This window comes from Adiantum capillus-veneris, chromosome 19 (genome assembly GCF_014529385.1).
Source record: "Adiantum capillus-veneris isolate H3 chromosome 19, ASM1452938v2, whole genome shotgun sequence".
NCBI lineage: Eukaryota > Viridiplantae > Streptophyta > Polypodiopsida > Polypodiales > Pteridaceae > Adiantum > Adiantum capillus-veneris.
The window spans coordinates 115,610,295-115,682,383 of record NC_140949.1 but is presented as its reverse complement, the minus strand read 5'-3'; the positions used below and the strand labels follow the sequence as shown (position 1 = coordinate 115,682,383).

The window sequence follows — 72,089 nt, the reverse complement described above, 5'->3', positions numbered from 1 at the left end:
TGTATAGTTATCGCAGTAACTAGGCTCCATATTTATCAGTTCACATTATTATTCTAGCTTCTAATCATGTCTATTTCCACTATCTATAGACTTTGATGTGTCGTCGTGAAGGATTTATCAGTTCCTAATATTGTTCTAGCTTCTAATTAGGGCATGTTCCCAGTGTCTATAGACTGTGATGTGCCATCATGAAGGTTGTGAGAGTGCATGCCTCAATGAATTAACAACGGATTGCATGTCTCATCCAACGGCATCACATACTACACAAAACATTCACAAGTGCCAGTGCATAGTGCAACATTGGAACAAAAGTGACAGACTACTTTCCTTGATGTTGTGTCGCACATGGAATAAAAGTGACAGACTACCGTGCCTGATGTTGTGCCGCACACACCTTGTTAGGTGTTGATCCCCACTAAACCCTACGTTCATCCCTCCTTGGTTTCTGTTTAGTAATTTTTCTTCCCTCCAATCCAAAAATATCTATTGAGTAAAAACAATAGTGAATATATCTTGCTATTTTACTAACATGCAAAGTACAAGATCATAGGTCTACTCTAAAAAAATGTGGACTTGATTCCAAACCATAGAAGAGTTAATGGAAAATGCATGTTTTCCAATGATATTAGGGTCAACAATAAGAAAACCCTTGAGAGTCAAAAAATCCAGAAATTCAAAGGGAAACCCAGCTTCTCCCAACACAAAGAAGGATCAAACATGCTATAGCCAAAAAGGCAGAAGGCCTACAATATACAAGAAATAACATATCAATTAGCAATCAGCAAGATGTACATGCCTATTATGATGGTCGATCTTTAATGAGAGAGAGGATGAGAGTGAGGGAGAAAAGAGCATGAGAGTGTTTACACAAAACCTCTTAGAATGGAGTGCTACCCCATGCACGAGAGAGAGAGAGAGAGAGAGAGAGAGAGAGAGAGAGAGAGAGAGAGAAGGCATTGGGTCCAATCTCCCACCGTAAGCAAGAGTGAGTGTTTCCATCTTGCACATTTTTATTTATAGTTTTTATTACAATTATCCACCTAGACATAAAAATGACCATTGCTCATTGGAGATTCCCACTAATAACCATAAACTAGCCATCAATTGCATAGCCTGTACATCAATTGTGCTTTGCACTTGTCAACTACAATAAATAATGTAATGGAAATTGCCTATGAACTTTGAGAGTAGCGGAATTAGGAAATTAGGTGAAGCACTTTTGAGAGATTCTTTGTGAGCATAGCGGTTGAACTTAATTGATGGTAGCAACATAAATATGGTACTTAGTTAACTTGGCATGAACAATACTTTTGCAAGAGAGAGAGAGAGAGTTTAGAGAACATGACAATAGTTGAGGACTGGATTCATATGGAGCCGGTCTCCCCTCCAATAGGCATTTGTATTATAGTTTCTCCCATCAAGAGAGACTTGGTACAATACAATCTTTGTGTTCCTTGTAACCTAAGTGATGCAATGAAGATGGAAAGCTTCATGCATCACAAGCATATCATAAACTTGAAGAAAGCATTAATTATCCCAAGCCTCAGTCCCAAGGCCTCAAACACCTTTGAAGGTGGAGAGAGCTAGCGGGGAAAGAGGATAGGGAAGAGGAAGAAGAAACATTCCATAGGATAAATAAATAGTTCCTCACTTATCTCTACTCTTCTTGCTAGAATACATAATAGCATAGTAATGAAGATGGAGAAGATGGCAAGCTTAAGCATTGAAGCATGACTCTTGGTTGGATTTGCATTCCATAGCAAAGAGTGTTGGTGTAGGCTTTCACTCTCACAAGCTTGGAGAAGGAGGTGTTGTTCCTCAACTTTCACCAAGTGAGAATGTTGAGATGTCGAGCTCTACATCTTGAGATGGCATCCACTACCGGTCTTGGCCGCTTATGGAATTTACTCACTGGCGTGTTAGGTGACCGACACCGAGGATCTCTGCCAGTGATTCTACAGCTGGACTACACTTATAGTGCCATCCTAGTATGCTTCTAGCGAGTTCACACTTAGTGAACGCATGTACATATGTGCTATTTTTCATCTTTAGCACTTAGTCATTTTGTACTCTCTTTTCTTAGCGAAGATCTCGGTGTGTTTTGTGCTTGTCTTGTGTAGCTCTCTTGAATCCTCATTCTTTACATGGTATCAGAGAGTGGTGCAAGCAAGAGAGGCTAAGAGATCAAGAGCATCACAATCTTTTCGTTCGCAATCCACGTACCAAAGTGCAGTATATAGAGATTTACTGTACAAGTACAGTGGTTGTATGTACGCTTGATTGTGGACACTCCTTGAGTGTAGAAAGTGTTACATGTACCACAATAGCAGGTTCAACAGATTTGTAGGTTTTTGCAGATTGCAACTATTTTGTCTTAGTGCTTCAAGATGTCTGACGGTTTCAGTCAGATTGTCAATGAGAAGCTTGAGAAAAATAACTACCCTGCATGGAAGTTCAAAATAACTAATTTTCTAAAAGGGAAAGGTTATTGGGACTATGTAGAAGGAGACAATGAAAAGGAACCAGAGATTCCTGAGGCAAATGCTACAGCATAGCAAAGAAAAGCTTTGAGGGACTGGCAACAAGGCCAAAGCAAAGTGATGTATTGGCTTTCTATGAGCATCACAGATGGCATGATGGGCTATCTACAGGATGCTGAAACCCCCACCATTACATGGAAAAACTTAGGCAGAGTGTTCGAGGTGAACACCAAGGCCAGGAAGCTTCAACTAAAGCCGGAGCTAAATCAGGTTAAGAGGAACAACCTCTCCATCAATGATTATGCCTTGAGGATCAAGAGTATCATTGAGGCTCTTGGATCTATTAAAGTCTCAGTGGAAGACAATGGCATTGTCCGTGCATGCCTGGATGGTCTAGGAGATAAGTATGTACATTTCAGGTCTTCCATGAATACAAGAGACTACATCCCCGTGTTCCAAGATTTGATTTCTATGCTTATTCTTGAGGAGAAGAACCTTGGTCTTGACACATCTTCTTCTCATGGAAAAAATAAGTCTGAACAGGCCTTCTATTCTAACTCCAACAGAGGTAGAGGTCGTGGTTGAGGCCCAAGTGGTTGCAGGGGCCAATCTCGAGAGGGTCAATCAAATCAAAACAATACAGGTGGCAGGGGAAACCAGTCTCAAGGCAGGGGGAGTCAAAGAGGTTGTGGTGTAGGATCAAGCAAGCAGCAACATACTTCAGATAGCAGAGAATGTTGGACTTGTGGTGAAAAAGGTCACATGTCACGTGACTATCCAAAGGGAAAAGCAAGTGGAACGAGAGAACAGGGCAACTATGCATCTACTAGCAGAGATGCAGATGACAGTAGAAGCGAGCGCATGTTTGTTATGCAGCATGTAATGAATACAATGACTGCAGAGAATTCCACCCAAGATGATGTTTGGTATGTGGATTCAAGTGCCTCTAATCACATGACATCTCGTGGAAAGTGGTTTAGAGATATGTGCAAACCAAATGTGTCAGGCTATGTGCAGACAGGAGATGACACAGCTCACCCCATTGCTCATGTAGGGGACATACCTCTAAATACAAAGAATGGTAAATCAAAGTACTTAGCAGATGTACTTCATGTCCCAAACATTACAAAGAATCTTGTTTCTGTTGGACAAATGGTTGAGCAGGGTTTGCAGGTTCGCTTCAATCCGAATGGCTGTTATGTAGAAGATTTCCAGAATGGCTGTAAGCTGATCACAGAGGGAAAATGTGTGGGCAGAATGTTTACGCTGAATGTAGACATGCCTGAGGTAAAAGCTGCATTATTTGCACAGGGCACAGGTGTTGTGGCTGATGTTGACATTTGGCACAAACGCATTGGCCATGTCAATGAGCAGAGATTGTGCAGCATGCAATCAAAACATATTGTAAAAGGTTTGCCCAAATTCAAGGTGGATGGTATACATAAAGTGTGTGCAGCATGCCAGTTTGCAAAACAGTCAAAGGGCTCATTTCCACATGAGCGCAATGTATGTAAAAAGCCACTTGAGGTGGTGCACACAGATGTTTGGGGTCCAACAGATACTGCAAGTATACATGGTTGCAGGTATTATGTCTCTTTCACTGATGACCATACAAGGAAAGTATGGGTCTACTTCATGCGTAACAAAAGTGAAGTGTTTGGTCACTTTCAGGACTTCAAAGTCATGATTGAGAAGGAGACAGATATGCAAATCAAGACATTGAGGTCAGATGGAGGGGGAGAGTACTTCTCCAATGATTTTTCAAATTTTCTACAAATGCATGGTATACGCAGGCAGTTTACATGCAGATATACTCCACAGCAGAATGGGGTCGCAGAAAGAATAAACAGGCACATTGCAAAGGTTGCGCGTGCATTGATGAATGAGAAGAACATGCCTCATCATTTCTAGGCTGAAGATATAAATACAGATGTGCACGTGCATTGCAGAGGTTGCACGTGCATTGTTGAATGAGAAGAACATGCCTCATCATTTCTGGGCTGAAGCTATAAATACAGCTGTGAACATTATGAACCGGACACCTATAGCTGCGGTGCATGATGTAACACCTGAGGAAAAGTTTACAGGTACAAAGCCTGATTTGGCACACTTGAAAGTGTTTGGCTGCATAGCTTACGTGCATGTACCAAATGAGTTGCATAGGAAATTGGATCCTAAAGAAGAGAAATGTATTCTTTTGGGATATTCCCTTGAACAAAAGGGGTACATGTGCTACAATCCTACTACATGAGAATTACGAGTGAGCAGAGATGTAGTCTTTGATGAGATGAGCAGTTGGTACATTAATGCACATGGCACTATTGGGGCTGATGTAAAAGATGATGTGGTTGTACAAAATGTGAGGCCACAGTCACAGGTTTTGAGTGGACCACAAGAGTCCTCTTCTCGTGGCTCTGTTGAGAAGCCATGGAATGGTAGACTACGTACGCAGGTTACTCCACCAGCAGATACAGGGAATGTATCATGAAAAGGAAAGGAAAAGGTTGATGAACCTCCCTTTATGGCTGATGCATCATCAGGTTTTTCACATATAGACATGGATTCAGATGGTTCTGAACAAAGTCTTTATGAGGAATTTGGAATTCCGGTTGTCAGGACACCTGGTGTAAGGAAAGTACAAGGAGATGCTAGAGGCCAAAGGAGTGACCCAGGACCGCACAGATCTAGCAGAGTCAAAAATCCAGTTTAGAAATTGACTTATGATGGGTATCTAGCTCATCACCAAGCCTACATGTCTAAGCTGATACAGGATGTGGAACCCATGTGTTTTGAGGATGCAATTGGAAATGTGCATTGGGATGATGCAATGAATGAAGAGATGGCTGCATTGGAAGCAAACGACACATGGGAGTTGGTGTCATTGCCAAGTGACAAGAAAGCTATTGGCTGTAAATGGGTGTATAAAACCAAACATAAGGCGGATGGTACATTGAGCATCACAAGGCAAGGCTCGTCGCAAAGGGTTATGCACAGACATATGGCATAGACTATGAGGAGACCTTTGCTCCAGTGGCAAAGATGACGAATGTGAGAGTTGTCATAGTAATGGCTGCATCTAGAGGATGGATTATGCATCAAATGGATGTAAAGAATGCCTTCTTGAATGGTGAGTTGCAAGAGGAAGTGTATATGGATCAGCCACCTGGTTATGTCGATCCAGGTTACCCAGATTATGTATGCAGGCTTCTCAAATCCTTGTATGGTTTGAAGCAGGGCTCTAGAGCATGGTATGATAGGATTGCCAAGTATCTTGTCAGTATTGGTTTTAGGAGAGCTCATGCTGATCATTCACTCTATGTACGTGAGAGTGATATGGGGATTGTGGTCATTACCATATATGTAGATGACCTTATTATTGTGGGTGACAATGCTATGGAGATTGACCATGTGAAGGGTCTTCTCAAACAGGAGTTTGAAATGAAAGATTTGGGCGAGTTACGCTACTTTCTTGGCATTGAGGTTATCAGGACTCCAGAGGGTGTCACAGAGACATTATGCTTTGGACATGTTGTCAAAGTATGGTATGGCTGATTGTAAGCCAATTTCTATTCCCTTGGATGTGAATGCAAAGCTGAGTGCAGAGAAGGGTGATGTTGTTGAGGATGTCAAGATGTACAGGAAGATTGTGGGTAGTCTAATCTACTTAACTATCACGAGGCCATACTTGAGCTACACAGTAGGCTTGGAGAGTTAGTTCATGCAGCTTCCGAGGAAGCCACATTTGGATGGAGTATGATGCACACTTCGGTATGTGCAAGGGACTCTTGAGTACAAATTGTTCTATGCAGCAGATGCGCCATTAGCATTGTATGGGTATACAGATGCAGATTGGGTAGGTAGCATTGTTGATAGGAGATCTATGAGTGGCTTCATGATCTCTTTTGGGAGTGTTGCTGTTACTTGGAGCAACAAAAAGCAGATTAAGGTTGCTTTATCGAGCACAGAGGCTGAGCACAGAGGATGAGTACAGAGGTGCAGCAGTTGCGGCATGCGAGGTACCTTGGATACGCAAATTACTTGAGGACTTGGGAGAGCAGGTGGACCAGCAGATTGTCATCCATTGCGACAACCTCAGCAGCATGCAATTTGCTAGGAACCTAGTGTTGCATGCTAGGACCAAGCACATAGAGGTCCATTACCACTATGTTCGAGAGCGAGTGTTGGTGGACGACATCGACTTGGTCTACGTCACAGAGGAGCAGATAGCGGATATCTTTACCAAGGCCCTCGGAGCTGAGAAGATTTGACGTTTCCAGACTATGCTTGGACTCTGCAACATGTAGAGCTCGAGGGGGAGTGTTGAGATGTCGAGCTCTACATCTTGAGCTGGCATCCACTACGGGTCTTGGCTGCTTACGGCATTTACTCACTAGCGTGTTAGGTGACCGACACGGAGGATCTCTGCCATTGATTCTACAGCTGGACTACACTTATAGTGCCAGCCTAGTATGCTTCTAGCGAGTTCACACTTAGTGACCGCATGTACATACGTGCTACTTTTCAGCTTTAGCACTTAGTCATTTTGTACTCTCTTTTCTTAGCAAAGAAGAAGAAGAAGTTTTTCATCTGTGTGTGTTTTGTGCTTGTCTTGTGTAGCTCTCTTGAATCCTCATTCTTTACAGAGAATGCCTTGCAAAATGAGTGTGTGTGTGTGTGGAGTATATCCCCCTAGCACCCCCCCTCCTTGCTTTGGGCGAGTGGTGACCTTTCTACATGTTGCAAGCTCATTGGACCCCTCTCACCCTAGACAATCAAATGCAGCATGCAGTCAAGTACATGGGTAGTCTTTTGACAAGTGTCCTCCTTACCCCTTAGAGAGAGAGAGAGCTTGAAAATATCTAGATATTTGTTAGATGGAAGTAGAAGCTCATTGGACCCCTCTTTAGCCCAACTAATAGCATTCAAGCACACCATGTGGTTAAGATTAGTGAGAGTCTGACATGTGTACCATGTGCTCCTTTAGAATTCCCCTAACTTTGAGATTTTTATGCATAGGAAGTTTCTCAAGAAACTTCTTCATTAAGTGTGTAGGTTCTATTTTTGACTCAAGCATTTTACCCCCCATGCATAGGAAGCTTCTCAAGCAACTTCCTCATTAAATGTGACAAGTACCTCAAGTACCTTAGTCATCAAGCATGACAAGCACCTTAGGTGGAGTTCCCACCTCAAGCACAACCCTAGCTTGCTTAAGTTTAGGTCGGGTTCCCATCTCAAGTCCCTAGCTTGCCTAAGTTTAGCTCGGGTTCCCAGCTCAAGCACAGCCCTAGCTTGTTTAAGGTTCCCACTTCAAGCACAACCCTAGCTTGCTTAAGTTTAGGTCGGGTTCCTACCTCAAGCTTAGCCCTAGTTAGCTTAAGGTCAAAGGACTTTTGACACTAACCATTGGAGGTCTTAATGAAGCTAACCCTAAGGTCTTTCAAGCTTCATTAGTTAACCTTGCTCTTTGACAAACCATCTCTCATTTGGGCTCCTTTACCATTGGCCCCGTGTTGAGATAGATCCGTAAGCACATGTCTATATTCTAACCCTTGTTCCCGTTTATTATTCCATATTAAATGATCAGTTTAATATGAGAAAATCATTTGGGTTGGTTAGATATTAGATATTTAATGAAAAATAATTTCTAATGCATCATAATCAAATCCAATTACATAACTCTCCATTAGGGAAGCAAATGTTGTCAATCGCTATGTTATAAATTTGCAAATCATATAAGCTACAAAAAATAATGGTTGAAGATATGTTAGAAGTATTATGTATCAAAATAAAACCTCAAAAACTTAAACAAAATATTTTTCTAATACCTTGGTCATCCACATACTACATACTATAGTGTCCCATATCACTAGAGTATATAGTATGCGTCATACTCTCACATAGTAGGATATCATTAGCAATAATTATCCTTCAATGGCCAAGCTCCATCAATTCTAAGTCCATATTCATAAACGTTGTCAATACCAAATCATCATAACCAAATCTATATAATCCAAATCATTTCCATCATATATCAGGTTGACAAAAACACACTAGTAGAAGTGTTGGCCAGCCACTGCATTATGATTTTGTAGGTGATGTTTCCTAAACCAAAAAATTGACACCAATATGTCATGCTACCTAGACTAAGATTGGGGTGGTCACTATATGTAAAACCTTTGTATCATGTGTGTTCAAAGCCTATTAAAAGACCCCTTATCTATAGACTTTTTATAGATAAAACACACTCTTTTCTACTCAATTTGTGCAAAATCCCTTTGTTTTGTCCCCTTTTATACGTTGAACAAGGGAAAAATATATAGTTTAAAACCCCCTTATGTTGAACTCAAGTGCCACATTAACATATTTATGGGTTCCCCCAAAACTAATGTTGCCTAGATTGGAAGATTTGTATTTATAGTTGTGCTACCTAAAATGGAAAATCTGCAATTGTGCTACCTAAACTCATAGATCTACAATTTTATTAGTTAAAACTATTGGTTGCCTTGCTATAGATACTAAACCTCTGAAGCACATACCCATTGACAACCCTAGGCTTGAAGTCTATTGTTGGGAAGCCAACAATGTCACAGATTTGATCTGAACTACTCATGCCAAACAAGGTTAGTTGACACCCTTGAAAATTGTGTATATTTTCAAGATTGAGGAGAAGGGTTTAGTGCAACTACTTGTACACCTATTTAGGGATTGCTATAAAAATAATTTTGTTATGGTGAATCCAAAGAAGATTGAATAAAGCAAATACCAAGAAAAATAAATCCAAGAAGTGATTAATGGGACAATACTTGAAACCAAATAGAACGTGGGGCCAAATGAGAGAGCCTATGATAGCATGGTCAATTAGAGAGGAAGCAAAGCCAAAGGCAGTCACCTCAATGATGGAAACAGGGGAAGAAATGTAGAAACCACCTTTAACAAGGAAAGAATGAGTGACATTCGGACAAGGAGAGGTCCACATGAGTCACATCTACCAAACAACTGGTTTAACACTAGGTTGGTAATGGAACACTTTTATGTCCTGGGACACTTTTATGTCCTGTGAAGTGACCATTTTCCTTGAATTATGTCAAGAGTTTCAAAATGGATTTTGAGGTGCTATCTATCTAGAAAGTTGTCTCATGAGCTGAAAAAAACTCGACATTTTTTTGGAATATCAATTCCATCTTTAACATTGTCCTTGCACAACATTTCACAACCTAAACTATGTGAAAATACAGGTCCTGTTTTTGGCTTTTTTCAACTTTTTGCAACTATCCCACTCTAGAATTCATATTTTTGAGGTCTATAATACTAGAGAACTATCTTTAGTAGTCCGCAACATGTCTTGATGCTTCTAGCGAGAAATAAATATTAAAGTTCTAAGTTATGACCAAATTACAAAAATTGTCAAATCCTGTTTTTTAGCCAATTTTAGCTCTTCTATGAATTTTTTGGTGGATTTCATAATATCCAAATTCATTTTTGATTTTCTATGTCGCATATTGTAACATAAAGCTAACATTCCTTGAGTTTTTGGGCACCTAATACCCTATTTTGCATAGTACACAACGATGGTTGATTGTTTCAATTATGGAAGAAAACGAAACATTCTAGTATATCAAGTATAGCTTTTTCAATATTGTTAGTTTCTTGTGACAACTACATGAATTTTGTAGGTAGTAACCATATCTAGTCATAAGGATCAAATTTGGCTAGATATTGAATAGTTTCCATGGGATTCTACAACTCATAATGTTCAACCCACTTTTTTCATGTTTGCTGTATTTAACACTTCATCTTTGTCCCCAAGATTCCCCTTGGTAAGAGATGTATTATTCTTTTGACATGCTTCATGGCTCCTTATGAACATAAAGGACAATAGGGAACTAAGAAAACATGCATATATTATTTGTATTGAGCGTGGCTATAGAAACTTTGATGATAGGTTTGCAGAATGGTAAAAATTCAACTTTTTTGTACCTATTTATTTTGGCAAAACAAAAAATAGTGAGTGAGAAGCAATCATATGTTCTGATCACCAACCCATTGAAGTTAACTAGGGAATTTATCTCAAGTCCTACAAAAATCCCTAATCTTATTTTTATGCAACAAAACGTAAGAAATGACTGTTTTGTTGAAAATTCACTGGTCCATCAACTTTGGAGGCTTGGTGTGACCAAAAGATGAGAAATTTTACAAGTTTCTTAATTTTTCCATGTTTACTAGGCCTTGAACTATAACCTCATGAAAGGATTTTACAAAATGAGTGGATCTACTATGGTTTTGAAGGTTTTTTTCAAAACCCTGAAAGGACACTTTTATGTCCTGTTAGGTTACCAACCTAGTGTTAAAGGTTTAATGGGAGAAACACCAGCTGGGGGGGGGGGGGGGGGGGGGGGGGGGGGGGGGGGGGGTACTGATCTTCACCGTAGAGTTAGACCAGTAGATTTCCAAAAATGGGTCAAAAAATACAGTGGGTCAGGGGATCCGTATGATTACTTAGCAAGCTTCAAACAAGTTTTGAGAGCTGAACCCATAATCGACTTCCATACATAGTTTGAGGGGTTTGGAATGACCTTAGAAGGAAAAGCTTTAACTTGGTTCCAGACCATACCTCCTGGATTGATAACTGATCTACCAATTTTGGCAATGAGGTTTGTTGTTACCTGCTTGAAAATGCAAATCAAGCATAGCACTGTGGCGCAAATCTATCATTTCAAACAAAAATAAGGAGAAACTATCAGAGATAGTGTGAGTCGGATAAGGAAATATATAGACAAATGTCCAAAGAAACCCCAGCCGAGGAGAAGCTTGTCTCACTATTTTTAGAGGGATTACTAAACAACGACTTGCACGCTATTTTGTAAAGAAAAAAAAACATGACATGGGAGGCATGCAGCCTGGACACAATTGACTTGAGTGATAATTGCAAGATCTTCAACAAGGAGAGCACCACTAAAGATTCATAGAGTGAGGGAACTACATCCACTGTCCCAGCACAAGTAGTACCAATTGTAACAGCTCTCGCCAATGCTATAGAAGACATGCTTAAACGCATGAACGACATGATGACCAACATGCAAAGGATACCAATCCGAGGGACGGAGCACTGGGCATGGAGCAACCCTAGGACAACCTATGGAACAAAAAAGACCAGTGAAATGGACAAACCATGAGACAAATGAGTGCTATTAGAAGCATAAATATGATGAAAATGTCCATTATGTGCGAATGAGACCACAGGGACAACCCATGTATAGATACTAGCCAAATGTGGCACCAATGCAAAGATCGTCCATGAATATGGAGAGACCACAACCAATGTTAGTAGGCAAGCAACCACCACCCCCAAGGAATAATGCTATACTAGCCACATCAGGGACAGGTGGATGAGCAGGCTCTAGTTCATGTTATTCCATATCCTGAAACGAGTTCGGTCGTAATGGGAGTAGAAGAAGAATGGTATAATCAACTGACTCCGGTCTTCGTAGAGCCAATGTATCAAGCACCTTCGGATACAAAACTTGCTTACTTCATTGTGAACCAAGGAGCTAGACCACCTATGATTAAGCCAATGTCTAAACCAAAAATAGGAAATTTCCATAATTGCGGAGCGGATGACCACTAGAAAATTGACTATCCTGGACCAAATGAGAATGCGAGACCTATAGAGGCATATTGTGGAGCATGTGGATGTAAGGGTAGAAACTTTCCTGAAGACTACACTAGGAACCCAACAAACAAAAGAAAGACCACCATAAACATAGTTCAAGTTGTGCTAAGTAGTTCATCAAAAGGGGATCCCACAATTCCAGTTTGAATAGTGACGAGGGCACATGCCAAGGGGAATAAACAAAAAAATACAAGTGGATTAAAAATACCCAGCAATTCCTCCAAAGACTCCAGGAACAAACGATGCAAACAATATAAACTCAAGAGACAGAAACTATGAAAGGAGGTTGAAGAGAGGATACGAAAGGAGGTAGAGGGAAAGATGCAAACGTTTTCATAAACAAAGAAATACAAGTGGATCAGATATACCCAGCAATTCCTCCAAAGACTCCAGTCCAACAAGCGATGCAAACGGTATGAACTCAAGAGACAAAAACTATGAAAGGAGGTTGAAGAGAGGCCACGAAAGGAGGTAGAGGGAAAGATGCAGACGTTGTCATCAAACTTTAAGGAACCAAAACCAAAACTGGAAAGATCGGTATTGGTTGACAAAATTTATGAACCAATCAATGCAGGGTCAATGTAGCCTTGGGAGCTTTCCAAGCCAAATTGAAAGCCGATCACACATTGGAAAAAACCAAATGGAAAAACTATCATGCACTCAATATGGAAGCAACTAAATTAGAAGCGTATAAAAACTTGGTGCAAATTATGCAATCCATGCTAGAAAAACAAAAACCTTAACTAGAAATTATAGAAAAATCAAAAGAAATTCTAATAAAGACCAACAAAGAAAAAGCACAAGAGAAGGGAAAGTTGAAAACTTTAGAGGACAATGATGCACATTCACCTAAACAGATAGTTTAAAATAGTGAGGAGGGACGGATGGAGTGCCCATAGTTGAGGAAGATTGGCCAGCCAACATTACTTGTTTGCTGATGCCAAATAATTTGTTCAACGATGTGATTCATCACAACGACAAAAGATGTCGACACAAATTGATAGTATGTCATTGTGACATATGATGGGAGCAGCTCATTTGCTAAGTGGGGTATAGACTTTGGGGTATATACCCTAAACCAAAATTATTAGTTCAGTCAGAACGGACTGGGAGATGCATCTTAATTCAGCCTTGTGGACATATGGAGTTTCATTCAAAACATCCTTGAACATGACTTCTTTTAACTTGGTCTATGGATTAGATGCAATATTGCCAGTGGAATTCTTATTACCCACTCTCAGAGTTGCACACGAGTTGGAATGGAAAGGGCACGAGTTGTTAGAATGACTCAAGGACTAAGAATGAATAGATGAACAACGAGTAGCAGCCATTGCCCATATATATGCATAGAAACAAAAACAAAAATAGTTTTTGGACTTACATTTGCTGACAAAATTTTTCAAACCAGGGGATTTGGATCTAGTATACTCCTTGAAACAACATATATCAAAGTTCAAGAAAAAAGGACATGGTCCTTTTGTCATTGAAGATGTTTCACTGAGTGGTGCCATCAAACTAGCTATCTTAGATGGAGAAGTCATGGAAATTGGATTAGTAGATGTTGACTTTACAAATACCATCTGCCGTTGACTAATGACCTTTTGCAAATAATGCATGTAGCAAAGGAAAGAAAACTTTTAAAAAAGCAGGTGATGGAAAAATCCCAAGAGGAAGCGTGCATTCACGTTCTAAAGAGGAGAGCAGCAGGACAATCGATTTCTCAAGTTCTACCCCTCAATACCCTCCAGATTTAACCTTTAGAAAATGATGAGGTGGAGATCGATGATGAATGGCTGGATGGTCTTGATATGTGGATCACATTGAATCTAAAAGAGAAATAGATGGTTAAAGCCTTAGCAGATATAGGTGACAGGGTCAATGCGGTAAGGTATTCCAGCAGCTTCATAACCTACACACACATCTAGATTTTTCTAATGAACAGCTAGCTTGAGGTGGCCAAATCCTTTAATGAATCATACCAAGAGGCCATTGATGCACAAAACAAGAAACTAAGTGAGCTGACTTCTACACTCAAAGAGAAATTGGAAGCCCTAAGAGCAAACAACCAGCAGCTTTAGCAGGTAACCACTACGTTACAAGACTCCACATTATCAGTTCAACAACTGCAAGTATAACTAAATATTGCAAATACTCAGCTGGCCCAATCAAAATCTTTCTACCAAGAACAAAATAAAATGCTATACCAGCTCAGAGATAACCCCACCGTGACTACACTGCAAAGCACAGATGCGGCCTACAAAGCACTTGAACAAAAATGTAGAGACTTTGGAATGGAAATAAAGCTGGAGCAGATGCAGCACCGCAAACTTTCCATCGAATTCATGTAGTGGGACGAGAGCTATCAAAAGGAAATTTCACAGATGAAAGAAGAGCTTAGTAAAGCTCAAGATGTTGCTAAGTCTCAAGTATCCACATTAGGGGAAGATCAACCAGACATAGAAATGGTAGATACAAATGGCTTGCGGTTTATGAACTTTGAAGAAGCCAACACTCAAGAAGGAAATCTCCCGGAGCTTGTGATTACCCGAGAAGAAGCGGAACCCTTTATTTGAGCCAAAATCTTAACTGCAGATGAAGAGGCCACGCTAAAGAAACAAGTGGAAGATGAACAAGAGCAGATATTCAAAGAAGTTAAGCAATGGGAGGAGAGGATCCTGCATTCTATCAATTTCAATCTTCTCACACCGGCAAATATCAATGAAGAATGGCATCAGTAGGCTCTTCCTTCCCACTCATCAAGTTTGAAGTGTTACAAATTAAAGAAATATTGCTCAAGGATATCACATACAACCCTACAATGGTACATCCCAAGTGGCGAGAGATCTCGTCAAGCCGACACCCCAAGTATCTCATCATGTACACAAATGCACCGCCAATTATAAGGCAAAAGCATGTGCAGTGTTCGGTTCCATGAGTCCGAAGATGGCAACAACACACTATCATCCAAAAAAAACGGCCAACATGGCTAGATTATCCAAGGTTTCCACCACCATTGAATGGCACGATTAGATGGTGGAAAACCTATCCTCAACTATCCAGCTTTAATTTCGTGGGATACCAGACTTGGCTTTCATTATGCTGGTCAAGATCTCAAAGATGTTGCTTACATGTCTACAGACCTTCCACCACGTTGAGCAGACAAGTGTAGCCTAGATGTCCTTCTTTGAAGGCAATAAGGGGTTATTCTATGATTTGTCAGGGAAACCTTCGAGTGCTCCATGGTTTTTATGCCAGGGTGATGTTCTAGAAAAAGATCACCATGCAGTTCATGTCTACAAAAGACAAAGACCTTCATTTCAAGTATCAACAAGGACTGGAACAACATGCCAAGAGGTCTGAAGCCAAAAATCTCGACCACTACTTAGCACCCTAAATAGTTCTGTCGTAGACATACGACACAGTCAAGGGAGGGGAGGGAGGAAGGGGGGATGTTAGCTACTAAGCTAATAGAAGCATTAAAAGGACATCATTCTTATTTTTATCCCCAGTACTTGTATCACAACCACATGTATTAATGAGAAATCCAATAAAGTCTAAAGCTGTTGTATTATTATCGATCGTCAAAGAGAGTAAAGGGGCGAGGGCTTCTAAAGTTGCAATTGAATGCATTTCCTAAGCCTTATCATTGAGCCCAATTAGATATGAATCCATTTCTTAAACCTTCGCTAAGGTATAAAAGTCGGTTTTTGTAACTTTGGATAATGAAAGTGAGCATACGCTACAGTACAGTACTGTGAGTTCTCTATTTTTTAATTGTTTGTGTCTCCCTTGCGGTGTTGCATTGTGATTTTGAGCATACCAACGCACTCGCATGCGAAAGATCTTCCTTTCCATGTAAATTTTATGCAATGAAGTTGTGTTTTTAGTCATGCCCGTCTACGAGCTATTTTCATTTCCTACGGACAATACACACATCTACACTGATTTTTGACCATAGGGATAGATAGAGCACATCCTAAAGAAGCTATAGAGTGCTTCGGAGGTTAAAATTGACATGTCCAAAATAAGTTGTTTATCTTAGGGGTGCGATTTTTTCCGAGTGTCAAAAATGAGTTTTGAGCCTATGGGGATATTAAGAATACTCTGCACATTCTATGTAGTAAGTTTCATTGCATTCGGAGCATTGTAGCTATACAAATTCATTGGGCTAAGCTTGCAGTACTAAAAGTGTCTTTTGATGTTTGACACACATCTAAGACCGATCTAAGAAAGGGAACTTTGGACTTGGGTTTTTGGAGAGATTAGCTATCTCTTGTAACCTCCATGTACTAGTCGGGTCGGCTACGTCCCATAGATTGATATTTTATGTCTGTGGTTCTCACTTTGCTAGCATCAATATGGTGAGGCTTGGCAGTCGACCAACATGTTTCTATTGGCAATTGGATACCTATCATTTTGTTATTGAAAAACTATTGTTTATCATTAACTATCAAAGAACTATCTGAAGAAAGCTATTTCTTCTCTGCTAAGGACATATAAGAGAGAGCGCTTGGTCCCTGATAAGCACACAAGAGAAAGATAGAATGATGATGCACACTTTCCAAGGCAATACAGCCCCACAATGCATGATTCACATTGCGGCGTGACAACAATCAAGCACTTAACATGCTACAATGCGATGTGGAGAGGTCCCGTGCAAATACTCACATTATTTTGCCTTATAGCGTGATAATTTTCTTGTCACAACGGCACAACACAAAAAAGGGAGGGTTTGGAGGTAGCACCCCTTCTCTTGCATTGTGGCACGACAACAATTTTCTTCACAGTGACGCCATGAGACAAGGGAGGAGGTGTGGCACACCTCTTTTTGCATTGTGACATGACATTTCTTTGTCGTGACACAATGCAACATGGAGGGTACTCCCACAACTGCTCCTCTTGTTTCTTGTTGTGGTGCAAAAAAAAAAAAAAATGTCGCAACACAATGCAAAACAAGAGATGAGGGCTAGAAGTAGCACCCCTTCTATTGGGTTGTGGTGTGAAAATAATTTCGTCACACCACAACGTGATAAAAGAGAGGGGATCTCTTAGGCACATTCCTTTTTTCATTGTGGAATGACATTTCTTTGTTGCTGACATGGAGAGTACTCCTCCAATTGCTCCCCTTATTTTGTGTTGTGGTGCACCAAAAAAACAATTCTGACACAATGCAAAACATGGGAGGGGGTTGTAAGGGGCACCCCTTCTATCTTGTTGTGGCATTACAAAAATTTATCATGCCACAATGCAAAACAAGGGAGGGGTTTTGGTAGGCACATTTCCTTCTTGCATTGTGGCACGACATTTCTTTGTTGTACCACAACGCGACATGGAGGATACTCACCCTAGTGCTACACTTGTTTCTCATCGAGGGGATCTAGTAGGCACACTTCTCTTCTCGTTGTGGCATAACTTAACAATATTTTTTGTATTGTTTTGACTACATAACTCACTCAAGTTAGAAACGTGTCAATGATTATGGTTGAGCTTGCCTCGGGGGGTTGACATTAATGCAATCATAAGGATGGCTAGCATGAGATGATGGAATTTCTATGAGGCCTATAAATATGAGATGCCCACTTCACTTCCTTACACTCTCCAATCGTTGCCCAAGCCTACCTACTCAATGCCCTCCCATTTCTAGATTTTTGTTGCCTCTTGTCACAAATGGATCGCTTCCAAATCGAGACACAGGAGGAGTTGCATTGCTATATGAGGCACCAAAGGACAAAATCTTCCATTTTCTTTGTCAAATTTTCCTTCAACAGTGAGAGTAGGATATCCAAACAAACTTTAACTCTATCTATTCATTACAAGAATGGATAGCTTTTGCAAGACATGTGTGTACGTATACCTATGCATGTGTGTGTGTGTGTGTGTGTGTGTGTGTGTGTGTGTGTGTGTGTGTGTGTGTGTGTGTGTGCACGTGTGTATGTGTGTACAACTCAAACATAAGATACAAGCTTAGGAATCCCCAAAGTGTAAACACATCAAAGCCAGTAAAGCCTCTCCATGATCAGAGGAGCTCCAAGATTAAGCAACTCAACTATACACTTTAAAAACTCAGTAAATTTTCTCATTCACCTCAAATGAGCATAAAAAGAGGTATCACTCATAAGGTATGCCAACCAATACTCACTAGTTCAAGCATTAGTACAAGCCAGGCAAAACCCACATCAAGGGTAACATTTCCAAAATTATCAGGCCAAAACTAATTATTCTAACCAACATGTATACAAGAGAAGCTAAGCAAAACTAACATGCTATCCATACTTGGGAAAAGGTGGATCAGCTATCCAATCAGCAGACGTGAAAACTTGTGGATTTAACCCATCTGGGTTTTTAAAAAAACATCATTTTAACCAGAGAAGTCAACAAATATATGTAATCCCAACAAGTAGTGGCACAACCCTACAGTATCCTCATGTAGTTTTAACCCATCTATTGTGTGTTTCTTTTAAAATCTCATTTTCAGCCATAAAATTCAATTAATTTAAGCAAATCTTGATTAATTTGGGCAACCAAAACCAGTATCGGTACTACACTACAAAAGATTAAGCCAAATGCCTCATTTTATACACAAGCCAGAGGTTTAAAACTATTGCTATATTAACTAGGAAAATAGTCATTAGAGAGAGCAATACAATACGTCAAGGGAACTATGCTAAGCATGCAAATTGCATATTAGGCCTATGCAAATTGCAAGGGAACTATGTTAAGCATGCAAATTAAAAGACAAAAGATTAGGCCTCCTCAACATAGTAAATAATATTCGGTTATGTGTTTAAAAAAACCACCAGCGGTTCGACACACACCTGAAAGACAATATTTTGCTCAGTAAGCTCCATATTGAAGTAATCAAGACAATAAACACAACCACGACGCTCTCTCTCTATGGAAATAGTAAATCAAGGCTAAGTGAGGGACTAAAAACCCCTCTCCTATTTAAATGGTAGCCTCATCGTGATGGAATCCAGTTGGGCAACAGAGCCATCCTTGGAAATTGCTCCAAATCCCATGAATACAATTGCCTTCCAAGCCCCAAACCAAGGGTCGAGGGGCTGGCTGCTCTCTCTCTCTCTCTCTCTCTCTCTCACACACACACACACACACACACATAATAGCACATTCAGCAAGCTCGCTCTCTCTCTCACACACACAACATAGGAAAGAGAGAATCGCTATAGTCTTGGCAATGCCAAGAGAGCCATAGAGAGATGTTGTGACAAGTACATATTCGTGTGTATGTGTGTGTGTGTGTGTGAGAGAGAGAGAGAGAGCTCATTTTGTGCGTTATGACTCTGGTGCAACGGTGTGTTTTAAGCGTGTGTTTTGCTGCTACTGGCTCCTACTACTGGAAGAATTATTAATTTCTCTTTCAAAATAGTTCCAGAGTTTTGAACCCTCACACGTATGACACATATAAGTAATGGGTATTCTAGTAACCACTCCATCAGGTACCTTGACGTACTGACGAAAGCTACTCATGAAAAATAATATCTAAGTCTGCGGCCCCTCGCTAGCTCGTCTGCCATCGCCCGACGCGATCACGGCAAGCTACCTCCTGCCTGCGCGACGGTCCTCTGCCTGCCTGCTGTGCGCGACCCCCTGCCGCCGCTGCTGCCCTGCGGAACGATACTCTGGCTGCCAACTGGCGACGGGCGGCGGTTTTCACTTAGCAAAGCTGCAGGAGAATCATCCTTGATTCTCCTCTTAATTTCCTTTAAAAAAATTGAATCACCTACTGTGTGTCAATGTATGTGTAAGACAGAGAGTGGATTGCAATCTGTGCGTGTGTTCCTCTTTCTGTGTATGAGTGTGTGTGTGTGTGTGTGTGTGTGTGTGTGTTTAGAGAGAGAGAGAAAGAGAGGTTGGCTCAGATTCCTTATGAGCAAATTCGGAAGCGCTCCTCTGGCTACCCTGGAAGCCCATCCTTGATCAAGTCCTCCTCTTGGGCTGTCTTGCAGTCCGTCTCTCCATTATGTGATGATGTACCCACAGCTTGCTCACCTGTAACAGTACTGCAGGTGAGATAGACTGCCACTAATATCCAAAGCTTTCGTATTTTCGCCTAGAGATTCACTTTGGGCTAGCTTTGTGCATCAGGTGTGAATATAATTGTCCGATTAAGTTAAGTATAGCGGTGGAGACACACTCGATCATTCTCAGGGAATTTATCACAAGAAGTTTTGGATACATTCTTACAATAATTCCCACATTGTGACTTACCTCAACATCAGGAGCTTCTGTGAGGGAGGCACCGCATTCCTAGCTACGTACAATTGGGGACGGGGACCACCGGCCTGGTGTGTGTGTGTGTGTTTGGGGGGGGGGGGGGGGGGGGCTGCCCCTAATCGTACCTAGCTAGGTGTGCGGTGCCTCTCGAGCAAAAGCTCAATCATGATGTTATGCATTGTATGAAAAACACTAAAAAAGACTCTGTCTTCCTACATGAGAAAAATTTCCAAATCTTCTTATAAGCTAGCTGGTAAATAACACGCGCACACAAACATGCAGACACAATTGACCTGTGAATTGATAATTGGATGATGACATGCACTAGAAGCGAAACCTCATCAACTCCTACCCTATCGTGCTCACCTACACCTCCTCACAACATTCTTCTCCTATACAAGAAGTTTTCGATAAATTCTCACAATAATTCCCACATTGTGACTTACCTCAACATCATGAGCTTCTTTACCTAGCTAGGTATGCATTGTATGAAAAACACTAAAAAAGACTTTGTTTTCCTACATGAGAAAATTTCTAAATCTTCTTGTGAGCTACCCTTATGCCCGTACCCTTAGGCTACTCATTATTGAGCTTACGACATCATCCTCACGCAATAGCTCAGGCTGTCCATTTCTGAATGATCGTGGAAGGGGAGGGCTATTGGGAGGCATGGAAGTAGGTGAAGCTAGCGAATGAGGATAGAGGGATGGGCTATGTGGGGGGTGTAGCCACTTAAGGTCTAGGCGGATGAGTGTGCATAGAGGCGAGACGGTTTACGGGCGCCAAACCGGCAGCAATACTAACGCAGTGGAAGCAGCTCTCCCATGTGAGCCTTTTAATGGATACCGATAATGGGCTAGCCCAATGGTTAGGGATGGTTAGCCAACATAATGGTTATGATGGTTAGTGAAGTCAAATGGGCTAAGGCAAGCCCAATGTTTATGGTGGTTTGAAGAATGCAAAGTTGGCTAGATAAGAGAAAACACAAGTCTCCAAGTGGATAGAGAGATGGTACTCATATCACATAGGCCACCTCTAATATGGCTGCAAGGATGTACCATTGGTAAGAGCGAGTGAGACCTGCCGAAGGCGAGTCGCGTGAGCTAATAGTATATAGATATATAATATATAGATAAACTACAAATGGAAATAATATTATATGTCATGAAGAAAGTCACTTTAATAATGAAATGCGCTCAATCACAATATTTTTTAGTACATCTTCGAGAGGCATTTGCTACATTTAGAGCTTATGGATTACTTTCTCTAGGTATAAAATCCTTTGAAATATTCTTTCATCCTTTTGAGAAGTATTCACTATTAAGGTGCTCGCACTGACTGTAATTTTGCTTGGTGTAGTTCCTTCATAGCTTTGTCATGGTTATAAAACCCCATAAACCAAAACTCATAAAACTCAATAGTGACTATCTGGATATACTTTTCTGAATTGCTCTTCGGATTCTTGAATGCATTTATCGTCAAAACTTTGCTCCATGGCACCATAACCTACACAAAAAGAAATTTAGATTTTAGCTTCCTTTCACCAAGTTAGTGCCTTTAAAACTACGAGCTATTTTTGTTTGCAAATAATTCAAACTAGTAAGGCCGGCAAGCTTCACCCGCCTCTCTCTCTCTTTCTCTCTCTCTCTCTCTCTCTCTCTCTCTCTCTCTCTTTGCGTCACTGTGCTCCCAGAGCTGCAGGCCACACCCGCCGCTTGAAGGAGCTTCTGACACGTGGCTGTGGGAGGGAACGAGAATTCCCTCCCCTATTATCCTTCGTATAGATTTTCTTCATTAATCACAATGCTATTCTTGAGCAAAAGTTCAAATTTAAACCTTGCAAGGAAGCAAGTGCGCATGTCATACATAGAAGCAATGCACGTATATCCCACTTTTTTTTACTAGATTAACAAATTGAGTATGAGAAATGCTTATTATATTCTCATTGGATCTTAATTTTCAAGTCAAAATTTGGGCTATGATTTGCCCTCAACACTAAATGGTTAAAACTATAAATTTTCCAATTTAGAAGCTTAACATGAACAAATCACAAATCGATAAAACAACAAAAGGACAAGCATAAAAAGACGACATAATTAATGGCTAATGGGTATACCTAATTGGCTAGATCTGGATAAGGCTTATGATTGAATAACGTGGTTCTTTATGCAAGAAACGCTGAGCCACTTGGATTCGGATCACGAATTTTCTAAACTTGGTGAAGGTAGTTTGATCGAGCTTTTCTTTAACTCAAGATTGGTCGGCTCATTTGATGTCAAGAGATCCATTCGTCAAGGCTATCCCTTGGCCCCGAGTCTTTGGTTTGCTGCATGCACTCATCCTCTAATCGCTTTGTTGGAGCACACAGTAGCAAGGGGATGGATCCAAGGATTGAAAATCCAAATGGCAACCAGCTACTCATCAAGATGTTTGCAGACGACTCATTACTATTTTTGCAAGCTGAACAGAACAATGTCAGGGGACATGGTTCAGAGTTTTGTAATAGCATCTAGTTCTCAATGTAGCATTGAGAAGTCGATATTAATCTCTTTCTTCAAAGATGACAATTTCTACTATGCTAGATAGACTGGAGAGATTGTTAAAAGGGGCAATATCTTCAGACACTTGGGAGTACCTATGGGAGAGGGGACGACCTTCAAACAAGCTTTCAATTGGTTTTAGAACACGCTTAAACACAAGATGAAAAGATGGGAATTTATCCTTCATTGTCGGGTAAGACTCATCAACACCTTCTTGGTACCATACATTACCTTTGCCTCTCGTTTTCTCCAATTATCTCATAAGAATAGGAAGGAATTCCTCAAGCCCAATAAGGAGTTTGTATGGAGAAACAGAGTAAATGGAAGTAGGCCGTGGCAATGGACTAAGTGGGAGGCCGTGGCAAAGCCGAAGAACCGGGGAGGTGTGGGCATGCTTGACCCTTTCATTCTCAATGAAGCTCTTTGTGAGAAATTGTTTCGAACTTGCCGAAACTGATGAGAGATGGGCCTGTATGGCTAGGGAAATGGTGATGAATTGAAATATGAGATCTAGAGGCAGCAAATGGTTGAATCTCAATATGCAAAACAGGCTTTTGCCCCCCAAAGGAGTGTTGTTAGAGCTAGGGGGCTTCACAAGTAAATTCATAGGAAAATGTTGCAAAGCCGCCTCCACACTTTTCTGAGATGAAGAGACTAGATACTAGAAAAACATTGCTCTGCACTAGTCTCATTGGGGCCCCATTCTACAAGGTCTTGTTCTTGATTTCCATTGGACCGAGACTGCAAGACGACTCAGCAAAAAGAAAAAATTATCACCCTTGCCTCTCTGTGGAACCATCATGAAGGAGGATGGCAGCCTCTAAAACGATTGAAAGAGATCAATAACATGTCTCTACAAGAAGAGGTTCTCGTTGGTAGACTCCTGGATCTCCTATCTCACATCTTTCTCCCACTTTGCTTTACAACAACCGAGTGGACGGCATGGAAGTGGCATGGGGGAATTCATTTTTCTCTTCCTCAACAAAGAGCATTCATGAGAAACTAGCTTTTTCTGAGCAATGGGTTGGACGTCTCAGCAAAACTTGGTCCAAAAAGTGGAGAAAGCTCAAATCGAGCAAGGTGTTGGAGAATATATGGCACTCTAAATGAAAAGATGAGCAGAAAGTCTTCCTCTGAAAAATGTTATTTGGTTTTTGGCCGATCAGGGACAAGGCCAAAGTGAGGGGTCTTGGCGATGGAACTTGCATCAAATGCAACCAGTAAACTGAGATCATAGCCCACCTCATTTGTGGATGTCCAACAATTAAGAGCTTCACTGGAAGAGTCTACGAATGGGTGTTTTACCGACTTGGCACCCCATTCTTTAGACGAGACTTAGAGCTAGGCTCTAGACGCTTGGATAATGAAGAAATGAGGACATAATTTGTATAGTCAGAACTATAATCTTGAAAGCCATATGGGTATCTAGGAAAAGAATGGAATGCTACATACAGAACTAGTGCTAAAAACTTGCAGATGGCTTCTGGCAAGCAGGAGGAAGCGACTTGCCAAGACGAAGAAGATAAGTCCTTGACAAAAATATACAAATTTTGTAACATTTTTTAGTAGTGGTTGCTCACTATATGCGAGTATTGCAAAAAAAAAATGATTTCATATCATAGCTTTTAAGGAGCATTGCTTACAAGAGTACCAAATAAGGTTTGATGGTTCACATGGGTGGTCATGGCTTGGGATATGATTGACAAATCAGAGCTCTTCTAGAAAGGAGACTAAAATGCAAGATGAAATTCTAGCTCTAAGTCGGGCTTCTTTGAAGCTTGGAGGTTGCACGAGGGAATTTCTAAGAAAGTGCAGTAACATGGCCTCACTAGAATCAACAGTGTCAAAGACTTCAAGTGCTCGATATTACACCGATCCCCTTGACTCTCCAAGCTAGGAGAAGGATCTGTAAATATCTTGTGAAGGGCAGTTGCAAGACAGGCTAATAACAAAGAGATCTCCAACTAGGTCAGAACTTCATTAGAAAGCATGGCATTAGCCCAAAGACATAATTTTTTCACTTCCTCTAACATTTGCATGCTGATGTATAAAGAAGATTCGTTCACGCCGCTTGTCAAATTGTGGAAGGTAAATTGGTCTTGAGAGAAATGGTAGAAGAATATAAGCAACAACAAATATTGGGATGTTAAATGTCCAAGCTAATGAGGAACTTCACTTGGAAAATATCACGGGGAGCATCCCAACTGAAAACAAGATTCTTGTTAGAGGGCTTAGCCCAAACATCTGAGGGCTTAGCCCAAACATCTGCTCTAGATGCAAAGCAATTTTAAAGTATCCCTTGCATTTGTTTAAAGACTACCCTACCTCACAAGATCATGTTAAATGTCCAAGCTAATGAGGAATTTCACTTGGAAAATATCATGGGGAGCATCCCAACTGAAAACAAGATTCTTGTTAGAGGGCTTAGCCCAAACATCTGCTCTAGATGCAAAGCAATTTTAAAGTATCCCTTGCATTTTTTTAAAGACTACCCTTCCTCACAAGATCTTATTGCCAAAATTTGCAGATGGGTGCAGAGGACTTGGAAGGTGCTCTTCTTTAGAAATGGCTTGGTCCAAGGAGGGAGAAGGTTTCATAATGAAGAAATTATGGTATGCACCCAAATTTCCACGTACTATTCCCTAAAGAAAACCTGGAGAGCAAGGGCCATTTGAGTCTTTGCGAGGAACTTTCTAAAAGACAAATTCAAGAATAATGTGCGTAAAATCACGGAGCTTATATTTAAAATAGGGACAATATAAGAGTCTAATGTGCCAGGCGAAAGAAGAGAAACATGTACTAAGTTGTATTAGTTGCTCGAGCTAATGAATTGTACACGCCCCTTTGTGCAAATGTTGTCTCTTCAACGCACATGTAGTGTTTGAGGTCCTTTGTGCATTCTTTAGTGAATTAATATATCATCTCCACTCACAATTGTAATTATGGTAAAAAAACAAAGAAGAGAAAGATTTGATAGTACCCAGCAAAGTATTGAAGTATTGTAGTAAGCTATTGAGACAAAAGAGATGCACCGAAAAAGCAAAGAGAAAAAAAAGATAGTAAAAGGTCTTTGTATTCCACATGTACAATATAGAAACATGTTTTTGTGAGACAAAAGAGATGCACCAAAAAAGCAAAGAGAAAAAAAATTAGGCAAAGGTTTTTGTATTCCACATGTACAATATAGAAACAAAGTAAGTGAGGAAAAGTTTGAAATTTTTAGGAGCAATGCTTGCAAGAGAACCAAAATCAGATTTGATATTGCACAGACAAGAGTGAGAATTCATGCCAGAGGGATCGTCTCAGATAGATGCAGTGGTTGCAAAATGGCTTGTGAGGACCTCTCTCATCTGTCCAACTATTAGTGGCCTAGCAGGAAAAATGTGCAAGTGGGTTTAGATGACATAAAGGATAGGTTTCTTAAATAATGACCTGTTTCTTGGAGGGATGAGGTTTAAATATGGACCACTTCAAGATGTTCCGCAACTCATGTACTCTGATGCAACCTCTTCGCCAAAACACAAATGTTTTTTTTGAAGTTGAGGGTAAAAAGTGTGCCAACACTAGCTATGCTAATCCAAGCGACCGAGAGAAAGCTTTAAACCCATCCTCTAAATTCGGCAAGTGCAACATGACTGAGGATATTCTGCATGGGGCCTATTGGGATTGCCCTAGCCATGGAATGCTATGGAAATACTCTGTGTGTGTGTGTGTGTGTGTGTGTGTATCTCTATCTCTGTCTCTATCTCTCTCTATGACATGATGACCATACAAATCCATGAGGCACACATGGTGCCATGATCACACATCCATGACTCACGTGACTCCATTATTCTAGAGCCCCATGATTCTCGGCTCCCTAGGTATATGAGCATCGAATGAAGGTGCATCAGTAGATGCTTCAACATAGTGCTCTATAAGCACACACACTCCTTATTGTATATATACTCTCATGCACACCTGCACTCTAGTAATCAAGACCACTTTGCATTGATTGTGCCTTGTGTAATTAGCGCTAGGATTAACTAACACAAATGCTACTAACCTCTATCCACCCTAACCCTAATCTCTAGAGTTGGTATTAACAAAGCTTAACGATGGCTACTAGCATTTCTTAGCCTTATTAATCATATGAATTTTTTTTTCTCTTCTAGATTTAGTGATGCTCTCCTCCCTTTCATCACTTGGTCGGAAGCTTGTCGGAAGCTTGTCGGAAGCATACTTGCTATGCATGTGCATCTTAGATTAGGTGTTTATGCACTTAGCTGTCAATCAGCCCTCAACGAGCCATCTTTGCTATGCAAACTTCTATCTGAGGCCCTTCTGTCAAAGGAGGAAAAGCTCAATAGATCTTTGAAAATATAAACTTCAACTCCAACGCGTCAACTTCACAGATTCTTTCTATGTAGGCAGATCGAAAGAGTCAACTCGATTTCACAAATTAGTTTTCTTTTACGCAAAAAACTTTCAATTTTCAACTTTTTCAATTCTTCTTTAAAAAGGATTGCAAAGAACGAGAGGTTGCTTCTGTACTATTTTGTCTATTGCCAGAGCATTGCTCAAGGGAGAGCTATAATTATTCTATTTGCTTTTTTTCTATCATTATCTTTGTATATCAATCGGGCAAAGACACTATCATAGAAGGAAGAATATCTCTATAAGACCCCTGAGCTTGCATCAAGCATCTCATTTAAGTTTCTATACTTTAAATCAAAATAACCATGAACATGAATCGCTTTGTACTTTGATACGGAGGTGACATCATGATCATTCACACATCAACACACAAACGTGAAGGAAATGAACATGAAAGATGCAAAGACATGAAGAAGAAGAAGAGCCAGGGAGATACAAAGACACAATCAAGAAGATCATAGTCAAGCATGCATATGACAATTATGACACATGAAGTAGCTTAATTTTTACACGCACTTTTGTGATTATGATGTACTCTAGAATTAAACCTAGGCATGACTAAATGGTCACCTTGTGAAAGACACAAAGACATGGAAAGACACAGACATGAAGAAGAAGAAGAGCCAGGGAGATACAAAGACACAATCAGAAGGATCAGAGTCAAGCATGAAGATGACAATTACCACACATAAGTATCTTAAATTTTACCCGCACTTTTGTGATTATGATGTACTCTAGAATTAAACCTAGGCATGACTAAATGGACACCTTGTGAACTATACAGAGATGTACAAATGTTCAACCTCCTATGATGTATTAGTGAGCCATCACAAGCCCTAGATGCATCACCTTAGAGTATCCATGACTAGTTCAAGGGGGTAATTATTGGGATTGCCCTAGCCATGGAGTGCTATGGGAATACCCTCTCTCTCTCTCTCTCTATGACATGATGACCATACATATTCATGAGGTATTAGCATGCCATCACAAACCCTAGATGCATCACCTTAGAGTATCCATGACTAGTTCAAGGGGGTAATTATTGGGATTTCCCTAGCCATGGAGTGCTATGGGAATACTCTCTCTCTATCTCTCTCTCTCTCTCTCTCTCTCTCTCTCTCTCTCTCTCTCTCTCTCTCTCTCTATGACAAGATGACCATACATATCCATGAGGTATTAGCGTGCCATCACAAACCCTAGATGCATCACCTTAGCATATCCATGAATAGTCAAGGGGGTGATTAGGAGTGCTATGGGAATACCCTCTCTCTCTATGACTTGATGACCATACATATCCATGAGGCATACATGATGCCATGAACACACATCCATCACCCATGTGACTCCATTATTTTAGAACCCCCATGATTCTCTCTCCCTGGGCACATGAGTATTACATGAAGGTCAACATGCTTACACCTCACCCACTCCACCAGTAGATGCTTCAACCTATTGCTATATAAGCACACACACTCCTCATTGTATATATACTCTCATGCACACCTGCACTCTAGTAATCAAGATCACTCTTCATTAATTTGTGTCTTGTGTAATTAGCACTAGGATTAACTAACATGAATTCTACTAACCTCTATCCACTCTAACCCACATCTCTATAGAGCCATCATGTTCAATCGGCACAAGGATTCAGATGGCTATGTGATGAATGTTGGATTCTCTCCAAAGAAAGTCGTGCAAAGCATGGAGGAATGTTGTGCCAAGTTAGTAGTTTTAAATTTCATGGGCAGACAAATGATGCCCCAAGGATTATGGGATTGGGCATCAACGACCCTCAATAGCAAAAATGAGATCAATCATTTCACATCCATGGGCAAAGGTCTCTATGTGGCTGCATATACATTTGACCAAATTGTTCAAAACCTTCTCATAAGAGGAAGTGTGTGGGAGGACTTCCTATTTTTCATATGACATGCCATGGACATCGGATTTTTGCCCGAATGAGGAGTTTGTGGATTTTTATCTTGTGTGGGTTATGATTAAAAGCCTCCCTATCCGGCTCCATGATCATGCTCACTCCATTGATTCCATGCAGGCCGTTTGTTGTTTATAACGAGGTTTAAGTGGATTAGATTTGGTACGAATATCGCGGTATGCATACTATATGAGCAGATCCATTCCCAAATATATGGATCTCAATATGGGATGCTTTGGAGCCTTCCTACAAGAGCTGGCATTCCTCTCGTTCCCCAACGCATGCTACAAATGTCGCAACAAAATTGGCCATTATGGCAGAACTGTCATGAGGTAGTTCTTGTCAGCAAAAGCTGATGGTCAAAACAAGCTCGAGATGGGTATCTAGAGATGACGCCACCTTTGGATACAAAGACATGCATGACGAAGGAGGAAGTAAGTGGTCGGGATGAGGATGTAGTGTTTGAGGATGCAAGCCATTCATCAATTGAAATGCACGAGGAAAAGAGTAGGCTCAAAGTATTATCACATGAGACCCAGACGGAAACCCCATGATCACGAAGGAACCACCGAAGACATTCAGGTTCCAAAGATGGACCTCCTTAGCCACCTGGTTGGTACCTTTGGATCCGCTCACATTACTACTTTGTTAAAAAAGAGAAAAGAAGTAAGCTCCTTCTCGTTACCTTTACTGGTGGCTGTAAGGGTTGATGGCTCCTTATAAAATCCAGATTGAGATAGTCCTATAGTCTATGAGTGGTTTCAAATGTCTCACATAATGTGGGAATTGCAAAGGAAAAAAAAAAGGGTGAGCATGCCTTATAAACCTTTCCCTTGGACCCACAAACTCATCCTAATTGCTTTTTTGGGGTTGGAAATATTATTAGTCTTCCAATAATTCAATTATGCCTTTTTTTTAAAGACTCCATGATAATTGGGTTTTTTTAATGCTGCACTCCATAGCTACATGTTTCTTTGATGGTCTTTTTGTGTTTCCATAGACTCTTGTGAAGTTTCTTTTTTGCGTTGTTGCACAAAAAAGACCACTAGCATTACAAAAATTCCATGCCAACATTCCTTAAGAAATAAAGGAAGGAAGGAAGACCTCTAAACCAAAAACCAAGGACATCTACCATACTCTAATGATCTCGATTGATTGGTTTCCCCCCTTAGCAAGCTGTGGAGAAAGCAAAGACGAGAGGCAAGGTGGAGGGCAATTGTGAATAACATTTGGAAGCCTCGTTGGCCACTGGCGATGAAGATCTTCCGTTGGAAGGTGTTATGGAAGGCTATACCGATCAGAGTAAATGTTTTTGTGAGAGGGATTGGATCTGATAGATGTTTGGGTTGCAAAATAGCTTAGAAGGACCTTCCTCACCTTTTCAAGGAGTGCCTGGCTATATGTGGCATAGTAGGGAAGACATGCAAATGGGTACAAAGGACCTGGAAAATAGGGTTCTTCAAGACCAACCTATTACTTGGAGGGATGGTAATGAAAAGCCAAGTGTTACTGGTTTACATGAAAATCGTTAGATTGTGCTACTTCAAGCAATTATTGAAGGCCAAGAGTTGTTGGGTCTTTGAGAATAGTCTCTCTATTGCCAATTTTATGGAGATCGTGCAAGAAAGCAAGGAATTGATTCTACCCATTGGCAAAAGGAAGATCTCAGACAAATGGTATAGGGTCATTAACGTCATTCTGATAGAATAGCCTGAATATGGATAGGTTTTTGCCTCTTTGTGAGGCCCGACGTATTTCAAAATCCCTTAAGGCTTGACACGAGCTTGAGGTTATGTTGTACATTTTTTTGGATAAACTAATACATCCACTCACTATTGTGAATTTGGAAAAAAAAAAGTAATAAACGCCAATTGGCCTATGCGACAAATATCAAATCGTCCATGTTTGGTATCATTTCATCGAATTTAGAGAAAAAAAACTCATTAAATTAACATCTAAAACTTCCAAACGATATGGCATAGTGATGGTGGTGAGGAAAATAGGATTGGGTTGCTAGACCCAAGGAGTAGGATGGAACTCGGATACTCAACCCGACAATACATGTGAGGTCCAGTGTGCCAAATTTGTGGTGTCAATAGCAACCACAATGAGGCTTGGGCCATTATGACATGGGATATTATAGATAAGGCAAAGCTCTTCTCCCATGGAAAGAGAAAGGACATCAAGCTTAGTTACATAGCAAATTGGTTCTCCTAACTTAAGATTGGAGGCTATTATGGCCTGAGTCACAATGGGCAATGGTCGCAAGTAATATTTGGGATCCTCCACGACGTAGCATAATGAATTTCTTCCTGTGGAAGGCGCTATGGGAGACCATTCAGACTAGGATCAAGTTAAAAGGTAGAGGAATATGCACGAACCTATGCTCGTGTTGCAAAGCAAAAATTGAAGACCCCCTTCACCCATCTTCCTTAGCCACAAGAGGTCTAGCGAAAAAAATATGTAAATGGGTGCAAAAGACTTGGAAGATCCTGTTTTCAAGAATGATAATTTGATACTAGGAGGGAAAGTTTCTAGAAACAAATCCATTCTTCCGGTTTGCACGCAACTTTTCTGCTTTTGCTATCTAAAACAAACTTAGAAGGCACTCAAGTTATCAGATATTTCTTTTTACATAATGTATGGCAAACAAGGAACCGCTGTGTTTGAAGGAGTTCCTGAGGTGGCAAGCTTCGCAAAAATTATACAAGAAAGCAGAGTGCTAATATGGACGCTTGGGTGCAAGCAAAACTCTGATGATTGGTCTAGGGTACATGTGCCTTGTTGTCAGCGGAATGCTTAGGAAAGGGGAAAATCTTGAAAACAAAAGATTTGTGAAGAACATGATACTTAACCTTGTGTATCAGAGGCAAGGGGGCACGTCGTTAGGGGTGGCTCCTCAGATAGTTGATATAAGTATGGTCTCTGGATGATGTCATGGCTCGACACGAGCATGGCAAGTCCTTGTAATTTTTTGAGATGATCAATATCATTCACTCACAATTGTGAGTTTTGCTATAATTTTTTTATTAAAAAAAACCTTTTAATCTTCAAAAGAAACTCTAGGATGGCCGAATTTGGATAAATCATGTAGGAAAGCAGGGATTCGAGCGGAGACAAACACTTTTCAACAGTAGTTGTTCCGAAAGTGATAACTACATGCTTCCAATTACCAGTCGAAACACTTCTGCAAGTGAAACTATGAAAGAGAATACGAAAAGGCTAAGGCCTTTACACTTTTGTACCTTTTGGCTCCTCAAGGCACATTCCATGCTTCAAGCTGATTGTACATTCATTTCTGATGCAATTTATCTTTTCCACTCACAATGGTGAGTAGGAAAAAAAAACATCTAGAACTAAATGCTTTTTTTTTTTTTAATAGCAAAACTCACAATTGTGAGTGAATTATATTCAGCAGCCTAAAAAATTACAAGGTTTTGTCATGCTCATGTTAAGCCATGACAACATCTAGGAATCATAATTACAACGGCTATTAGGGTAGCCACTCCTACCGATGGCTAAGGTTTGCCCCCGTCCCGGGTATTCTGTCTGCTGACAACAAGGCACAAGTAGTCCTAGACCAATCCTCCGAGTGATGCTTGCGCCCAAGTGCCCATATTAGCACTTTGCTTTCCTGTATAATTTTTACGAAGCTTGCCACCTCACATCCACCTTCAAAAACACGACGGTTCATTGTTTGCCATACATTATGAAAGAAGAAGTATCTAACAATCTATTGAGATAAGGTTGACAGTAGAAGCTTATCTCATAATCATCCAATAATCTCATAATGTGGTCGAAAGCTATACCATTGATGTGTCAAAAACCAAGTTTTTGATGTTTCACAACAATGGCTAGAATTTTTTTACCATACTCACAATTGTGAATGGAGAGAATTATATAAACTCGAAAAGAATACAAACAACCTCAAGCACAACAAGTGCCTTGAAATGACAACCATTCCATAAAAGCCAAGAACCTAGCCACAAACTTGGTGTTGCGAGAGTCCTAGGCAACTCAGTGCAAAGGGCCACTCTTTATCTCTGCATGTTCTCCTTCTCTTAGCTCTTGCTACATGGATGATCTCGGTGTTGAGAGGCACAATCTCATCCAACTAAGCCACAACTATTTTGGCCTCAAACACTCGAAGGTTCCTAGACTTACAGACTTGATTGAGGTAGCAAAATCTGGTGATTTGGGTGCACACGAGAACGGCCTGGTTTTGAAAGCCATATATGCCCTCCTAGGATCAGGTCATTTGTAAAGAAGATAATCTTCAAGGTCTACCTTACCCATTTACAGACTTTAGCCGCTAGTCTCTGCAATGTTGAGCACTTGTTGAATAGAGCAGGGAATTCTCAGGAGCCGCTCTACACCCACAACAAGTGTCAGTGCCGATCCCTCTAGCGCAAACCTTAATCCTAATAGGCACGGCTCCCCACAGCACTTTCTACATAAAACACTTCATGTAATTAGGCCATTTTCTCTCCCATATGACCTTAATGCTTTGTTTCCACCATTCTTCTGACCAATTTTTCTTCCATATTTTGTTGAGAGGGGTAAACCAGTTAACTTTGTATACCAACTCACTATAGATATCCTCGGTCTTGGGGAGAAAGAACATTTTATCTTTCGGCCAATGCCAGGCTTTCCAATCAATCTCATACCCATCCTCGGACCTGAGGATAGGTGAAGGTGATGTTGACATCACTTCCAAGAGTCTGTTGACCACAAGTCTTTCGTACAAACCCAGATTATGTTGCAGCACTAAAAGCTCCACATCCTTCCAGCAAATGTTTCTGTCATCCCAAAGGTGGAAAAGTTTAGAGATCCCTTTGTTGCTTACCTGACAAGAAACTTCCGTCCAAAAGGGATTCAGAGAGCCTCTTCCAAGTTTGGAAAGCCAAGGGAATCAATGGAGAGAGAAACCCTTGAAGTATCTAAACTTCTCTCCCCAAGGCTAAGGTTGCTTTGTTACTTTTTTGTACTAGCTCCCCTGTGATGCCTCCAAGCTTAAGGAATGTCCAGAGGGGTGCCAAATCTTATCGTACATTGTGGCCTCCTTCCATGTGCACCCTTTAGAGGCAAGCTCTGCTTTGTCTATCATATCCCAAGCCATGATGGCCCATTCTTACTTTCGCTCTGCCAAGGAGAGAACAAATTTGGCACACAATGCTTTTGCATGTAGTATGGGGTCTAAGATCCCAATACTGCCTTGTTTGTTTGGCCTCGCAACCCATTCCCAATTTCCCCATTGGCATGGGCTTGTGGTTTTAGTGTTTCTTTTCCACATGAACCGTTTGGTTAGGGATGGCACTATGGTGCTTGACGTACTCTTCAAAATTGTGACTTTCTTACACAAATTATGGAGCACCTTCAACACAGATACACCTATAGGCTTTCAATTATCTCTTCCAAGAAAGAAGTACAAGAGAGAAACAAAGATTGTTAGTATTACCAAATGACTACTTGAATGGGTTTTACATAGGTTGTATATTGATTGGATCCCTCCCTTCAATTATAGTTTATGATTGCCCCATAGTTCCCTCAGTAGATCATAACTAAATCAAGTTATCAGGGATGATATCTTGAGGATTGAGATAGAGAGGATATGGATTCGAATGCCACTCGTTTTAGAGTCAAAGCTAGAGCATTATCACAATCATTTTACACACATTCTTGAGGATGGTTTTATTTCCACAATAAATGGATGCATATCTGTCTTTTGACATATAAGCAATACGGGGTAAATTTGCAATTATTTCTCACAGACTCAGGAAAGCGTACATATAAATATTCCATCACAAGACATGGAATGTCAGCCATAAGACTGTGAGCTTAATTAAGGAGCATTGCATATATAGATGCACAATATACGATGAATGTATCATTGTATGTTCAAGGAGAGCTTTGGGACCCTTGCATTCTTCAACTTGATCTGTAGAAGGCCTACGACAGGATCTCATGGTCGTACATTATACACTTGGAGAGGGAAGTTACTCTGAGTTGCTATTTAAAAACAGGATAGCGGGTATATTTGAGGTCAAGCGATCGATCAAAAAAGGCTGTCCCCTTGCTCTTTGCTATTGGATCTCACCCCTTGGTTACACTACTAGAGTATTGTGCGTCAAAAGGAGAAATTCAAGGTCTGTCACTTCCTGGGGTTCAACAATTGCTGGAAAGTTGTTTGCAGACGATTCTTTGCTCCTTCTCTAAGCCAAGCCAAAAGTACTAAGAAAAGCCCTTGAAATTGTTCAACTACTTGCCACTACTTCCTGCTCAATGTCCAATATTGAGAAGTCAAGATTAATTTCTCTACTCGAAAGAAACTTGTTAGACCCCGCGGAATGATCGGGTGAAGTTATTGGTAAGGGCTCCGTGTTCAGGCACCTGCGTGTCCCTCTAGGGGTGGGCATATTGGATACGTAGCGATTCCACCGGGTCCTGAACAAGGTTAAGAGCAAAATGAGAAGGTTGGATTTTGTGCTTCTCCATTTCCACAGCAGAGTTACCCTCATCAATGCTTTCATGATCCCTTATATTTTGTTTGTATCCCCGTTGCTACCCTAACTCTGCTCTAGAAATAGAATGTAGGATCAAAACTTACAATTAGTCATACGTGAACTCATCATGCTATAGTTGATCCCATTGCACAATCTTTGCATGGAATTATTATGATGGGGGAATAATTTTGAGAAACTATTGAGGCAACACATGAGTGTTGGTACAAAAGTGTACCAAAAGAATTCGAGGCACTAGAATGGGGAGAGGAATCCAAATATTTCAAAAATTCCATAACAAAATTGTCCCCATGTCTCTCTAAAGTGGGAAGTGATTTATTAAATCCGTTCTACAGAGAAATTGCCAAAAAATTCAATAAGAAAGGACTCATACATTTAACCCAATCTGGCCCAATTCTAGGACAAAAGCGGTACAAGATGAAATAAGTATATCAGTTAGCTACCCAGTATAATCTCAATGGAACTAAAATACTACTAATCAACAGGTTTGGGCAATGTGCTTATGCCAATTCATGAGGCTTAATTTGATTAGAAAGCATGGAACTGGCTCGAGCACAAAAACTTCACCAAACTGCAAACAAAGAAAATCCAATGCAAACTAATGTTCTAACAAATTGGTTCTCCTCACTCAATAAGTAGTGGTGGAAGCATTGGTAGCAAGAGTCGAGATGGTGATGTTCAGAAATGGCATGCCAGGTGGGGTGGCCTCTACACCACACATAGCCTGAATTCCTCAAGCATCATGTCAAACGAGGGTCCTATAGCTGTAAGGGACACCACCTAGCATAAGTGCGGCCTGGTGTCGGTGCACTCAATCCTAGTGTGGTCATGCTGCCTTGCGGGGTGATAATGAGTGCTTTATGTGCATGGGATGATCATGACTAGTAAATCAACCATGGTGTGGGTGGAGACTGGTGGTGGCGGTGATGTTGCCAATGCTAAAACGCTTATGCTTGCAACAAACATGACACCGTGAGCTCCCTAGCTTGTGAGGTGCATTATGTGCTTAGTGGTGTATGGAATGTAGAGTGCATGGAGCCTTGGTGGTGCCTCCAGTGCATTATCTCTCCTTTGTGCTTAGTGGAGGCCTCTTTATATAGGCCTGAGAGGTGGTTCTTACATAATGGTCCTTACAAATACCCACTGGTCAATGTAGAGAGTCTAGATGCCTCTCTAGTGAGAGAGCTTGAGAGGGTATGAGGGTAGAGATAGAGAGAAGGGAGGTAAGAGTGGGGTGGGGAGTTTTTTACAATTCACTAGCCGTTGGCTAGGTAATTAGAGAAGAGTGGAGATCGAGGCATTTACAATGGGTGTTGTTGATGGTTCGGGTGGCTGGTGTGAGGTTAATGGTGCCAGAACTGGTGGTTTGTTGATGTCGATATGCGTTCATCACTTTCGGGTCCGTCGCCATCCGGGGCATGACTTCGGCGTCAATCTTCAATTTGGTGCCGCTTTTGCATGCTTTTGGTCGTCTTTCTCCTTTTGTTGATGGTGTGGCGCTCGTTTTCTTTTTTTCTTTAAATGTTTGTGCATATGTGCTTATGTTTTTTGCTTTAAATGTTTGTGCATATGTGCTTATGCGTGTGTGCGTGTGTGTGTGTGTGTGTGTGTGTGTGTGTGTGTGTGTGTGTAGGTGTTCATGTGTGTGAGCACGTAAGTAAGTGCGTTTTTTCATGTGTGTCAGTGCTGTTGTGCATACGCAAAGCGTGTGGGTGTGGGTGTATATGTGTGTACGGAAAGAGAGCGAGATATGGGTGAGAGAGAGACCGAGGGAGTGTCTGTGGGAGCATGTGTATGGGATTGTGTGTGTGTGGGAACGAGAGTGAGAGAGATGTTTTTTTTTTAAAACATACTGGCTTAGTATAGGAACGAGGGAGAGAGAGCGGGACAGTGAGCGAGGGGGGGAAAGGGTTGAGGGTGTGAGTGTGTGTGTGTATAGGGTGTGTGTGGGAGTGTGGGTGAGTGTGTGTGCGTGTGCGAATAATGAAAGAGAGAGATATATATTTTTGTTGTTGCTCGCCGAGTACACAGAGAACGAGAGAGGGAGAGAGAGTGTGAGTGAGTGGGTGAGGGAGAGAGAGAGAGGGTGAAGGGGGGGGAGGGGCGGGGGTGGCGGGTGTTTGAGAGAGAGAGAGAGAGAGAGAGAGAGAGAGAGAGAGAGCTAGTCAACGGGGCGAGAGAAGGGGGAGTGGGTGAGGGTAGAGAGAGCGAGAGCGAAAGATGCTCCCATGCATGGCGGCCCCTCTACTGCCGGGTGACGAACGAGGGAGATATATATATATATATATATATATTTCATGCGCCCTATGGGCTGGGCTATACAGAGAACGAGAGAGAGAGAGAGAGAGAGAGAGAGAGAGAGAGAGAGAGAGAGATGAATAATAGATGAGAGAGAGAGCGAGTGTGTGTGTGTGTAGCTGTGGGAGTGGGTGAGGCAGTGGGGTGGCGATAATGGAGGGGAGAGAGGGGATAATGGAGGAGAGGGAGGGAGTGGTGCCAAGGGGATCAAGGCACGGCGGCCCGTTGCACGCACGCGAGCAAGGGATGGGAGGTGGTTTGGTAGCAGCAATAAAAAATATTTTTTTTATTGTTTTTTACTTTATGTTCTTCGAATGGGGTCGAGTCCCGCGGCCTTGGCTCCGAAGGCCGACGCATGATCAACAGTCTCCGGATGAGCTTAGAGTGCGGTGCAGCTAACCCCGTGTCAATGAGTGTTGGTAGCAAGTAACATATGGGACCCTCAGTGGTCCCCAACTATAAATATCTTTCTATGGAAGGCCTTATGGGGGGACTACTCCTATCGGAGTGAAGATATTAACTAGAGAGATAGGCTCAGATAGATGCTTAGGGCGCAAAGTGGCAAGTTAAGATCCCCTTCAGGTTTTCTAGGAATGTCCCAGCTATGAGAGGCCTTGCGGGTAAAATATGAAAATGGATAGAGAAGACTTCAAAGATCTTGTTCTTCAAGAACGATCTTCTCTTGAGAGGAAAGATTTTGAAGAACCAAGCTATCCTAATATGCACACAAATTATCCGCTTTTACTATTTCAGACAATTCTGGAAGTTTAGGAACCACTTGCGTGTCTTCGAAAGCGACCGCTCGCTCTCGACGGCGAGCTCGAAAGAGATTATTTGAAAAAGGAGGGAAGTGATCATATCTAAAGGAAAAAGCAAGAACTCTGAGGAGTGGAAACAAGTTAAAGCCATCACAATTCTCGTAACAACCAGATCACAAAATGTAACTATTTAAGTAGCTTTTGTCTGTTGGGGGCTTTGAAGCTTCAAAATGTATGTTATGACCCCTCAAGGCACCTAACATGCTTTAGCATAATTGTACATTCCTTTCCGAGTTAATATAATACCTCCACTCACAATTGCGAGTATAAAAAAAAAATGATTCGCGCTAATAAATGCGAATCAAAGATTAGACCCAGTAAATTTATTTCTTTGAAAATTAGTACTAATTTGCTCCCAACAGCAAAGAAGAAGTTACTTATTCTACACTATCTTGAATAATGTTTGTTGGTTGATTTGCCACAAAGATGTCATCCGTTCTTTAAGGTTTTACAACTACTATCTTTTCCACCCAAGTTTGGTTATTGTTCTCATTTACCCATTATCCATTACCATGCAAAGTGTGGACATACAATACATTCATAATGGGTGATATAAAGGCACAAGATCACATCACAAAATATTAAAACTCACCTTGTAATGGCTCGAAACCGATTGCAAATTGTCCTGAAATGAGATTGGTTGGTCACTCAAAAACGCAAACCTGTGCGTGGAAATGAAAAGTTGTCCCGCAATCGGATGTGCTGATGTAGAAAGAAAGCATGCAAACGAGTCTAGTAGTTTCTCATTTGCTGCAACCTCAAAGGCTTCCTTGAAGACATTTTCATATCCACCTGCTAGTAGGAACTTAGTGCCTTTGTTTAGCTTTCCCAATGTTGTCTCAACCACACTTGAACTTGTTTTAACTACACAAAGCAAACAAGAAAAATTTAAGTTTCAATAGGCTTCCATCATGTGTAGTTTCAAAGCCCTATTCCAAAAATTAATTATGCATATGTAAAAAGAAAATCTAATAATATTTTTTTGCTTTAACTCTTAATGACATCACATTTAATGACATCTGATACCCCCTTCCCCTTCACCATAGCTACCTCTGATAATTGAAGCCTTGCCCTTGATCCGATCGCCTTTGTCCACAGGCCGACAGCCTTGCCTTGTTGCCTGCTCCACCACCCCTCACCTATGCCACTAAAGATATCCGATGTGCTTCCTTTGCTTGATCCGCTGTTGTGCCCTTGTAGCTCCTCTACTTACACTTACAGAGCTGCCCAATATAATTCCCGCTCCAGCCCCATTCCACTGGCATGCTGCATACTGCCAGCATTGCCCTCCGCCTGTGTGCAAATCCGTGAGTACTAACATGGATAGAGAGACAGAAGAAGAAGAAGATTCCAAGAGACCTTAAAGATCTATCCGACGAGAATTGAACTCGAGACCGAGAAAGAGAGAGAGAATGGAAAACAAAGAGAGATAGGCATTAGAGGGTATCTTTTGAAATTCTAACTAATCATTGGTTTTTGTGAAATTAAGTAGACATATCCTTCGTTATTATATTCATTTCATTTTGAGATGCTTCTAGATTCCATTGCCCCCAAGAGCCTTTGAATTCAGAACTCACTCTCTAAAAGGAGTAAACCAGACTAATGATGATGCCCCCATGTTTGTCAATTATCTTGTTACTAGGTTGCATCAAGCTATGGACAACCCTACTTTGCACACCGAAGTTACTCAACAACTTCGTGCTTATGGGATTTCTCTTCCTCTCCAAGAGGAGAGAGAACTTAGAAGGCCTCTTGATGAGACCCCTAGAAGAAGACTCTCTCCCATACGAGAGGGGGAATCCAAAGAGCAAGAAAGCAATGAATCCCTAAGTTCCTCTGAAGATGTGGCTCCATGAAGACGGCGATCTAGACAATCGCCAACTCCTCCCATGAGGAAATGGTGAACACATAGTCCTTCTACTAGTCACTTTGAAAGGGAAGAGAGGAAACAAAGGTCAAGAAAGAGGTCACCCTCTTCTCCTTCTTCTTCACCTTCCTCTTCTCCCGATGAAAGCTATAGCTATTCTCCTAGAGAATACAAGAGGGAAGGACATCGCACATCATACCTTGCATGGCGAAGATCACAAAAGCTCAAGAAGTACAAAGAGGGAGGAAAGAGTATCTCTTTTCTCACCTATGATGGAACCTTTGATGCCACCAACAAAGTATTGGCCTTCATCCAACAATTTGATGCGGCCTTTGGAGATGAGGGCTTCACGGAGTCCTCCAAGCTACGCCATGTAGCTATGCACTTCTAGAAATCGGCTCGTCAATGGTGGGCTAGCCTTCGTGGCAATGGTGAAGCCCCAAAGACATGGAAAACTCTACGAGTTTCCATCATGAAGAAATTCCTTGCAAGCGATGCAAAGGAAAAAGTACTTACTGAATGGCGCAGTTTGAAGCTTCTCTCACATGAGTCTATTCACAAATGTGCGGACAAGTTTTGGGATTTACATCTCAAGGATATTGTCTTCCAAAAGATAGACTTCGCCAAGAAAAAATAACAATTTTGTGCGGGATTACATGAAGAAATGGTCGAGTATGTCAACTCCCAACGGCCTGGTTCTACCACCAAAATAATCCACCAGACCATGGTTGCTTCCCGCATCAATTTCCAACAAGGGACTAGATGGAATGTCAACAAACCCATGGAAAATGAAGACAAAAATGATGCAAAGGAAAAAACCAATGCCCAAAAATCTTCCCAAGGCACTTTCTACAACAACAATAGATCCAAGGAGAAGGGAGTTTACAAAGGTAAAAATAAACTCTCTCATGAAGAGCTTGAAGCTTTTCGCAAGGACCATAAGTGTTTTAAGTGTGGGGAGCAAGGGCATGGCTATTGTTCTTGCCCCAAGAAAAATGCTCGCAATAAGACTCCTAGGGTTTCCACCATCGAAGCTCCAAAAGAGGATGCTCACTGCAAAGGATCATCTCTCTCCTATACTTGGGGAAAGGTAAGGGAGCATGATGCCTTCATCTTGTTTGACCCTGGCTCTACTCACAACTTCATATCAACAGAGTTGGCCACCAAGTTGGGCATTCAAGCTTTCGAGATGGGAGATATTGTAACAGTTGACATAGCTTTCAAGGGACAGCAAGCCTCCGTTACTCCCTTGATTGGGAAGTTGAGACTTCATGTCCAAAGCTATGTCGACAAGGAAGACTTTTTCATCTCTCCTCTCCAACATGAGGATGCTATCCTCGGGGCGCCATGGTTTGATCGCATGGCTACCAACGTGAAGTTCCCTAAAAGGAGAATCTACCTCGCCTACATGGGAAAGAACATGTATATAGATGCTAATGAGTCTGATCGTACTATATCACTTGTAAATTACACCAGCTTTTGGTAAGTCAATAAAAAGCTCAATTTCTATGTACATGATTTTTGTCAAAGAATCCACTAATGACGCTAATGATTTATCAAATGAAAATGATAGAAAATAAGAAGAGATAGACTTGTCTACTTTTCTAAATGGATTCCAAGATGTTTTCATCGATGATATCCCTATGGACTTACCTCCAAAACGATGATTGATGACCATAGAATTGAGCTCCTACTAGGAAGCTCACCGCCTAACAACCCATTTATCGAGTTTCCTAAGCTCAACAAGAGGAGATCATGAGGCAAGTACAAGAATTGGTAGACAAGGGGATGGTGAGACCTAGCTCCTCTCCCTTTTGGTTTAGTGCTTGATAATCCACACACATACGGTATGTACCATCTTTCTTTTGCACTAAAAGGACTGGAGAACAATATCACTATCACAAACATATTTCTCGTGCCTCAGGTAGAAGATCCGTTTGATAAGCTACAAGGCTTATCAACAAAGTATTGGCCTTCATCCACCAATTTGATGCGGCCTTTGGAGATGAGGGCTTCACGGAGTCCTCCAAGCTACGTCATGTAGCTATGCCTTCTAGAAATCGGCTTGTCAATGGTGGGCTAGCCTTCGTGGCAATGGTGAAGCCCCAAAGACATGGAAAACTCTACGAGTTTCCATCATGAAGCAATTCCTTGCAAGCGATGCAAAGGAAAAAGTACTTACTGAATGGCGCGGTTTGAAGCTTCTCTCACATGAGTCTATTCACAAATGTGCGGACAAGTTTTGGGATTTACATCTCAAGGATATTGTCTTCCAAAAGATAGACTTCGCCAAGAAAAAATAACAATTTTGTGCGGGATTACCTGAAGAAATGGTCGAGTATGTCAACTCCCAACGGCCTGGTTCTACCACCAAAATAATCCACCAGACCATGGTTGCTTCCTGCATCAATTTCCAACAAGGGACTAGATGGAATGTCAACAAACCCATGGAAAATGAAGACAAAAATGATGCAAAGGAAAAAAACAATGCCCAAAAATCTTCCCAAGGCACTTTCTACAACAACAATAGATCCAAGGAGAAGGGATTTTACAAAGGTAAAACTAAACTCTCTCATGAAGAGCTTGAAGCTTTTCGCAAGGACCATAAGTGTTTTAAGTGTGGGGAGCAAGGGCATGGCTATTGTTCTTGCCCCAAGAAAAATGCTCGCAATAAGACTCCTAGGGTTTCCACCATCGAAGCTCCAAAAGAGGATGCTCACTGCAAAGGATCATCTCTCTCCTATACTTGGGGAAAGGTAAGGGAGCATGATGCCTTCATCTTGTTTGACCCTGGCTCTACTCACAACTTCATATCAACAGAGTTGGCCACCAAGTTGGGCATTCAAGCTTTCGAGATGGGAGATATTGTAACAGTTGACATAGCTTTCAAGGGACAGCAAGCCTCCGTTACTCCCTTGATTGGGAAGTTGAGACTTCATGTCCAAAGCTATGTCGACAAGGAAGACTTTTTCATCTCTCCTCTCCAACATGAGGATGCTATCCTAGGGGCGCCATGGTTTGATCGCATGGCTACCAACGTGAAGTTCCCTAAAAGGAGAATCTACCTCGCCTACAGGGGAAAGAACATGTATATAGATGCTAATGAGTCTGATCGTACTATATCACTTGTAAATTACACCAGCTTTTGGTAAGTCAATAAAAAGCTCAATTTCTATGTACATGATTTTTGTCAAAGAATCCACTAATGACGCTAATGATTTATCAAATGAAAATGATAGAAAATAAGAAGAGATAGACTTGTCTACTTTTCTAAATGGATTCCAAGATGTTTTCATCGATGATATCCCTATGGACTTACCTCCAAAACGATGATTGATGACCATAGAATTGAGCTCCTACTAGGAAGCTCACCGCCTAACAACCCATTTATCGAGTTTCCTAAGCTCAACAAGAGGAGATCATGAGGCAAGTACAACAATTGGTAGACAAAGGGATGGTGAGACCTAGCTCCTCTCCCTTTTGGTTTAGTGCTTGATAATCCACACACATACGGTATGTACCATCTTTCTTTTGCACTAAAAGGACTGGAGAACAATATCACTATCACAAACATATTTCTCGTGCCTCGGGTAGAAGATCTGTTTGATAAGCTACAAGGCTTATCAACAAAGTATTGGCCTTCATCCAACAATTTGATGCGGCCTTTGGAGATGAGGGCTTCACGGAGTCCTCCAAGCTACGCCATGTAGCTATGCACTTCTAGAAATCGGCTCGTCAATGGTGGGCTAGCCTTCGTGGCAATGGTGAAGCCCCAAAGACATGGAAAACTCTACGAGTTTCCATCATGAAGCAATTCCTTGGAAGCGATGCAAAGGAAAAAATACTTACTGAATGGCGCAGTTTGAAGCTTCTCTCACATGAGTCTATTCACAAATGTGCGGACAAGTTTTGGGATTTACATCTCAAGGATATTGTCTTCCAAAAGATAGACTTCGCCAAGAAAAAATAACAAGTTTGTGCGGGATTACCTGAAGAAATGGTCGAGTATGTCAACTCCCAACGGCCTGGTTATACCACCAAAATAATCCACCAGACCATGGTTGCTTCCCGCATCAATTTCCAACAAGGGACTAGATGGAATGTCAACAAACCCATGGAAAATGAAGACAAAAATGATGCAAAGGAAAAAACCAATGCCCAAAAATCTTCCCAAGGCACTTTCTACAACAACAATAGATCCAAGGAGAAGGGAGTTTACAAAGGTAAAAATAAACTCTCTCATGAAGAGCTTGAAGCTTTTCGCAAGGACCATAAGTGTTTTAAGTGTGGGGAGCAAGGGCATGGCTATTGTTCTTGCCCCAAGAAAAATGCTCGCAATAAGACTCCTAGGGTTTCCACCATCGAAGCTCCAAAAGAGGATGCTCACTGCAAAGGATCATCTCTCTCCTATACTTGGGGAAAGGTAAGGGAGCATGATGCCTTCATCTTGTTTGACCCTGGCTCTACTCACAACTTCATATCAACAGAGTTGGCCACCAAGTTGGGCATTCAAGCTTTCGAGATGGGAGATATTGTAACAGTTGACATAGCTTTCAAGGGACAGCAAGCCTCCGTTACTCCCTTGATTGGGAAGTTGAGACTTCATGTCCAAAGCTATGTCGACAAGGAAGACTTTTTCATCTCTCCTCTCCAACATGAGGATGCTATCCTAGGGGCGCCATGGTTTGATCGCATGGCTACCAACGTGAAGTTCCCTAAAAGGAGAATCTACCTCGCCTAAAGGGGAAAGAACATGTATATAGATGCTAATGAGTCTGATCGTACTATATCACTTGTAAATTACACCAGCTTTTGGTAAGTCAATAAAAAGCTCAATTTCTATGTACATGATTTTTGTCAAAGAATCCACTAATGACGCTAATGATTTATCAAATGAAAATGATAGAAAATAAGAAGAGATAGACTTGTCTACTTTTCTAAATGGATTCCAAGATGTTTTCATCGATGATATCCCTATGGACTTACCTCCAAAACGATGATTGATGACCATAGAATTGAGCTCCTACTAGGAAGCTCACCGCCTAACAACCCATTTATCGAGTTTCCTAAGCTCAACAAGAGGAGATCATGAGGCAAGTACAAGAATTGGTAGACAAAGGGATGGTGAGACCTAGCTCCTCTCCCTTTTGGTTTAGTGCTTGATAATCCACACACATACGGTATGTACCATCTTTCTTTTCCACTAAAAGGACTGGAGAACAATATCACTATCACAAACATATTTCTCGTGCCTCAGGTAGAAGATCTGTTTGATAAGCTACAAGGCTCTACCTACTTCAGTAGGATTGACCTAAAAGTGGCTATTATCAAATAAGGATAGTGGATGAAGATATCTTAAAGACCGCATTTCGTACAACGTTTGGTCTTTATGAATATCTAGCCATGCCTTTTGGCTTGACCAATGCACCTTCCACATTCAATCGTTTGATGGAGAAAATATTTAGACCCTACCGCAAGTTCACTCGAATGTACTTTGATGATATCATCACCTACTCCAAGTCCTTGGAGGAACACAAGCAACATGTCCAAGTGATTTTTCAAGCATTGAGGGAGAACAAGCTTTTTCTCAACCAAAAAGAAAAGCGATTTTTCCTTCAAGAGATTCAATACTTACGTCATATTATTTCTCAAGATGGTATCTGTATGGATCCATCGAAGTTAGAGGTAATAAAATCATGGCCTAATCAAAGCAATCTACATGACTTAGAAGCTTTATTGGCATGGTATGTGTGCATACTATAGACGCTTCATAGCAAAATTTCCTCAAATAGCAGGACCATTACATGACTTAACAAAGAAGAACGTTAAGTATTCATGGACTGCTATGAAACAAAATGTTGTTAACAAGCTGAAAGAGAAGCTTACCTCTCAACCAATCCTCATGCTTCCGGATCTCTCAAAGCCATTTGAGGTCCAATGTGATGCTTGTGGTGATTTCCTTGGACCAGTCTTGCTTCAAGAAGGGCATGCCATAGCATATGAGAGTCGAAGGCTCAATACAGATGAACGAGTCTTGGGCATTTATGAGAAAGAGCTTTTAGTTGTTCTACATGCCGTAGACACATGGAAGCACTATTTATTGGGGACTCCATTCATATTACGAACATACCACCAAAAGCTCAAGTACTTCATGACGCAAACCAAGCTTTTTGACAAACAAATGAGGTGGGCAAATTTTATTTTCATATTGCTCACATTAATTGCTGGTAAGCACAATAGCATGGCTGATGTACTTTCACGACAACCAAAAGTCAATGTAGTGTCTATAGAAACTCACAATTATCTATCTTGTATGATAGATGAGTATGCTACTGACCCTAATTTTAAAGATGTAATGTCAGCCCTTGCTTTGGGGAAGAAAGAGGAACCATTCACCCTGCAAGATGGTTATCTTCTCCATGGCAATAGGCTATGTGTTACCCACTCCCTTCGAGAGAAAGTCATGTATGAATCCCTTCGCGAGAAAGGCATAGAGGCATTCAACCTACTCTTCGAGGAGTAGAGACATACTTCTATTGGCCTACCATGAAAGTGGACATACAAGAGTATGTTTCAAAATGTGTAGTATGCCTAAAGACTAAGTATGATAGAGGAAAGAAACTTGGATTACTCCATCCATTGTCAATCCCTAATTCACCATGGGAGAGTATATCCATGGATTTTATTTTTGGATTATCCAAGTCTATCCATGGAAATACGGGAATATGGACAATAGTCGACAGGTTTAGCAAGCAAGCACACTTTATTCTTGTCTAAAAGACTACTAAGGCACACCAAATGGCAACCATCTTCATATCTCATATTTTCAAACACCATGGATTACCAACGTCCATCGTGTCAGATAGAGATCCTAGAATGACCAGTAATTTTTGGAAAGGTCTCTTTGAACACCTAGGTACAAGATTGAATTTCTCTTCGGCCTATCACCCACAAACAGATGGTAAAAGTGAGATAGCCAATCTTACAATAGTCAATCTACTAAAAACTTATGTTACAGAAGTAGATCAACGTTCACAATGAGAGAAGTACTTACCCCTTGTAGAGTATGCGTACAATAATACTGTCCATACTACTACGGAAAAAGCACCTTTTGAGATCATAGAGGGAAGACCCAAAAGTCCCTTGCTACTTAAAGTACATGGGAAGATCTTTGTTGCTGATGAATATGCCATGACCTACAAGAATCATTTCAAAAGGTTAAGGAGGCTATATCCATCTCTCAACAAAGGCAAAAAGCTGTTGTGTTGACAAGCACAAAAGGCCTTAGTGTTCAAAGAAAATGATTGGGTTTTACTTAAGTTTCCCAAGGCTCGATTGAGGCAAACGACGGGCAAAAATCTTACGGACCATCAAAAGTATTATGCTAAATTAGCAAAAAGATACTATGGTCCTTTTTTAAATCTTGAAGCCAATCAATGACATGGCTTATCAACTCAAGTTGCCCAACCATTGGCTCATACACAATGATTTTCATGTGAGCCTACTTAAGCCCTACAAAGGAGAGCCACCAAGAGAACCAATTATTGAAGACCCTCCAAAAATCAAAGACCAAGAAGAGATGCTACAACCCGAAGCTATCCTTCGGCATGAAAACAAGGTACTACGGCATGGTAAGATTATCCGACGATATCTTATTAAGTTCAAAAACTATCCTTTTGAAGATGCTAAATGGATGCAAGGAATACAGCTTAAGGATAGTATGAACCTTATTAATGCGTACAATGCTACACTAGAGTAAGCAAATGTAAATGCTTTTTAAATGAATAATGTTTTTGTCTTATAAGACTAATCCTTTTTTGTACACAAATTTAAATAGTATGCATGCTTAGAATCATGTTTGTGATGACGACGTCACTCAAACACCAAGTAGAATTTGTCAGTCTACTTTGGGAGTATGATCTGGACTAAAGAGCAGACATGCTTGTGGGCCGGGGGATTCACCACTTATAATAAGGACATGTCACCTACGTGCACCAAATTCCTCGTTTTTTACCCCTATATACGAGACTATCCTTTGTAAAATGCACCTTTTCTCCGCTTTATAACCCCCCTATTGTACACTCACGTGATACCATATGGTAAAACTTAGTGAATCCCCCGGGGCTTGTGGCAACTACGTCTCCCAAGCACCAAATGGACTAGTCATCCATTCTGGAATGATGTCGTAGGGTGAAAAGGGATCCTCTACCCGCTAAAAGACGTAGACTAATGACTAACACTTTATCTCTTCTACCTCATAATCGAGGAGAACTATGATTTGAAAAGAGAGGTAATGTCATAAAATCTAATAACTAACCAGTCCAAATGATTTTCTCATATTAAACTAATTATTCATGTGAAAGAATAAACGGGAACAAGGGTTAGAATATAGACATGTGCTTATGGATCTGTTTCAACACGGGGCCAAGGTGTCATGGATGCTTGAGAGTCAGTCGCTGCCTACATCATCACCTGTGTCATTGCCTACATCATCGCCAGAAGGCTCTAGAAGAATCTAGAAGGATCTAGAAGATTCTAAAAGTATCAAGGAGATTCTAGAAGTTTCTAGAAGCATGGAGAGATTTTGAAAGAATCTAGAAGTTTCTGGAAAGCTCTAGAAAATTGAAGAAGGTTCTAGAAGAACTAGAAGGATCAAGAAGTTTCTAGAAGCTTGGAGAAGATTCCGGAAGAATCTAGAAGTTTCTAGAAAGCTCTAAAAAGTTGAAGAAAGATCCAGAAGGTTCTAAAAGAACTAGAAGGATCAAGAAGGTTCTAGAATATTCTAACCTCCTCAAGAAGAACCTAGAAATTGCTAACCTCCTTAAGTAACCTCCTCAAGCACTAGTATAAATAGGGGTCATGGGCCACAACCCCCTTCAGTCTTGCCAACACCAATTGTGAGGCTCCTATGAGGAAATCCCTCTTCTAGTTCTTGTCTTATGTTCAAGTCTTGTCCTTGCAATCAAGCCTTGTCTTGTACTCAAGTCATGTAATCAAAGTCTTGTATCTAGCTCTCTTAATAAAGTATTAAGTCTTGTAATCAAGATTAAGCTTATCATCAAGTCCCAAGTTCTTGTACATTGTGAGCACCTCCACTTGGTCTCTTCTAGCTCTATACGCGCTCATAACACAAGGTTAAGGGGGTCCAAATGAGAGATAGTATGTTAAAGAGCAATGCTACCTAATGGAGCTTCAAGACCTTAGGGTTAGCTTCATTAAAGACCTCCAAAAGTTAGTGTTAAAAAGTCATTTGACCTTAGGCAAGCTAGGGCTGACCTTGAGGTGGGAACCCCACCCAAGCATGAGGTGCTTGTCGGCCTGCTAACTAAAGTGCTTAAAATGTTTGTGGGAACCTTGCCCAAAGCTTGAGGTGATTTTTATGCTTGAAATGATTAAGGTTTTTGAAGTGTTCAATTCAAAGATAAACTCTCAAGAGGACACACACATTCTCTCATTGCGTGGAGTGCAAAGTGCAAGAGCTCCGTCTCCTTCTCCAAGCTTGTTGAGAAGTGGAGAGCCTACACCAACACTCTTGGCTATGAAATGCAAATCCAACCAAGAGCCATGATTCAATGCTTAAGCTTGTCCTCTTATTCATCTTCATTACTATGCTATTATGCTATGCTAAGCAACAAGAGTGATGATAAGTGAGGAACTATTTCTTTCTCCTATGGATGATTCTTCTTCCTCTTCCCTACCCTTATTCCCCGCTAGCTCTCTCCCACCTTCAAAGGTGTTTGAGGCCTTGGGACTGAGACTTGGGATAGTTAATGCTTTTTGCAAAGTTTATGGTATACGTGTGATGCATGAAGCTTTTCATCTTCATTGCATCACCTAGGTCACAAGGAACACAAAGATTGTATTGTATCAAGTCTCTCTTGATGGGAGAATCTATAATACAAACGCCTTTTGGAGAGGGGACCACTCCAAGTAAACTTGGTCCTCAACTATTGTCATGTTCTCTAATACTCTCTCTCGCAAAAGTATTGTTCATGCCAAGTTAATTAAGTACTATGTTTATGTTGCTACCATCAATTAAATCCACCCTCTATGTTCTCAAAGTAGTCTCACAAAAATGCTCACCCGAATTTTCTTAATTTCGCTATTCTCAAAGTTCATAGGCCATTTTCATTACAAAGACAATCAGCTCACAAGACTTTTTTGCCTGGGAATAAATTATCTTGTGAAGTAGGCAAAGCAGGTGAAACAGTAAAATATCATCTGTAGTAAAAAGCCGCTTGCTCTCCATTTTGTTGCCACAATTTTGGCTCCAGTGCCTTATCTCTTTCTCTCTCTTTGCGCAGGTCTTTTCTCTCTCTCGTTGAGCGCCCTAGGTTCAGAGCACACAGGCCGGATTAAGGAGGGGGGACGGGAATCCCTTCCCCTTATATAATAGTATAGATATATTAAACGATAGTTTGGTATATATGGGCGAAAGCTTACCATTCGCCGCACGTCCCCCTCTCCCTTTCAAGATATGCCAAGTGGCAGTACCTCCATTCACCGAGTCATACCTCCATTCACCGAGTCATCCCTCTACCTACTCGCAAGAAAATTTGAGCCAACTCCCTTGACGTGCGCCCTCATCACCACTGCAGCCTTAATCTCCACCATCACTTCTACCGTTAGTGTTGTGCCACCTGCATCTCCCCCATCTCGGCAGCCTCCGAAATTTCCTCCAACCTCGACTACTGTCTGCCTGCCACACCACCTTGGCCGCTGCAGCTCCCCGGGTCATCTGTAGCTAACTAGCCTGCAATCTGCAGCTCGACCATCTATAGCTGCGGGAGGGGAGAACCTCCCCTTGGCAATTGAGCAGAGTAGAGGGCTGTGGCTCAATGGTGGGCAGGAAAGGTAGACGAGAAAAGGGAGAGTCCATACGTGAAGATCGAAGCGAAAGGGCCGACGGTGTGTTTGATTTGACATTGAAAATGAATGAGCATAAACAATTGTTTATATGTCATCCCCAAAATTCTAAATAACCAAGCCTCTAAACAATTCTTTGATGTTTTCTGCAATAGCTACTCCCTTTCTTTGAGGTTGTCTTCGTGTACCCACATTTTTCCTCCATGATCTTTGTTGCTAGCCTTCATTCTAGTAACCAAAAAGATAACCACCTCCTTGGCTCGCACCTCATCCTCTTATCACTTTGTGTGTTTGAGTAGAATCCTACTTTTTTGCCTTACTTTTTCTTCTTGAGCCCCAAGCCAAGGGATCTTTGTTGATTCCCCTTAACGAGACACTTTGGCAAACCTACTTGAAACATATACAAGAGTTGGAACTTTTCCCCCCAATTTGAGTAGATTTCTTGAACTATAAGCTAGTCATAACCCGCATAAGCATACCTCTTCCTTGTCAATTCTTTAAAATGTAGGAGTGAGACTCCCACGATTGCCAACTTGGTATTCATATTTCCCAACATGATGTCTAAGTATGTGTGTTGCTTGAGCATCTTACCACCTTGATACCAATCCTTTCAATAGGATAGAGGCATACAAATGTGCTCATCAATATGCTCATCGTCCCAAAAATTCACCATGCACCTTACCATCTTCATACAAATCCTTTCAATAGGACATAGACATACCACTACTTCTTGCATCAAACATAAAACTAAAATGGATTGCAACCACACACATATTTTAGCAGCAATTAAAAACCCTTTGTATCAAGATTTAACAACATCTTCAATACTTATTGCAACATGGGCGTTGGTTCTTTTTGTTATGGCACTGTGACTACGTTGTCAAAAAATTTTAGAGCAGCACTTAAGAGTACAACGACATTATCTTCCTTCGAGAATCTAACATTCAATGTAAGTTAATTGAGTAATGATACTCATTAACATATTTGCAAGGTTTGAACTATCGTCCCATTGATTCAGTGTCAGTTTATAAAGATTCTTTTTTAGGATAATTTTGCTCATTTTTTGTTTTGCACCAAAACTTTCTTCTAAACTTATTTATGCTTGGATTGTCGTGTTGTAATTATCAATGAATTGCACATAATTATCATGTGGTGAGGTGATAATTATGCCTGGAGCTTGTTCATCTTTGGCTTGCATTTATGAAAATTGGGCTCTAATGAGTGTGACGTCAATTGTGGATTGTTCATGTGTGCGTGGTTCTACAATAGACCATAGTAGCTTTTGCATGAGATATCCTCGCGATTTGGTGTGCCAAGTATGAAAACCTTCCCCATTGAATTTCTTTATCCCTTTTTCTCCCATAGTGCTAATAAAGGGGTCTTAGCAATTAGCTAGGGTTTATGCTAGTGTCTATCCTCTTTACAAGGTGCACTATCCTCTTATCTGATAATTCATGATTACATACATTTCAATTGCATTGTGCTTGGAATGCAAAAATTGAATTTTGAGTTACAACAAACTTTAGGAGGAATGTGGAAAAAAATCGGGGTACTTTGATTAATTGCTTGTTGCTCGAAAGAAGCTTTCGTAATACATTCAAAGCTTCTCTCTCTCTCTCTCTCTCTCTCTCTCATTTTCACAATTAAGTTAAGTTGGATCTCTTTCTCTTTGGTTTAAGCAAGCATGGTGCACATCGGATTAGCTTTTCTTGGAAGCCTTCTTATAAATAGAGTTATAACATTGAAAACATCTCAAATCATAGTAGAGTGTCACTTGCACCAGCAAGTATGGTGGACAATAGTTTTGTGCAGAAGCTTGAAGAAGAAGACGAGTCCTCTTCCGTTGACAGTGCATGGGAGATGGTGGCAAGGTTGCAACAAAAGAGGTTTCTATTGCTAGGTGCGAGTTATCGCATTGGAGTAGCGTCACAAGCAACGACGATGTTAGTGGAGATTCTTGCACATTTAGCATCGAAAGAGTCACATTGGGTGGACAAGAGTCAAAGGGACTCGGCTTGGACTGTGTGGGCCATCGTACTGACGTACTGCATTGTCCACGTCTCTAGACTCCACGAATCCCAAAAAGTGTCAATAGACAACATTTTCATGATGTACCCTGCAGGACTATGACTACCATGAATCCTACAGTAGTGGGAGGCCGTTTCGATGGCTCCACGTTTTTTCATGCCAAGCATTGAGATGGAGGGTGAAAAGGAATCTTACAATTAAATAAATTTAATTATTTTAAATCCATTAAGAAAATCGGTTAGTGACACACACACACACACACACACACACACATATATATATATATATATATATATATATATATATATATATATATATATATATATATATATATATATATATATATATATATATATATATATGTATATAGGTAAATATGTCAAATGCAATCTATGACTAATAGAAGAATGTTTTATTGAACACACACCTCAATCCCCATAGGTTTTCAAATAAAAATCTTGGAAAAAAATATACATATGAACACAGAATTCATAGATAATATTAGTAAGGTGTGTGTGTGTGTGTGTGTGTGTGTGTGTGTGTGTGTGTGAGAGAGAGAGAGAGAGAGAGAGAGAGAGATGAAAAATTTGTAAAGAGCCAATAGTAGGAGAAGATGAAACAATATATTTGTTTATAAAATCTTGAAAAAATATACATCTAAACTCACAATATTAGTCGAGTGTGGGGATGTGTGTGTGTGTGTGTGTGTGTGTGTGTGTGTGTGTGAGAGAGAGAGAGAGAGAGAGAGAGAGAGAAAGAGAGAAGAAGAAGAAGAGAATTTTAACGTCGTAGGAAACTATCCCAAGAGACCTTAAAGATCTAGCCGACGAGGAGAGTTGAACTCAAGACCTGTTATTCAAAAGGGAAATGGCATAACCAATCTACCACACTAGGGTGATAGAAAGGTTATACCTTTTTCCTCTTCTTATTAGCGCACACACACACACCCAAGAAGAAGAGAATTTTAACATCGTAGGAAACTATCCCAAGAGACCTTAAAGATCTAGCTGACGAGGAGAGTTGAACTCAAGACCTGTTATTCAAGAGAGAAATGGCATAACCAATCTACCACACTTGGGTGATAGAAAGGTTATACCATTTTCCTCTTCTTATTAGCGTGCACTCACACACACACACCCGAGAAGAAGAGAATTTTAACGTCATACGAAACTATCCCAAGAGCGTTTGCAAACATCCAAAAGTAGAAGAAAATGAAACAAAATCTTGATGATGCAATAGTGGAAGGTAGTGTTGACATGCCTTTTATTTTCATGCACTTAAATACATATTGTGCATGAATGTCTTACGCGACTATGAATCTCTCTCTCTCTCTCTCTCTCTCTCTCTCTCTCTCTCTCTCTCACACACACACACACACACACACACACACACACGTAAGTGTGTATGCACACGGGGAGAGAGAGAGAGAGAGAGAGAGAGCCAAATGAGATATGATATTCACTTTCAAAAAGTATCTATCCATTCGGGGGTTGGGGGGGGGGGAATCTGTTTGCTATTAAAAAAGCTTGAATCTTACAATGGTTCCAAACGGTGCTTGAGGTCTCTTCCATAAATCTACCCATCTTGCTTACTTGATTTGAGATTGAGTTTATAGAGCCTACAACACGAGAAAAACAAAATTGGAGTCAAGAATCATGATGACCTACCTAAATCAATCATCTAGGCTTTTTAATATGCCAAGTTATTATTTCAAAGCAAGGACACATCTTATCCATAGCGTACCATTAATAATGAATTTCAAACATATCGAACGGAATCTTCTAAAAACATACTTGAATGTAGCTAGTCCAATTAAGAGCACTTTATATATAGATTATGTACTTTTTTTATGATAGTTTTCTATGTTGAGGACATTAATTACCTCTTTTGAAATGTTGGATTTGTGGAATTTTGCATCTTTTTTTGAGCATATAGTGTACATAGTGTGTGGTGAAGATATCACTTTGTGTTAGACAAAGTACATTGAGACGCTAATGTATATATTCAACTTTTGAGGATTGCAAGCCTATTTGTACTCTTATTGAGACATGTTTGAAGCATAGTCTTTATGATGTTGGTGTTTATGTCACCTTCTAGCTATTGATAGCTTGATTAATGTAACATTTAATGGTCTAGTAACTTGTGTGTACCGGAAAATAGCATGAACATAGTGAGCATTTCATTAGAATAGATTCGTAATGAGAATAACAAGAGTGCTTGGGTGGAGAGAGCAACAAAAAGCATAACACCTAGTTAGATAGCATGAACAATACTTCAAAAGAGAGAGAAATTAAGCAATTGATAACAGTTGAGGACAGGATTTGCATGGAGCCGGTCCCCCCTCCAAAAGGCTTTGTATTATGGTTTCTCCCATCAAGAGAGACATTTTACAATACAATTTCTTGTGTTCCTTCAATACTAACTAGTGCAATGAAGATGGAAACTTCATGCACTAAGCAGAACACTTATCAAACACAACATCAATTCCCTCACGGTCTCAGACCCAAGACCTCACAGACCTTCGAAGAGGTGAGAGCTAGCGGGGTATGAGAGTAGATTGAGAGGAAGGAGTATTCTTATGAGAAAGATGTACATCTCTCACATAATCACTCATATTAGCATAGCTTAGCTTAGTAATTAGCATGGTAGAGGAGATGAGCATGCATTGAAGCTTGGCTCTTGGTTGGATTTGCATCACAAAGCCAAGAGTTGTTGGTGTAGGCCTCCCTTCTCACAATCTTGGAGTAGGTGGTAAGCTTTCCATTAAAGCTTGAGAAGGAGAGAGAGTCTTCTTTGCTTCACACATGAGATTGTGTGAGTGTGTGTGATAATGCCTTCCAAAAATCAGCCCCCTCTCTTTTTTGGTTGACCCCCCCCCCCCCCCTCCAATTTGCTCTTGCTACAGTCCTATTGGACCTCCCCAGGCCTAGCCAATAAGAATTAAGCAGTATAAGTCATAGCCTTCTGACATGTGTCCCCCTTTCCCCTTTTGTGAGAGCTTTAGGTAATTAATAAATCCAACTAAACTCTCATTGGATCCCTTTGCCTCCTGGCCAATAGGAATCAGGCAAGCCATTGGGTTGTTGAATGCTCATTGGTCCCCTTAAGAGACTGTCCAATAGTCTTCTAGAGTGCTTAATTCTTATTGGTTCTTTTATTAAGTGTTTTGAAATTAATTAAACTAGATTTACTCTAGCCTAATTCTCATTGGTCAACCTCCAAGGCCATCCAATAGGAATTGGGTACACCTTGTGGGTATCTGGGCTAGGGAGTTGACATGTGTCCCTCATTTCCTTTGTGTAAAGGGAGCTCGTGTGTGTGTGTGAGCTCTCTCATCCCCTACTTGCAAGGCTCGCCCCCTCCTATGTAGGGATTGATAAAGACTTTTGGGACACACACAAAGCATCCAATTCCCCCAATGTTTGACCTTTGGACACAACCTTTGAATTTTGGAACCTTAGCATTTTGGAAGTCTTAATGGGATGAACCTTAGGGTCTTGTAAGCCCATTGTTGCACATAGCTCTTTTACAGATGGCCCCCACTTTGGATCCCTATTTTCCCTCCTTTGGATCGCTACTATGGCCGGTCTGTTAGCTTAACCAATTTCTAGCTTTTTTTCCCCTGGCACTTCCCCATATTATATGATCAGTTTAACATGAGAAAATCATTTAGGAGAATTAGATATTGATTATTATGACAATTAATGTACGTATTATGAGTCCAAATATTCAATATACAGTCTCATATGTGAGCAAAGTTATGCATGGCCGAGGTCGAAAGGCAATTAAGCAGATACTTCACTACTTGAGTATCACTATACATATTAGGTGGTTTAATTCCAAGGGGGGATCATTGCTACTACATTTCCACAAATCTTCGGAGTTTGTCCCCTTTGTGGACTAATCACAGAGGGTCTCACACCCCCCTTTAAAACTCATGTTCATCACACACTCTTACAAGGGCTTTGCAAGTATATATATGACAGTGACATCCATGCACACTTAGACTATTGAAGCACATTTTTTTTCACTTTTCCCTCAACCTCTATATACATCCATCATTCTAGGCAAGCCTTACCTTTGCATTAGCACATTCAATAATACTATTGTTGCCACATTATGGTGGTGATGTGTGTGAACAAATTTAGAACTGCAAGGACACTTTTTTCCCTCATTAGGAAGTTTTTTATTTGGTTTGTATACCTGCCCATCACCCTAGGACATGCCTTATCTTTGTATTAGCACACTCATTACTTCTACATCTTGCATTGTGTGCTCTTGAGCTTCTCCTTCAACTTTTCCATCTTTATGTGCATTGTTGCAATTTTATTTCTAGCAATTTATATCAAAGCAAGCTTCGGCATCTCCACCAATGTTTCTAGCACCCTCCTTACTCACTTTTTGTAAGCTTTGGACATATCACTATTAAGAATGGCCACCCAACCATAAGAGTCCTCTTAATAAAGACTTAGACCTTGATTGTTCACACTTGGCCAAACAAGACCTATGGCCGTCCTAGGTGTCCTAAATTCCGATCGTCTAGCACAACTTGGATTCCACCCCCTAGCTTCGCACCAACAATGTGCACTAAGCGTCCTACATGTGCATGCCACATGTGGTGCTCATGGTCTCGATGATATGGATGATGTGACATTGCCTCCCCCGAAAGCAAAGTTTACATCCTCGTAAACATCCTTGGACCCCTAATGAGAGAAAACCATAAGGTAAAAAACTCTCCTTGCTCGAGTTCAGCTTGGAACTCTTTTCCTTCTTTTCTTTTAGAGTTCTCTCTTTGAAAACTACTTATTGTTGCATGAGTTTATACAAACTTTTTTAGGAAGTGATATGGCACTTTTGTGAGTCGTTTCGCAGACTGCGCATCACCAGTCACTTAGATTAGATGCATATCCTCATAAGCATTCCCAACAGAATCCATCAAGGGAATTTTTCCAGTGCATTAAACCCATTTTCCCTATTTTTGACATTTTTCACTTATTTATTAAGTGACTTTTGTTGGAAAGTAGGTAGGGTAAATTTATTAAGTTTGTATAAGTAGAAACCTAGCGCTAGCACTTTCTCGCAGAAGAGGCAGCAGAAGCACCTTGCTCAACAGGCCACTTCTCAACAAGACCAACCCCCGCGACAAACCCCCGCGACAACTCTGGTGTTTTCTCTCAACAAAAGGCCTAGCGTTTTTGCACCAGATCAACCAACGTTTTTGCAATTGCAGATTCTCGACGACAGTAGACAGTAGATCAACCCTAGCGTTAACAGATTCCCACAACAACACAACAAATTTCCTAGCGTTAGCAGATTTCTCCGCAAGGTCAGTTTTCAACCCTAGCGTTTTTTATTTGCAGAACAACCCTAGCGTTTTTGCAGATCATCGCAACAAAATCAACCATAGAACCAGCGTTTTCAATTTTGAGTCCTTAGCATCGCAGAAGAAGTCCCGAATCTCGCAGATCTCACCTTCCTGCAGCAGATCCTCGCCGCACGGTCAGATCCTGCGAAGTTTGCAGTTTTAGCCCGAAAAACGCAGATTTCAACATTTGCGTTTTCAGCGCGTCGGCGTCGTACCGTCGTCATCGACATCGTCACCGACACAGAGTCATAATTCAGCAAATAGAAGATTTGCAGATTTCAGCCCTTAGCGTTTTCAATTTTCAGCCCGTCTCGTCGTCGTCCTTATCGTCGTCGACATTGTCGGCAAGTCCAAGCATTGTAGAGATTTGTGCAATCATAAGTAGATCGCTCTCGCCATAGAGTGGGGCCTTCGGAGGAGGGTTTTACAACATCTCTGGTGTCGTATTCTCTTCTCTATCTCTCAGTCTCATGCATTTCCATTCACAGTGTCCATTCACTTTGTTTGTGTCCATTACACTCTCTCACTAAAGGAACGGAAGGCTTTCCCTTCCGTAAGTAAAAGGAACCTTGAGCACAGCTCGGAGCACTCATCTTGAGCAAAGTTCAACATTCATTCCGTTGCACCTAACATGCAGTAAGACTTGCAACATCCTCAACATCGCCTACATCCTCAGAACCAGGACGTACATCAATGCCCTGCACAATATTCCAGACGCCCTTTGACACAAGAACGTGTTGCATCATATAAGCCCACATAGGATAATTGTCCCCATCCAACCTGTCCTCAGCAGCAAACATCTTGAAGACATCTGTGTTGTTGTCAGCCATGGTAAATGTTGCACCTGATGTGAAATCTGCCCAAAGGTAGGAGAAACGGAGCGGGAACAACACGTGCTATATAGCACAAACCATAGAAGACTGTAAGACACCTGTTATGCAAAAAACGGCACTGACAGAAATTTTGCACAAAATGATGAAATTGCATGTACAGACCTGCCTATAGTGGAAACGGAGGCCGAAATGAACCCGAATCAAAAATCTGAGCAGACTACGCTCTACTAGCTTTTCCGAAATATTTGTCGACATGTGAACGCTCGCCAAACCTCACTATAATCGGAGAAAGTGAGCAGGTGTATGCTGGAGCAGCTGGCAACTAAGCCAAGGAGGATGTAACCTGCTCTGATACCAATTGTTGAAATTAGGGTTGCAGAGAAACACACAGCTTTGAGAAGACAAAGGAAGCTCAAGGCACACAATAGAGTGTGTTACTTGGTGTGCAATGGAAAGATAGATAGCCCTAGAGTGATGGACGTATATACAATGCATGGAAAAAAAACCTCCTAAAGAGGGAAAAAATGTCCCGACTGTCCTAGTGTGTTCACACACATCACTACCACATGTATATGGTAACAAAGACAAATCCTAATAGTTTCTCTTTGAATAGAATATCAAATAAGGATTAGTCTTATAAGACAAAAACATTGTTCATTTAGAAACAGCGTAACCGCGAAACGTTTTATGGCCGAAATGTTTCACCCTGAAACGTGGTGGTTCACTACGAAACGTTTCGTTTCAAAATTAGAGCACAATGAAACGTGAGATCGAAACGTGCGTTTAGCAACTTTGAAACTAAAACTACGGTAACTTGTTGTTAGTGAAACGGCTTGTGTTTCACTTGCCAAGCGAAACGTTTCAAGGCCCGAAACGTTTCACCTGTCCCAACCTGTCAAAACGCGTTTCATGGTGACACTATTTAAAAAGCATATACACTTGCTTACTCTAGTGTAGTATTGTAAGCATTGACAAGGTTCATACTATCCTTAAGCTGTATTCCTTACATCCATCTAGCATCTTCAAAAGAATAATTTTTTAACTTAATAAGATACCATCGGATAATTTTAACATATCGTAGTACCTTGTCTTCATGCCGAAGGATAGCGTTGGATCGTAGCACCTCTTCTTGGTCTTCAATTTTTGGAGGGTCTTCAATAATTGGTTCTCTTCGTGGCTCTCCTTTGTAAGGCTTAAGTAGGCTCAATGAAAAGCATTGTGTATGAGCCAATGGAGAGACGGTTATTGAGCGAGGTCAACGGAGCAAGTTTTTTTTTTTTTAAAGACAGCCACCACTACCTCCCATTGCCGCCCCTTAGCACCCATCGCCACCATCACCTAAGTCCACCACTGGCTCAGGGGATTCACCATTCAATACCTCCCTATATAACGTGCGTTCGCAAATTATTTAAAAAATCTCTCTTTTAACATGTCTAAATGAATAAAATGACCCCTTATTTTAGAAAAAAAAAATTCAAAATTGAATATAAAACTCCCTTATTTTAATGTATTTCTATTAATTTGCCTAAAATTTTGCATTTTAAAACCCCTTCTTTTGAACTCACTTGGATCCAAGGGGTATTATAAAAATCCCTTGATTGTGAAGTCTTTTTGAGTTATAAGCCACCCTTTTCTATTCAATCTATAACAAGAAATTTGGAGTTCTTTAAATGATACCCTTCTATAAGTAAAAATGTGACAATATTTCAAATATAAAAAGGTCAATATGTAGAGGGTTCACACTTATGTGAGTAATACACATAGAAAGGTAGCCAAAACAACAATTTAGGCCTCTCTTAGTAGTTCAACCCAGCAAAATCATTACCGTTAAGTTCGTTACTTATGGCATAAACTCTGTAAGATTATCTTCAAAGAGGATTACACATTTATAAATGAGAATTAATCCAAGATTAATATACATCTAATCATCTGCTTCAATCACGAAATACATGCAAGAAACAAAGAAAAAAATCAACAAGAAACCAAGTGTGTTTGTGAGAAGGGTGTTACCAAGGGCATGACAAAATTGTCGACTCTAATTATTCAATTATTCTATCAAATGCTTTATGAATGTCTACAGAGATCCTTACGACATTAATCGAAATTCCTCATTTTTTGTGAACCTTGGGTCAGCATGTCCTTAGTTCCTTTTAACGCTCTACAGATACAATTGCCTCCTTCCATTAGAACCACAATGTGCTACAAGCACACTTAAAACTCTTCTGGTTTTTAGGTCGAAATTTGGCGCATTTGCCGTTGATTACACTAAAACTCGTGAAATTTTATCAGGTTTCTTCAAGGCAAGCTCAAAATCTAGCTGGGAGTATGCAATTGTAGCCAATTAAAAATACACTAAACCCTGGTTTTTTTGCAGAGACTCTAACATCAAATTTGGAAGGATGGCTGAGAATGGGCAAAACCGCACGGTCAAGGGTAGAACCCCAGCCCACTATCATCACCAAACTATGCCCATGAGTCTCAACTCTGCCAAAATCGACAGAGTTGGTAAACACGTCTTCTACCCCTGCCCCTCTAAAGAATCTGTTGTTTCTAGCTCGCTGCTGTTAACAAGGCAGAAAAATTTTCTGATGAGTTGCAGTGGTTCTACCCCTGCCAGTACGGATTCGTTCTAGGGTGCTGTGTGTGGGATCGTGGCAACCAAAGTTCCGATACCAAACAGCATTCAAATCACTCCCAGAAAAAACCAACAAGATAAATATCAGAATCAGATTCATGCTCAAGACAACAAAATAATGTCTCTCCCTGCACAAGCTTAGCTACAAGTCTGTTACAAAGAACTTAAATTGACAGTTTCAGGGCAATGTGAAGTATATTGTGGGGGGAAGCTTCATTTTTTACAAGCAAATAGACGGTCTGACCAAAGCTTTACATATGATAACTCTGTGTGTGTGCGTGTTTTTGGGGGGGGGGGGGGGGGGGGGGGGGGGGGGGGGGGGGGGGGGGGGGGGGGGGGGGGGGGGGGCGGGAGTACCTGTGGAGGGATTGAAACATACGTAAGGGTTTTGGAAGGGTGTAGAAGGGGGAGCGGTCTGCTTCAATGCCTGCATCTCCTCCCTCTCTCTCTCTCTCGCTCGCTCGCTCTCGCAGGATTGTTGTTAAAATTACTCTACTTCTTCTTCTTCTTCTGTTTCGCATAGGCATCAATATCATTACATGCTCCTCTTTATTCTGCGAATAATGTCCCCGCCCTACTATTGATCACACGGCAGGATGCGGTGGGCTAACCTCCCACTAACTAAGACGGAGTGGGCTCGAGCATGACTATTCGTCCATCAAGATCAACTACCGACATTCCCGCGGCATCATTGCGCTGTAAAGTCATATCGGGCCCATGGTTCTTGTTTCAGCTTAAGTTCATGCTATTTTGAAATTCAAAAATGCTGATTGAGGGCAAGAGGAAAAGGAAAAACCCCGCCTAGATTTTACGAAATAAAGTGTAAAGATATAAAAATTTAGCTCAAAAACTCATAAAAAGGAATTGTGTTATGTTTTCTAATTGACTTTTCCCGAACAATGATCGTGATCAGGCCCATGTTGCATGATTTAGTTTGCATCCCATTTCCTTGAAATTGAAGGTTTGACTTGAGCTTAGCAACTCTACCAAATTGCGGTACTGAGCTCCCTATGATGGACTTTTCTAAGCATATATAAAAATTGATTATTTCATAACAACTTTGGATGCAAAGAGCTCTTACATGGAAATATCTACATTTGTAAGTACTAGTATGTGACCCACACACTGTTGTGGCCAAGAAAAGCATGGCAATTGGATCTCTGTCTCTCTCTCACACACACACACCAAGCAGGTTTGTGTGTGTGTGTGTGTGTGTGTGTGTGTGTGTGTGTGTGTGTACCCACATGTGGAGGATGGAACTATAGTCCTTGGAATCACTCTAGGAAGATAACAATGTGTAGGTATGCCTTCTCTCTCTCTTTCTCTCTCTCATATTAGATATTGAGATCGAGACTCATCGAGTAGATCTTTGATATCTCTTTTTTCACTTTCTTTTACCTCTTTCTCAATTCTTTTGAGTTGAAGACTTGTTGGGTAGCGCTCTCTCGCTCTCTCTCTCTCTCTCTCTCTCTCTCTCTCTCTCTCATGTATAAATACTCTTCTTCTCAAGTGTGTGTGTGGGTGTGTGTGTGTGTGTGTGCTAATAAAAAGAGGAAAATGGTATAACTTTTCTATCACCGAAGTTAAAGTTCTCTTCTTCTTGGGTGTGTGTGTGCTAATTAAAAGAGGAAAATGGTATCACCTTTCTATCACCCAACTGTGGTAGATTAGTTATGTCATTTCCCTCTTGAATAGCAGATCTTGAGTTCAACTCTCCTTGTTGGAGTAGTTTCCTATGACGTTAAAATTCTCGTCTTCTTCTCTCTCTCTCTCTCTCTCTCTCTCTCTCTCTCTCTCTCTCTCTCTCTCTCTCTCTCTCTCTCTCTCTCTCTCTCTCTCTCTCTCTCGTAATGATCAGCACATGGAGTGCTTTCAGCTGACAGGTTGCGATCGACTCATCCTTCACACACTTCTAATAAATTCAAGCTACCCATAATTTCATGCTTGTCAACTGATGACAGTGTACCAGATTTCTATCGGCTTGCTACTACTACACCATTCTATCAAAACCATCTCTCTCTCTCTCTCTCTCTCTCTCTCTCTCTCTCTCTCTCTCTCTCTCTCTCTCTCTCTCTCAGTTCTACACTCACTTGTCATTCAATATATTTTGTATGCCTCAAATGATGCCATAAGCATGCTTTACACTCTCTCTCTCTCTCTCTCTCTCTCTCTCTCTCTCTCTCTCTCTCTCTCTTCTCTCTCTCTCTCTCTCTCTCTCTCTCTCTCTCTCTCTCTCTCTCTCTAACCACTGTTTAAAAAGAGGGTTTCACCAGGACCTAGGCAGAACCAAGAGGACTTTGCAAAGGATAAAAAAGAAAACTTTTTAAAAAAATGCTCAATTGAGCTTGAATTGTATTAATCACAAAAGGCTACAATCAGCCCTGGCATATCCTTGCACAGGAAACTCCATAAAGAAATAAACCGCAGGGATGCACCTCCACCACTTCACTTACTTGTCAAGCTTGCAACTTTTATTCCTTCTAAAATGATATTCCACTTACTTGACTCCATAACAAAATTTGTGTCCAGAAGCTCACACTTCTTATGGAAGAGTAACTCATTTCTGGACTGCCAGACGGTCCTCAATAATGTAGCTATTATTATGCAGATGTCAGTCAAAACATCCTCATTACCAATGTGTCTAGAGCCCATAGCAAGGTCATGTCTGTAGAAGGGAGTTTTTAGATGTATGAATACCCACCTACACATAGTGTCCGTGAAGTTTTTGATTTTGAGGCATCCCCATAATAGGGGTGTGAGGGATTCATATGAGTGCTTGTATCTTATACAAGAACCTTCTCTAGTCCTCTAGCTTTGGCTTTATCTCCAGTTGGCATGAATCCAAAGAGAACCTTCCAAAGGAAGACTTTATCTCTCTCTTCACATTTTGTAATGGAATTGATATTTTGATATTTTATGCAGTTGACAGGTGGAAAAGGCCAAGGGTTATGCGAAAGGATAGTATATTTTATCATTTAAGTGCTCTTTATGAGCCATGGCCAATTATTGCCCGGCTAGTCAATACTAATCTATAAATAAATACGTGCAAGAGGAACATGTTTACTCTTGCACGGGGGGAGATTGCACCCAGTGTCTACATTGTTCTTCTCTCCTCTCCTCTCTTCTCTCTCATCGTGCCGGTGTAGCACTCCGCTCTAGGAGGTGCACTTGCACGTGCTCTCTCACTCTATCTCACTCTCTGTCTCTCTTTGTTCGTGTTGAGCTCGATTATGGATTTGTGCGAGTCGTCAGGTATGTAGATTGGTTCGTTTATGGCTTGTTGTGTTCTATTTTGAATATATTGCAGGGATCTCCACGCCATCAGTTTGTAATAGTGGTATCAGAGCACAAGGCTACGCTCTTGGTAACAAAAAATCATAGAGGTTTACAACTTGGCATCCTAGCAAAAATTAAGGGCAACCTACTCGAGTCGCTACCCCATCTGTAAGATTGTTGTGGTTGCAGAATCGGTGGACTCAAAGTGCCAACCAAATCTCTCCATCTCTCTCTAGCCAACAGATGCCCAACACACTCTCTGTCCCTCTACACCTCACATGTAGCCGTCTTCGTGGGAGTTCTCCAGCTCCACATGAGCAGACCTAACCCTCCTCCACACCTCATAGGTAGCTTCTTCTCTACCCCTCACATGTAGCCAACCTTCTTGTTTGCTTTCACGCCCACCCTTTTTTTTGTGGTGTGCATGGCGTTGCCAACCACACACAACCTGTATTTCTAACCAACCACCATCAGCCTCATGACCCCTTCTCTCTCTTTCGCCGTCACATGCAAAAGTAGCATAGCCTTATGTGGTCAACCACAAACCACCCTACCAACCTGCTGCAAATTTTTGAGTTGCTATTCTCTCTCTCTCTCTCTCTCTCTCTCTCTCTCTCTCTCTCTCTCTCTCTCTCTCTCTCTCTCTCTCTCTCTCTCTCTCTCTCTCTCTCTCTCTCTCTCTCTCTCTCTCTCTCTCTCGTTCTTGCATGGCGCCGGGCAGTAGCACCTTCCCTATCTATGTGTGGCGCTCACACTCCAACCACCTCTCTCTCTCCCTCTCATCAAAATTGACGCCCTTGCAGAGGTTTGCATTCTCTCTCTCTCTCTCTCTCTCTCTCTCTCTCTCTCTCTCTCTCTCTCTCTCTCTCTCTCTCTCTCTCTCTCTCTCTCTCTCTCTCTCTCTCTCTCTCTCTCTCTCTCTCTCTCTCTCTCTCTCTCTCTCTCTCTCTCTCTCTCTCTCTCTCTCTCTCTCTCTCTCTCTCTCTCTACGACCGCCAACCACTCCCATGGCACAGTGATTCTTTCATCCCCCCCCCGGTTCCTCACTTTTAATCTGGCACCTTAAACCAACTCGGGTAACTATTGCATGCCCACCTCTGATTATGTCCGCTAGCTGCACGCGCTCCAAGGCCATCACCATAACATCCGCCCTTCTATAGGTGTGTTGCAGTAGCTCACCATTCCCTCAGCAGACCCATGCTGTCGCAGGAACTTTTGGTTGCCAAATTGCACCGCCTCCACATCCCCTTCCCAGTACACTACCTACAGAGGTGAAAATTGACGCAGCACTTCAGTGACTAGAGCCCTAGTCTCTTTTTTTTTCCCCCTCTCTGTTTCTTCCCCCAGGAGGACTGCGTACAGTAATGGGCTTTGACGATCCCATCAAGAATCCGGTTTTTGTCACCAAGAAGAAGGCGATCCTGCGCTTCAATCGTATGTACTTGAAGATACCATACCGAGGGGACAAGTAGACCTTTGACTTTGCAGCAGGATGTCCGCCATAATCAGATTGCCAATTTCTAGAAAGGCCTCATTAGCTTGAGTACCTCTCCACAGCAAGACCATAATCACCCCAAGGTTTGCAGAATGTCCCTTCTTGCCCTCCAGCATATGATGTGGGTGTTGACATCGATGCTAGCACTGAGCTAGTTCGCAGAATAGCTACCATTGCTCCTAGTATTGATGGCTTTGGTGGGCTTTTTTGGCTTGGTGATTCTAGTCCTATGGCTCGTACAGATGGTGTGGGAACCAAAATAAAGCTTGTTTTTGAGATGAGAAACATGATACCAAAGGGATCGATTTGGTTGATATGAGTGTCAATGACATAGTGACATTTGGTGCAAAGCTAGTTTTTTTTTCTTGGACTAGTCAACAATTCAACTTGATGTTGACCTAGAAAAACGATAATCAAGGGTATTGTCGAAGGGTGTAAGCAATCAGATTGTGTCCTTCTCGGTGGTAAGAGATACCGGGCTTTTATGCATAAGGCGGGTATGATTTTAGTGGTTTTGCGGAGGGCACAAACGTACCACCTCCCGGCACGAAGCTCGGCTTCTCCCATGCATGCCACAAACCCTCACCACCCCATATTGGCTTTCTATCTCCTTGTCATTGTGCAAGTAGAAGCGGTACAACGACAATATGTACAATAGATCGAGTGTGCAGCTATTGCACAACATGCAACAACAAGCGCTTGTGTACTCACAGTCGAAACAATTTTGAGCAGTTGATGCCCAGTATTACTCCCTAGTACCACGCATCGAACACTCGGAGTTGAGCGACAAAGCGTCCCATGGTGGCATTGTCAAACCTAGTACTGATGGTAGGAAAGGTCAAGTGGGCCGCTTACTTGTCCACAGAAGAAGCCGGGCTCCAGCAGTCAAGCCAACACATCACCAACCGCCCATGACATCAGCTATTCTCTGCATCCTCAGAATGACACACACCCCCTCGTAAACAGACCAATCTCTCTCTCTCTCTCTCTCTCTCTCTCTCTCTCTCTCTCTCTCTCTCTCTCTCTCTCTCTCTCTCTCTCTCTCTCTCTCTCTCTCTAGGATTTCCAACAGAATCTGCAATAATCATAGTTTGTAGCCATTGACAAGACGTTGTCATCATTCAAGCGCTAACCTCCATTGCAACTTTTAATTAAGCAGTATTGACGGGTTCTAACAAAGGACATTAATTTTGTAGCCACCTCACATAGATGACATATTAATTCTGATAATAAACTATTGATCCTTTCACAATATCTTTTCAATCATGAGCCTCCAACCTGATATTTATGAATCTTTTGTTCATCCCAACAACCTTATCACTGATACCTTTAAGATAGGTTCATACTTTTAGTTCTGACAAATCCAAACTTCAAAAGTATCAACTTGATTTCTTTTGCTCAATTTTTGTAAGTTTAAGTTAATGTTAAGCTAACCTCTGTGGCCTTTACACTACTTGTTCATAACTTGATGTTATTCTGTATATCTTAACATTTACGGCAACTACCATTTGGTGTTAAATTTCTTATTTTCGTCACATTTAGATGACTCATTGTGATACTTTTCATTGTTATATTCACATCATTTACCATCATTGTGTTTCCACAAATCTGAAGGGAATCCAAGTATCTATCTTCACTGAATTCACTGAAATTAACGCAATGATTTTGATGACAACCTTCATTTTCTTTTCTTCCTTGTTTGGTGTTGAATAATTCACAAAGAACTATACAGACCATAATTTGGACTTTCTCCCTTTCTGAGTTGTTGTACACTCACCATGTTGTATCAGATTATATAGCAACTCCCTTTCTTCTTACCAATCAAATATTGACACTCATCTATCATTTAGTACTTGGTTAATTGTGTATACTAACCCTCTCACACAAGACTGGGCAACACTCTTAGATGTGCCTACTGCTCTCGTTCCAAGAGAAAATACAGGTACATTTACTTATCTTGGCTAGCTTAAGCTTATCATTTTACTTAATAGGTAGTTTAAGTACCAACTTTCCCAACATAGTCTATAGTTTAGGAAAATATTTGATGCGTCGATTCCTATTGCGAACTTATTTCCTTATTTACAGTATCTTCAATCCTTTCATTACGTCATACATCGTCTTTAGCAAGGCAAGTCCTCCATGTGTAATTAAAATCACTATTTAGTCTTGAATCTCTTGTATACTCAAATTGCTGTCTAGCTTACATGACACTGCTACTCTCTTCCAGCACTTTTGGGCTGTATACTAATTTCCATCTCACACCAAGGCATATTGTTTTGCCCCCTACATTGATACATTCTAATATCATTACATATAATTTGGTGCAAGTTACTAAATGCACATCTCTATACCCTGTAAACGAATGTTGTTTGCAAGACCCGTTGATTCAACTTGAGTTTCCTTCCATTATAGCTCGCCACACACACACAAGTACGTACATTTACAGATACAAAATATCCTCTAGGTATGTACATCAAATACACCCCTCCTCTTTTCATATTTTATTTCTATGTATTGTCTTCAAATCTGAATACTCCAACATTGCTAAGGTCATGGCTTCCAATTGTATTGCAAGGAATTTTCATTGAGATGATTTGTCATTAAGCTATGCAGCTACTTATATGAGTTGAGGTGTTGCAGGATAGTGAACAATAGTTTGTAAGTACCCTCCTACTCAACCATGCTCCACATTGGTCTCACACATGTGATGAATGTTATATTTTTATGCCTAGCTGCCTAGTCCATTGGTCACGGACACACAGATTTGCCAATTTAGGTAGTGTGTAGGTACTCATCTTAGTGCAGATCCGTCGATTTAGGCAGCACATTGATAAACTTCTGATTTATAATTTTTAAACAATATCCAATGCATATTCGTCGTTTTAGGCAGCATTGTGCAGATTCATGGATTTAGGCAACGCATCTTATTGTTACCATATACATGTGGTAGTGATCTGTGTGAACACACTAGGACCACCGGGGCATTTTTTCCCTCTTTGGGAGGTTTTTTACCCCGAGCATTGTATATACGCTCATCACTCTAGGTCTATCTATCTTTCCATTGCATACTAAGTAACACACTCTCTATTGTGTGCCTTGAGCTTCCTTCATCTTCTCCAAGCTGTGTGCGTTTCTCTGCAACCCCAATTCCAACAATTGGGGTTACGTCCTCCCGAGCGTAGTCGCCAGCTGCTCCAGCACACGCCTGCTCACTTTCTTCGATTTCAGTGAGCTTTGGCAAGCGTTCGCAGGTCGACAAAATTTTCGGCCTCCGTTTCCACTACAGGCAGTATTGCACAAGCTATTTCGTCATTTTGTGCAGAATTTTTGTCAGTGCCGTTTTCTGCATAACAGGTGTCTCATAGTCTTCTACGGTTTGTGCTATATACCACGTGTTGTTCCTGCTCCATTTCTCCTATTTTTGGGTAGTTTTCACATCAGGTGCAGCATTTACCATGGCTGACAACAACACAGATGTGTTCAAGATGTTTGCTGCTCAGGACAGGTTGGATGGGGACAACTACCCTATGTGGGCTTTTATGATGCAACATGTTCTTGTGTCAAAGGGCCTTCTGGAACATTGTGCAGGGCATTGATATACGTCCTGATTTTGAGGATGTAGGCAATGTTGAGGATGTTGCAGGTCTTGCTGCAAGGATTGCTGCTATTAGAGTTGTTTTGCCTACGGTAGAACAAGCTCGTTGGGATGCAAAGGATGCGCAAGCTCATGCATTGATTGTGCTTTCTGTGAAGGGCACCATTGTTCCTCACATTCGTTCAGCAAAATCTGCAAAACAGGCTTGGGATATTCTAGCAGGTCTTTATGCAAGCTCCAATAAGGCTAAAATTGCTTTGCTGCGTAAAGAGCTGGAGTCGAAGATTATGCATGAGGAAGATGATATGGACACTTTCCTTGCTGGTGTCAAGGATATCAATGAGCAACTTATTTCTGTGGGTGAAGTCATTTCAGACAGTTCCCTTGTGCAGATTGTTCTCGATGCATTACAAGATTCTTAACAGACTTTTGCTAGTACTTAGAGACTTATGACCCAAGGGAATCCTGAAGTTGTCAAGTTTGATGCATTAAGCACATTGCTGTTGCAAGAGTCACTTTCCAGAAAAAATAGGACTAGGCAGCGTGCAGTTGAACAGGCTTTTATTGCTTCTCAAAGAAAGGGTGGTTACAGCAATGCAGCCACTTCTTACGGTTCTGCTGCGAGTGGCAAAATTTTTGTTCCTAATGCTTCTGCTGACAGGAATTCATCTGGAAATTCTGGTGATAAGGCCGAAAAGAAGATGCGTTGCCATTGTTGTAAAGCTAATGCTCACTTGATCAAATCGTGTCCTAAGTTGAAGGCCAAAGAGGCTAAGAAGAAAGAGGGTGGTTCCACTGCAGATGCTGGTTCCACTACAAATGTATCCATTGTTGAGTCTTCTGTGAAAGGAGACTGTGATGCTGATGTTGATACAGAATGGGCTTTTAGCGCAGAATGCACTTACAGTCCTGTTGTCCATGATGCATGCTTGTCAGTTGTTGCTGCAGATTCACATGTGTGGTATGTCGACAGTGGTGCTACAAAGCACATTACCTCACATCGTGAATTGTTCACCTCTCTCGAGTCTGTCCCTCATGGGAATTCAGTCACTTGTGCTAACAATGCCTCTTATCCGGTTCAGGGAGTTGGAAAGATTGTGCTCACTGCTGCAAATGGCAGTTCTTTCACACTTGTTGATGCACTTTATGTACCTAGGATCAAGAAGAATCTCTTGTTTGTATCCGCACTTGCTAGACTTGGACTTGTAGTCAAATTTG

At 41.1% G+C, this 72,089-nt stretch overlaps 2 protein-coding genes across 2 annotated transcripts; both read right to left on the bottom strand.

Moving 5' to 3' along the window:
• Positions 1–19,643: 19,643 nt before the first annotated feature.
• LOC147434707 (GEM-like protein 1) lies at positions 19,644–63,003 on the bottom strand. Its single transcript, XM_086491156.1, has 5 exons — positions 62,863–63,003; positions 55,210–55,290; positions 39,504–39,775; positions 21,721–21,891; positions 19,644–19,871 (listed from the first exon to the last, which is right to left on the bottom strand). Exons 1-5 carry the CDS (start codon positions 62,936–62,938, stop codon positions 19,698–19,700), a joined length of 774 nt encoding a protein of 257 aa, XP_086347282.1. The 5' UTR covers positions 62,939–63,003; the 3' UTR covers positions 19,644–19,697.
• On the bottom strand, positions 55,206–62,989 carry LOC147434708 (uncharacterized). The gene is made up of 3 exons (XM_086491155.1): positions 62,885–62,989; positions 60,033–60,213; positions 55,206–59,933 (listed from the first exon to the last, which is right to left on the bottom strand). Exons 2-3 carry the CDS (start codon positions 60,123–60,125, stop codon positions 59,664–59,666), a joined length of 363 nt encoding a protein of 120 aa, XP_086347281.1. The 5' UTR covers positions 60,126–60,213; positions 62,885–62,989; the 3' UTR covers positions 55,206–59,663.
• Positions 63,004–72,089: the final 9,086 nt, after the last annotated feature.

Coding starts and splice junctions, on each gene's coding strand:
- LOC147434708 (XM_086491155.1), bottom strand. CDS start 60,125: ATGTCGACAAATATTTCGGAAAAGCTAGTAGAGCGTAGTCTGCTCAGA. Junction 59,934..60,032: donor TCCGTTTCCACTATAGGCAG/GTCTGTACATGC, acceptor TGTGCTATATAG/CACGTGTTGTTCCCGCTCCG.
- LOC147434707 (XM_086491156.1), bottom strand. CDS start 62,938: ATGCAGGCATTGAAGCAGACCGCTCCCCCTTCTACACCCTTCCAAAAC. Junction 39,776..55,209: donor AAGCACCGTTTGGAACCATT/GTAAGATTCAAG, acceptor TGCTTTGTGTAG/TTAAAACAAGTTCAAGTGTG. Junction 19,872..21,720: donor ACCAAGCAAAATTACAGTCA/GTGCGAGCACCT, acceptor ATTTTTTTAAAG/GAAATTAAGAGGAGAATCAA.